Raw genomic sequence first — 72,089 nt, forward strand, 5'->3', positions numbered from 1 at the left:
TAAAAATTCAATTCCCTTTTCTTTAAATTCTAAATAATTGGTCTCAAAATGATGCCACATCTAAACTGGCCTCATGATACTATACAAAATGTTTTGTAGCATAAGACATAGTAAGGTACATTATTAATATCTATGAAGCTGAGTGGAAACTAACTTCATCATATTTTAATTTCTTATTTACAGCTGCCCAGCTTTCTTTGGAGTAGATACCTCCCCTTCCACACTCCCACCCCAGGGCTCTGCACTAGCTCCTAATTCTGGTTTACCTCTTTCCCCAGAGATCCACATAACTCCCTCTCCCAGCTCCTTCAGATCTTTGCTCCAATGCCACTGTCTTAGTGATTTCTTTATTTGGTCTTGCAAGACCCCTTGTACAACCTATCCACTACCCCCATCCCTTGCTTTCCTTTAAAAAAAAACAACAAACTTTGTATTATGGGAATTTTCAAACATACACAAATTTAGAAAAAATAGTATAAAGACCCTTCCTTACATATTTTTCATCCAACAACAAGGATTATCAATATTTTTGCAATCTTATTTTATCTTATCCATAAATACTTCAGTCTGCATCTTAAAATGATAAGCACTTTAAGTTTTTTGGAAACACAACCATGATACCATCATCAAATCTAACAAAATTAACAGTATAATATATTATACTGATAATATATTATCAGTCCCTATTCTAATTTCCCACTTGTCTCAGAAATGTCTTGGTATGGTTGATATTTTTTAACAAAGGCCCCCAAAAAATATACACATAGCTTTATTTTTTCCATAGTAATATCACCATTCAAAATACTTCATATTTTACTTACGTGTTATTGTCTTTCTGTTTCTTCTATTAGAATATCAACTCCACAATATCAATTATCAATATGAATTATACTTCCCTTTTTGCCTTTTTTAGTGGTTGCCCTTGAATTTGCTGTATGTATTTACAACTAATCCAAATCCTCTTTAAAATAAAACTACTTCATGTGTAGTACAATTACCTTATAACAGAGTATATCCAATTCCTCCCTCCTCCCCTTCATAACATTGCTGTCATTTATTTCACTATTCTGTAGGCAATAATCATTGAATATATTATTGCTATTATTATTTTGAACAAACTGTTATCTGTTAGGTCAATTTAGAATAAGAAAAATAGAAGATTTTATTTTACTTTCATTTTCTCCTTCTCTAACACTCTTCCTTTCTTTACATAGATCCAAATTTCTGACCTACACCATTTTCCCTTCTTTCCAAAGAATTTCTTTCAACATTTCTAACAAGGCAGGACTGCTGGCAATAAATTCCCCCAATTTTTGATTGTCTGAGAAAGTCTTTATTTCTCCTTCACTTTTGAAGAACAATTTTGCTGGATGCAAAATTCTTATATCATTTGGTCATTTTTTCTTTCAACACTTTATTTCCCTCCACTCTCTTCTTACTTGCATGGCTTCTGAAGAGAAGTCTGATGTAATTCTTATCTTTGCTCCTCTACGGGTAAGGTGTTTTTTCCTCTGGCTTCTTTCAAGATTTTTTTCTTTGTCTTTGATTTTCTGTAGTTTGAATATGATATGCCTAGGTTGATTTTTTTTCTAATATTTATCCTGATTGGTGTTCTCTGAGCTTCCTGGATCTAAGTTTGTTATGTATCATTAATTTTGGAAAATTCTCAATGATTTTTACTTCAAACATTTCTTCTCTTAATTTTTCTCTTTTCGTTCTGGTATTCTCATTACACATATATTACACTTTTTAAAATAGTTCCACAGTTCTTGGATGTTGGGTTCTATCTTTTACATTCCTTTTTCCTCTTTGCATTTCAATTTTGTAAGTTCCTGTTGTCATTTCTTCAAGTTCACAATTTTTTTCCCTTGGCCATGTCTAGTCTATTGATGATCTCATCAAAGGCATTCTTCACTTCCATCACAGTGTTTTTGATTTCTAGTATTTCCTTTTGATTTTTTCTGATATCTTAATAATATTGGCTTTCCATCTCTATGCTTACATTACCCATATAGTCTTGCATATTGTCTACTTTTTCCAATAGAACCCCTAGCAAATTAATCGTAGATTTTTAAAATTCCTGGTCTATTAATTCTAACACCACTGCCATATCTGAATATGATTCTGATGCTTACTCTGTCTTTTCAAACTATGTTTTTTGTCTTTTAGTATGCCTTGTAATTTTTTGCTGAAAATCAGACATGATGTACTGGGTAAAATGAACTGAGGTTAATAGTCCCTACTGATGTGATGGTAACATGTAAGGAGAAAGGAAGCATTCTATACTCCTATGATTATGTCTCAGTCCTTTAGCGAACCTGTGCTTCTGGGCTGTGACCTTCATAAATGCTTTTCAGTTTTGTTTTGTTTTCACCCTTAGGTGAGATTGGGAGGCTAGTGAGGGCTGGAGTTGGATATTTGTCTTCCCCCACAGACCATGGAAGGCTAGAATAGACTAGAGTTGGGTATTTTCTTTACCCCAGGTCAGTTAGGCTCTGATAAAACCCTAGTTGGCTAGGCTCTGCTAAAGTAATTTCTCTTGAAGGCAGACATTCTTAAGAAAAGAATGTTCTGGGAGTATTTCAAAATTGCTATATTTTCCCTCTTTCTGTTGGAAGCACAGGAGATTTTTCTCCAATCTTCACTGGACAACGTATAGGGGTCCTAGAGATAAAACTCATGAAGGTATGGGGACCTCCTTAAGACTGGGTCCCCTGAAGTTTTTAACTCTCAAACTTATCTGCAATGAGACTCCAGCAATTCATCAATTACAGTTTAAGTTTTCCTATCCCAACACTGGTTCCCACGGAGGTCTCTGTTCCTGGGCTTCTGCTCTGGTAAGTTTTGATTCTCCCTATCCTCCAGTTTGGGGGTCAGCGGTTTGTCCTATGACCTCAATCCCCTGAAGGATTTTAAAAGAGTTATTGATTTTCAGTTTGTTTAGCTTTTTTCTTGTTGTGAGGATGAGAGTGATGACTTCCAAGCTCTTTACTTGCCAGACCAGAAATTGGATGTCTCCTGACTGATTTTATCCTAGGTATGCATTACACTTTTCTGCTTCTTGGTACACTTAGTAATTTTTTACTGGATCCTAGATACTGTGATTTTATTTTTTAGGATGCTGGATTTTGTTATATTTCTTTAACGAATGTTGGACTCTGTTCCTGCAAGTAGTTAAATAATTTGCATATCAGTTTGATCCTTTTGAGTTTTACTTTCAAGCTTTTTGATTATGAGTCTAGACTAATTTTCTCTTTAGAATTCATTAATGAATGTTCTGTGTATTCATTCAGGGCTCTCCATCAGGCTTTGGGATTTAAATGATTCCAAGTCCTGCATAAATTCTAGGAGTTGTCGGGGCCGTCCCAGTAGCATAGCAGTTAAGGGCGCATGCTCCACCATGGCGGCCCAGGGTTCAGATAACAGGCACGCACCAATGCACCACTTGTCAAGCCATGCTGTGGCAGCGTCCATATAAAGTGGAGGAAGATGGGCATGGATGTTAGCCCAGGGCCAGTCTTCCTCAGCAAACAGAGGAGGATAGGTGACAGATGTTAGATCAGGGCTGATCTTCCTCACAAAAAAATTCTGGGAGTTGTGTGGCTTTCAGTATCTACCCTCATCCTAGGAATTGTTCTTTCCTCAGAAGTTGTTCTTTGTCTAGCTTTGTGAACGTCACTCTTACATATGCAGATTGGTATTCAGTCAAAGACTCAAGGACAGATATAAGCATATTTCTGGAGCTATTTCTCTACGTTTGTCCCTTCTCTTGGTCATCTGCCTTGCAAATTCCAGCCACTCCAGCCTTTCTGAACTCCAGTGTCTGTGACTCCAACTCAACAAGACCTCTGGCCTATGTTTGGATGCCCACTCCCTATCCCATGGTTTGAAAATGCCTCCAGGCATAAAGCCAGGGCAATTGTAGAGCTCACTACATTTGTTTATCTTCTTTCAGAAATGACAGTCCTGCACTATCATACAATGTATGAAAACAATTGTTTCCTATATTTTATCCAATTTTCTAATTGTTAACAATGAGAGGGTATATCTGGACCCTTTTACTCCCTCGTAGGAAAGTAGACTTTCTTCCAGGATTCATTGACACCAGAGAAGTCCATTCATTCAGGCCAAATCCCACTACTTCCCGCAGAAATTAAGCCTTAATATCTGCATCTACTCACCCCTTAACATTAGAACAGTGGACAACATGAATATATTTTCCAAAGTCTGGCTTATTCTTTCCGGAAAATACTGCATGTAGTACTTCTATAACACAGTCAATCCAATTCCTTTCAGGATCCCTCCAATAGCATCAAATTAAAATAATGCCACCATACCTTCAACCTTCTGGGTCATTCTTCTTGACCTGTGCCCCAATTATGAGACAAGAACTCACACCGATCTTACAAGTATGGTCAATATTTTTCATAGATGAATCAATCTAAATCTTAACATGGAAAATATATTTTTCCTAAGGGAAACATAATATGATAAGATGAAATGCTAGCTAAAATGGAAACAGCTTTTTTTATATTATTATAGAGAACTATTCAGCTTTTGGGTCCACATTGTTTTGAATCTCTCTATTTACAAATTTGCTTTATCTTTGAAAAACTTTAACGTTTATCAAAGTGATCTTTTAGGAAAAGAGAATCTGCATAATGACCTTATGTCCACAAATTATATAAAAGAAGAATCAGAGAAAAGGCTGAAGCTTTTAAGTTCTAGGTCGTCCCAGAGTCAAATATCTCCACCAAAGTTTTAGAGGTTCACAGGACTTACTCTAAGCCCTGGGTTAAATTAAACTTTTTTCCTCTCCCTCCAGCAGTCTCTATGAAACGGAATTTTTTCAAAGTTAGTGGCCTAAGAAGGGATGCCCAATTATTAAATGAAGTCACATGAATGTTTCTCCCCATCCTTCAGGCTTTCTCTTGTTTTTGTTATTTGGTTCAGAGGCATACATATTATCTGGATCTAGTTATGCTGCTATATAATCAAGGTTTGGAGTCAACTGTAGATGCCTGATATTGAGCAAATTCTCAGATGTCCCTTTCTTGTGTACAGAATAATGGTATTACATAGCTCAAGAGGCTGTTTTGAAATAACATCAGATTATTTTTTAAAGAGACAAAAAAGATAAACAAACATCTCTTTGCTTTTTATGGTATCCTAATTTAGTTTTATTCAGTTTGATATTCATATATTCTCTGCATATATTTATTCTAAGAACCATGTCAAAAAGTGTATCAGAAAACCACCTCAGATGAAAGGTCTTTAAAATTTGAAAGTCACCTCTCATCTGGGACAGGTTCTTTTTCCCTTAAAAAAATCATCAAGTGAGAGAGCTAGATATGGCCAGGCCTAAAAGTCGAGAGAAGACTAGACTTAATTGTGTTGCTGTATCCTAATTAGAGCTGAGCTTGGTCGTGACTTCATGGATGATCAAAGTGTGCTGTTATGCAAAAGAATGAGTCTCCACCTCTTCTATGAGCAATAGCCTCTCTCCTCTTGAGAAAAAAAAGGATGCTAGCATGGAGTAATTCCACCATCAATTCCTCCTATTTCTTGATTACTTTTCCCCCAAAATGACTGAAGCCAGAATCTAGGGTTGTGGTAGAAGCCTTTAAGATGGACTTTGGTTTTATACCATATAGTTTTATATTTCTTTCAGGATCTATATAGTGTGAGTAGTGTGTGTGTGAGAGAGAGTGTAATAATATAAAAGTCACAAATTCTGATGAAGAAAGCAAAGATATATATATATATCTTTCTACATAGAGAGAAATTGAAGATATCTATATCTATATGTAGATATAGACAGAGAGAGAGAATTTTCATATAAATGGAGACATACACCATGTTTATAGGTAGGAAGACTCAATATTGTTAAGATATCAGCCTTCCCAACTTGACCTAGAGATTCAACACAATCCCAATCAAAATTCTATCAAGTTATTTTGTGACTATCAACAAACTGATTAAAAAGTTTACATGGAAAGGCAAAAGACCCAGTACAGCCAACAAAACATTGAAGAAGAAGAAAAAAGTCAGAAGACTGACATTACCTGACTTCAAGATTTACTATAAGGCTAAAGTAATCAGCATGGTGTGATAGTGGTGAACACAGAGACAAATAGATCAAGGAAACAGAACAGAGAGCCCAGAAATAGACCCATACAAATACAGTCAACCAATCTTTGGCAAAGGAGCAAAGGCAATACAATGGAGAAAAGTATTTTCTTTTCTCCATTGTATTGTTGAAAAGATTCACACCATCTTTTCAACAAATGGTGTGAAATGACTGGACATCCACATGCAAAAAATAATAATTTAGACTTTACACCTCTCACAAAAATGAATTCAAAAAAGATAATAGATCTAAATGTAAAATGCAATACCATAAAACTCCTAGAAGATAACATAGGAGAAAACCTAATTGACCTTGGATATGGTGATGACTTTTTAAATACAACACCAAGGGCATGATCCATGAAAGAAATCATTAGTAAGTTGAACTTTATTAAAATTAAAAAATTCTGCTTTTTGAAAGACACCGTTAAGAGTATGAACACACAAGCTACGGACTGGAAGAAAATCTTTGCAAAACGCATATCTGATAAAAGACTATTCTCCAAAATATACAAAGAACTCTTAAAACTCAACAGTAAGAAAACAAACAATACAATTAAAAAATGGGCAAAATTTCTGAACAGATACTTCACCAAAGAAGATATACAGATGGCAAATAAGCATATGAAAAGATGCTCAATGCCATATGTCTTTAGGCAATTGCAAATTAAAACAACAATGAGACACTACTAGACATCTATTCGAATGACCAAAACCCAAAATACTGACAATACCAAATGCTGGTGAGGATGTGGAATAATAGGAACTCTCATTCATTACTGATGGGAATGAAAAATGGTACAGCCACCTTAGAAGACACTTTGGCAGTTTCTTACAAAGCTAAACATAGTCTTACCACACAATTCAGCAATCATGCTCCTTGATATTTACCCAAAAGATGTGAAAACTTATGTCCACCGAAACCTGCACACAAATGTTTATAGCAGCTTTATTCATAACTGCCAAAATGTGAAAGCGCCAAAGATGTCCTTTGATGGGTGAACGGGTGAACAAATTTTAGTACATCTATGCAATGGAATATTATTCAGTGATAAAAACAAATAAGTTATCAAGCCACAAAAATACATAGAGGAATCTTAAATGCATATTACTAAGTGAAAGAAACCAGTCTGAAAAGGCTACATAATATGATCCCAACTATACGACATTCTGGAAAAGATAAAACAATAAAAAGATCAGGGTTTGGGGAGAGGAAGGGAGGGATGAATCTGTGGAGCACAGGGGATTTTTAGGGTAGTGAAACTATTCTGTATGATACTCTAACAGTGGATACACGACATGACACATTTGTCAAAACCCACAGAACATACAACATAAGTGAGCCCTAATGTAAAACATGGGCTTTAGTTAATAATATTGCATTTTTTGTTCATCAGTTGTAATAAATGTACCACACTAATGTGAGATGTTAATAATAGGGAGCAGTGTGGAGAAGAGGAGATACATGGGAGCTCTCTGTACTTTCTGGTCAATTTTTTTTGTAAAGCTAAAACTGCTCTAAAAAATATTTTAAAAATAAAGTCAATTAGGGGCCGGCCCTGTGGTTTAGCGGTTAAGTGCGCGAGCTCCACTACTGGCGGCCCGGGGTTCGGAACCAGGGTTGCACTGATGCACCACTTGTCCGGCCATGCTGAGGCAGCGTCCCACATACAGCAACTAGAAAGATGTACAACTATGACATACAACTATCTACTGGGGCTTTGGGGAGTAAAAGGGGAAAAAAGGAGGAGGATTGGCAATAGATGTTACTCAGGGCCGGTCTTCCTCAGCAAAAAGAGGAGGATTGGCATGGATGTTAGCGCAGGGCTGATCTTCCTCACAAAAATAAATTAATTAATTAAATTAAATAAATAAATAAAGTCAATTATATATAAACATAAAGTCAATTCAGAATTCCCATACTGAATTGGATTTGTTTTCATTCAGGCTTATGTCAGACTCATCATCCAACAGTGTCAAAACTCTGTTGACAACAGTGCCTCCATGGTTACCTTCTGGAAATCAGTAACAGTCTTTAAGGTTTGATATCTTCTAAATATCTAATCATTAATTATTAAGATATTTATTATACGTGTGGTATGGTGATTAAGAAGACTCAGAGGAGAGACTGGTTCAAATCTTGTTTCCAGTATTACTAGCAGTAAATTACTAGTGAGTTACTAAACCCATATACCTTGATTCCCTCATCTACACCATAGGTATAATAAATGTGAGGTTTAAATGAGCTAATAATTGTAACTCACAGAAAAATGCTTGGAACATAGTAGGCCCTCAATAAATGTTAGCTATTATTTTGGTTATGTATTACTCCTTTGGTGCTTAAACATTGCCTATATGTGTGTCTCTCTGTTTTAAGTCCCCAACTAGATAGTTGGTCTATATTTATATATCGTAAAAAACTTAAACAGTGGAGCTTGCATGTGCTAGGCGCTTAGTAAGTTTTTGTTGATGGATGTTTAAATGAATACAAAACAGAGGAATGGTTGGAGGGAAATAAAGAAGGGAATATTTTCAAAATGGCCTTCTATTTTGGACACATCAATAAAAAATAATCCTATTTTTCACCGAACTGTCTTGAGAGACACTTTAATCCATACCTTTGTCCCAAGAGGACTTTTTTTTTATCTCTCAGTGTATTTATATATCAACATTGAATGTCAGCTAGATTCTTCTCTTAATAACTTTAAAGTAGAGCTAAAAAGAAGATGAATCAGCCTCACAGAGAAAATGTACTCACCAGGAATCCTTTATAGAACACAACAACTGTGCTAACAACAAGTGAAGGGATGAATTTTTAAAGAACAATTCTGAATTCCAATTTGGGGGTGCCTTGTTTCAAAGATCATTAATGGGGTAACATTTCATTGAGTTAATTAATGACTAATAACAAAACCTAGGAAGCACAACACAAGTACTGCTTACCTTTCCTAAACTCCAAATAGAGATGATCAAAATTGAATTGCTCCAAATTGAAGAGGTTACACAAGTGTATCAATCACGAGATCTATCAATTTTCTAGGCAATAGAAAGAATCCCACTCTTCCTTTTGAATGATGTGGTACCTATAAACGGAGATGTTTAGACCACAATTTTCAAGTGGCATGAAAGATCGAATGTCAATAGCAAATAATTCACTTTCTTCTCCCAAAAATGTCACCTTGAGTCTCCTTTGTTCAAAAAAGCACATGATTCATTGGTAAATAACTGCCTTATTTTCGGTGTACCACCCAAAAGACTGGATTAATAATAATAACAATAAAAATAATAGCTGATATTAATTATGTACTTTCTCATTTAATCCTCAAAACCCTGTGGGGTAAAGTATTTTTATTATCTTCCTTTTGCAGTTAGAAAACCAAAGCTTAAGGAAATAAAATAATTTATTCAAGGCCTAAGTCCTAAGTGATGAAACAGCTTGACTACGTCTAGATTTATAGCCTCCCTTTCTCCTGGCTGCCTGGACCTCACACCAATCTAACAGTAGACTTAACTCTCCATTCCCTGCTTTCTCCTACCTGTAATCAAAACTTCTCTATGCTGTGTCCTCTTACCCAAAATCTTGCTTGGTGGTGTGGCAGTGAATTAGTTACAACAACTTATCCCAACTAAAATTTAGCCAGTTAACTATCACCTCTCCACAAAAACATACTGCCTTATATTCAGGTTAGATACATGGGAGCCTGTAAATAGTACCAAGGGAATTTCAGAAACAAGGACTAATCAGAGGGAGAAATATTTTAGCTTTGGGGTTAGCTTTGGGGGACAGAGAAGCCTCCTTTCATCATCTTATCAACACACGTGGGAGGTACTTTTTCTACCTAATCACCTTGATTTTTAGAAACGTTGCTATGTAATCTGGGTACCAACTGTCTATATGTGCCTCTTCTCATATGGCAAACAATGTGAATGCTACCACACTGAGATAGAAGGGAATAACGCAGAGGCAGGAAAACTCACGTGGAAAGACCTATGATATGAATGTAATTATCTAGACTAATGTTTCTTAAAGTATACCCCATAAGATGTTAATAAAAAGGAGATAGAAGGTGATGTAATTCCAAAATATGCCTGAAAATACTGCTTATTGTAGTCTCTTTTAAAGACTCAAAAATATAAAGGCTCTGAGAGGTCCCACAGTAAATGAACACGCTAAGCTTTGTTTGAGCCAGTGTTACCAAATGTAGTACATATTAACATTCTTAGATATTAGGGTTCCATGGAACACACTATGGGAAACATGAATGCAATCACTGAAGAGAGAGAGGAGAATAAAAGGGAACAGTGATGGTTGGATTCAGATCATAAAGCGCAAGTGGTTTCCATTCAGAATCTGGATTGAGTAGAGTGAAGCAACTATACATTTGGATGGTGTTTTAGTCATCGTAGACTGACTCCTGGAACATACCCCAAATCTTAATGGATTTACACAAGAGATGTTGACTTATGGCTAATGTGTCAATTCAATGTGATAATTTAAGGACCCAGAATTCTTCAATTTTGTGCCTCTAACATCCCCTATGGGCCTCAAAGTCATCTTTGGATTCTCAGCATCAGATGAGGGAAGAGAAAGAACAGAGGCTATCACAGGAGTTTTTTTGGTCCAAATTTGGAAGTGGTGTGCATAACTTCTTCTCACATTCTATTACCTAGAACTCAGTCACATGGCCATACTCTACTACAAAGGAGTCTGAGTAATGTAGTCTACCTGTGTGCCTTACGAGAATAGAACACTGTATAGGCGACTATTTTCTGCTACAGATAGAATTGGAATCTGAATTGAAGTCATAGAAAAATTTGAAGAAAACCTTGGTCCCAGAACCCAGACTGGGTCTGTCCTTCAAACTGTCAAAAAAAATTTCCCATGGAGATGAGAGTTTATATTTTTACCTTAGAACTGAGAATTTTGGGTTTATGATCATCGATCTCTTTCTCTGCCTACTTCAAAAAGAAACTGATTGTGCTTCCTAAATTACAGAATGAGAGAGTAAGGTCTCCTGGAGAAGAATAAACAATGAAGTTACACCAGCATTTAAGGCTTCTTATCTCTGTAAAACAATGCTTTTTGGTCAATTAAAGAAGGAGCTTTTCTTAAAAGCCTAAGACCATGAAATAAAGGAAAGAATATGAGTTCATCATATTCAGCGTACAGAGCTCTTTTTTCCTCCTTGACAAGGGTCTTACTAAATATGCCAAGAACATTTATCTGCACAAGAGGTTAGAAGAGATGTTATATAAATGGACTTCCAAATGACTGATGACTCACAATAATGCCTTACGTTAATTTGAGCATATGTCATACGTCCAAATCACAGCCTTCATATAGGTGGGTATGTGTACATGGTTATTATAAGACTGACTGTTACAGGATGAGGTGCTTATGAAAGAATTATCCATTAATATAAATAGACACTGGCTCACTACACAAGGAAGAAATATTGTCAAAGCTCTACCAATAGCCTGACATATCAAGGGACTAAGTACTGAGACAGTCTTATTCTTTAAATATAAAATTCACATATATAATAAGGGCAACTCATTTGCTGGAAGTTCCGGTAACAAAGTCGTTAGTAAGTAAATGACTGTTGACTTGGCAGGGAGGAAAAAAGTAGAATTTGGAAGGAAGACTTCCCTCAGATGTTGCCATTGGGAAGAAAACCCTACCGGAGCCTCCAAGGCCATGCTTCAGCCACTGCTCCAGAGGCCTGGGATGGAGATAGTACCACTCGCATTTTACAGATAGGAAAATTGAGAAGCTAAGAGGCTTATCTAGGGGCACAGCAGAAAATGATAGATACAGAGTTAGAACTTGGTCTTTCTCATTCCAACACCTGCCTTTTGCCTACTGCATCATTCTGTCTACCTCCTCTAAATTGACTAAAAACAATTCACGGTGACATGTCCTAATTTCTGAACCATTTCCAACCAAAGATATCATTTCCTGAAATACGTCCATGAAAAGTTATTACATTTTGCTATCTCAAAGAGTAATTTTCTTTCAAGATATTGAGTTTCTTTTTGCTAAATGTCAGAGTAAGCCCAGACCTTGCCATTTTACTTTATTTAAAGAAACTGCTATAAATATGCATTTTCTAAAGATGTATAAAAAATTCTCCCTGTTTGCTAAGCTAGTGTGACTATGTCCTGAATAATCAGAGTGAGAGAATCATATCAAACATCTAAACAGCTGGTTGAAAATGAATCTGTCCTATGCCACACATGCCTTATGTATAGGAAATATAAGAACTTGATAAATATTTATTGAATGAAGGAATGACTGGGAACTTCATATGGCATTTGGGAAGTACTTGGAAAAACAGCAAGAATCTTGCCATTGTTTAGATCTCTCCATTTTTATGGTTGAGTGGTATCAAATAAAAGTCAGTAGGAAATTCATTGGTCTTAATAACAGACAATAATTTGGCTTAATAATAGCTAATAGTTTTCTCTTGGGGTACAAAAAGTGTGACCACAAAATAATGAGACATCTTTTGAATAAACATTCCAAATCAACTTATCAGAATGAATATTATCATTAAATTAGTATATTAAAAGGCTATAATATCAATGATACTATATTTCAACAATGATACCATATTTTCAACATTGTGGGATTACCTCAAGTGAAACTACTTTCATAGAGGCAGTGATTGAAGGATACTGTGGCAGGAGGGAATCCAACAAATCAAATCCTACCTGAACCTCTGGGGAAGTGGCCAGGGCTCCCCACTGCAGACAGCTCACATAAGGGAACTTTAGCAGTTGGAGAATGGAAGCAGCTGGCTCCAACTAACTTGGCCACAAGGACAAACATGCAAAAGAAACACTTAGGCACATAACAGAGACTTTCTGCCAAACAGCTGTTCTGACTGTTGTTTCCTCCTCACTCTCTATAGGGGTAAAATGGACCCATGATCTGCCAAAATAAAACCACAGCAGATACAAGCTGTTCCTTCGCCCATCAGCTGGGCCTGAAATATTTAAGCACTTATCCACATAACTTTTCACAAAACTACCTCAATTCCTAATACTTGAAAAATGTAGAAATCTTTTTCCCATAAGAATGAATAAATGGATAAAAATCTCCAGGCATATTAAAAAATACACAGTAGTTAAAAAGAAGGAGGACAGATAGAGATACAGATATAGACATACACACACATATGTATGTATATATATACATAAATATTGTTATATATATACAGATATTATATATACCTATATATATGTATTTGTATATATAAATAATGTCAAATTTCTCTAAAGAAACACATTTACTTCAGGAAATAGAAAAAAAATTTATATAGCTCTTTCAATTATGTCAAAGAAATTCAGAAAAATATTCAACCTAAGAAATAAAAACAGCATGAGATCAGCAAATTTTACTTCAGACTTAAAAATTACATGACTGTAGTCATTAAAATTACAGTAATGAAAGACAACAGAGAATTGCAAGTTTCAGAAGACAGAATTAGAAGATGAACATTTTTCCCATTAATTCAGAAGAGCTGCAGATAATGAGAAAATGAGCAAAAGGAAAAAAGGAATAAATGACACGTCAGGAGTGATAATATTCATACAACATGTAAGAATAGACTAAGTGGATGAAAGCAACAAAGAAGTAACAGAAGAAAAGGTCCTTGAGCTGAAGGAAGGACTCATTCTTTACATCAAAGTGCTTGTTTCAAGTATGAGGGAAAATTAATAAAATACACATTCATCAGGACTCTAAATGTTTCCTATATACATTTCTTGTAAAAGGAGAATTATGAGGAGCTAGGGAGAAGAAATCATATCCTACGTGATGGGGGAAAAACCCTTATTGACACCAAAATCTCCTCCTCAACATAAAATGACAGAAGATGAAATCTATAAAATTTTGAGAATAAAGATTATGACCCAAGATTCTATACTCAGGAAAGCCACTTATATATGAGGACAGCAGAAAGACTTCCTCAGACATACAAGCATTTTCTTAGTATTTCATAAACACACATTTGCTTAAAAAGGAAGGAAGAAGTCTCAAAAGCTTTAGTTAATAATTTTTTTTTTAAAAAATGACCTTAAATGAGGAGAAGAAATTGGAAAAAATATAGTAAAAGTAAAAAAGAAAGAAAAAGAGGAATTTAACTAGTTAATATTTACATACATGTAAATTTAATGCTTTCTTGATTTTACCAAAATATCATGAAGGTTCTCACATGGGTATATCATGACTATCACATGAATTTCAAGAGTTATTGACTCCAAGTTGTGTCATGATTTCAAAGATGTTATAATGTAAAGAAAATGCATCTTCAAATGATTAAATAGGGTCATTAATTTCTAAATAATTGAGATAATATATAAAGTAAAAAATTAATTTACAAAGAGAAGAAACAATATTTTTTAAATGGAGTATAGAATTTCCTAATATTACCAAAAAAAAGCTGAAAAGATTGGATAGAAACTTAACAAAGATGTAAAATTATTTTATATTTCTTATCTTGAAAAAGAGAAATCAACATGGTAGAAAACCTAGATGATCTTGGGTATGGTGATGACTTTTTAGACACAACACCAAGGGCACGATCCATGAAAAAATAATTGATAAGCTGTACTTCATTGAAATTAAAAACTTTTGCTCTGTGAAAGACACTGTTAAGAGAATGAATAGGAAAGCCATAGACTGGCAGAAAATATTCGCAAAAGACACATCTGATAAAGGATTGCTATCCAAAATATATAAGAACTCTTAAAAATCAACAATAAGAAAACAAACAGCCAAATTAAAAAATGGGACAAAGACCTTAACAGACACCTCACTGAAAAAGATATATAGATAGCAAATAAGCACAGGAAAAGATGTGTCTTTTCCCCACATTATCTGTCATCAAGGAAATGCAAATTAAAACAACAATGAGCTATCGCTACACACCTATTAGTATGACCAAAATCCAAAATATAGACAACACCAAACACAGGAGGTGAATGGTACATTCAGACAATGAAATGATATTCAGTACTAAAAAGAAATGAACTACCAAGCCATGAGAAGATATGGAGGGACTTTAAACACATCTTGCTAAATGAAAGAAGCCAATTTGAAAAGGCTACATACTGTATGATTCCAACTATATGACATTCTGGAAGAGGCAAAACTATAGAGACAGTAAAAAGATCAGTGGTTGCCAGGGATTATGGGAGTGGGGGTAGGGATGAATAGGTGGAGCACAGAGGACTTTTAGGGCACTGAAAACATTTTGTATGATAGACTAAATGGTGGATACATGTCATGATAAATTTGTCCAAACCCAAAGAATGTACAACACCAAGCGGTTGGGGTTGGGGTTGGGGTTACAAGATCTCTAACGTAAACTATGGACTTTGGGTGATTACGATGTATCAGTGTAGGTTCATCAATTGTAACAAATGTACCACCCTGGTGAAGGATGTTGATATCATGCTTTTTTTGTAGAAAAAAGGGACGAATCAAAAATATAGTCTCATTATTTATATTATCTCTAGAGATAACAAAATAACACAACATGATTAATAGAAAAAACATGGGAAAGGAAAAAAAACCCAAGGAATTATTTTTTAAGTAATACATAAAATTAAATAAAAGAGAGAGAAAATGTCAGATTTCACAACAAACGTAAATGAGATAAATTATTCCATTAACTGACAAAAGTTTCCATATGTATTTAAAAATAAAATTCAGCTTTGTAATTTACAATAGACACACTTCAAATAAGTTATTAGAAAACAGTTTAAAGAAAAGGACAGACATTCATAAGAGCATTAAAAATCAGGAAAATGCAACCAGACCACACAATTTTTTATTTATTTATTTATTTTTTGCTGAGGAAGATTCACCCTGAGCTAGTATCTATCCCCAATCTTCCTCTATTTTGTATGTGGGCTGCCACCACAGGACAGCCACTGATGAGTGATAGAGGTCTGTGCCGAGAAGACCTGGGCTGCCAAGGCAGAGAGCAACTAACTTAATCACTAGGCCACCAGGGCTGGCCCACACATTTTTTTAAATTAGGGATGATTAAAATATATATATATTTATTATATATTCCTAATAATATATTTATATATTTATTATATATATGATTATATTATATTTATTATACTATATAAAATATATATATATATATATATAAAAAACACTGATAGAGAAAACAGAAAACTATGCATTCCAATACGCATGCAGAAGAGGTGAGCCTCACAAGAAAGAAGCAATTTTCCCTATGAAGCTTTTAAGAACCCACAGGCAAAATGTCAACAAGTAAAAGAGGAAAAAATCAGATAGGTTTTAGAACTATAAAGGATCATTTACAAAGCGGCTAAGCTGGTCAAGTTCCTCTCAGTATACAGAACAGCATGCTCAGGCATTCACTGCATGGTAAAGCCATGAGAACTAAGCTCTAGAAATAATGGGAATCTGCTTGCAAAGCAATAAGAGTTCAATTAGGGAAACAGGGTGACAATTATGAGAATTTCTAGGTAAGGGGAGATTCAGAAGGGGGAGTTAGAAGTTCAGAGAATAATCACTTACTAGTCCTAAATCAGGTGAACAAGTTGGAATTTACAGGGAAATCTGAAAAGCCAAGTAAATGAGCCACAAATGAGACTGCAAAGGGGAGCTCATTGAGAGAGCTATGGGAAGATGTTGCCATAGATAATGCCTCTGTGGGTCTACAGCCAAGCATCTGTTGTCAGGCCTGCAGCTGCTATTACAAGTCAGCAAGGCCAGCAGTTTGAAAGAAGAGCTGGATACCAAGCAGAAAAGAATAAGGACAATCTGGAACCTTCTGGGCACTTCTGCATCTATATTTCATTATATCTGCCTGCAAAAACCTTAAGGGAGTAATGGCCACTATTTTGCTTTCACCTTCCCAAATTTCATGCAAGTTCCTCTTCTGACCAAATCTAACTCAGAATTTCTAGAATCTCCATTTGATCTTAAGTTACCACTTCTCTGATGAAACTATCTTTTTATATATATTCTCCATCGTTCTGTTTTCTTGAATGTATTAATCATGGTAATTTTAAAGTCCTTTTCAGTTAACTCCAATATCTAGATTATCTATGAATCTGTTTCTATTGTCCATATTTTTTTCTTGGTTTTGGTCATGTGTTCCTGTATTTTGGCATGTCTAGTAATTTTTTTGAATACTGTATATTGTGTATTTGAAATTAGATAGGCTTCAGATGATATTATCTTCCTCCAGAGAATGTTCACTCTCCCTCTGCCGGACCAGTGTAGTGGCAGCTGATCACCTTAACCCAGTCAGAGACTGTGCTGCGTTGAGGTTGAGATGGAGCCATGGAAATGCTCTTTCTACTTTTGTTAGACTCAGCCTCAACATTTAGAAAGTGTCTTAAGAGAAAAATTACCCCTGTACTTGAAAATCCTCCCCAACCACAAGTCTACACCCCTCAACTCATAATACGCTTGAGACCCTCCCGCAAGTCTACGCAAAAAGCTCTGCTCCCCAGAAGCGTCCCTTTGCAGGTGAGAAGTCCACATTCCCAGCTTCCTATTTATTCTCAGAATTAGCAAATGCCCAAGAGTAAAAGCTACAGAGGTTGGCTCACCTCCTAGAGGATTCCCCCTCTCTGAAGACTTAGGTCCTCCAGTTCAAATTGTCTAAATTGCTCTCCTCTGTCTTCTAAGAGATAATTTCTATATTTTCTGTAGCTGTCAGAGTCGTTTTTGGTGGGCCAGAGTTATTCTTCCCCGGTCTGACTCTAGCTCTTTCATACTACATGGAAGTGGGAGCCGTATGACTAAATGTATGTAAAAGCTCATATTTGTGTTTATTATTTATAATATAAACTTGTAAATTTATATTTTATATACAATATTTTTATTAATTTTATTTTTATTTTATAACTGTCTAGATAAAATGGTAAATAAATATATAGTGGTAAATAAATAGAAGATTATCTGAAAAGATACCCATCGAATTGTTAATATTAGTTATTTTGAGGGAGATTATTAGCATTCAATGGAGGATGCAGTGAATGGACGATGAATTGGGAATTTTCAGATTTTTCTCTACATACTCCCATATTGTTTGAGTTTTAAAGACAATATAAAATGGAAGAAACCTATATAAAAGAATGGACAAAGGTAAACAAATGTTAACAAAAAAGAAGGACACTGACGATACTAGTAGAAAACAAAGTATAATTCAAGCCAAGGAGTCTTTAATCAAGCAAAGATAAATATCTTCTAGAGGGATAAAAAAGTACAATCCAAAACGAATGCCATAAATATTATTCACTAAATGACATAATATCTAAATACATAAACCAAAATATAAGACTATTTAGCAAAATCACAGTCATATTGGGAGATATTTACCCACCTCACTGTTTTTGATAGATTAGGGGAATAAGAAATAAGGTTACAAAATAGGGTTTGAATAAATCATATGCTTATCAGTAATGAGTCTAGTTTGTGTCCTTCAGGAGAAGATACACTTTCTTTTCAAATATCCAAAAGACGTATGCCAACATTGTCAAATACCAGGCCATAAAGAAACCTTAATAACTTTCCCAAAGTAGGAACTGTAGGTGTCATTCTCTCTGATCACAATGAAATAATCTTATAAATTAAGAGTAAAAAAACTAAACAAAAAGCGATCAAATCAATCACAGTTTTTTAAAAGCCCCTGGGTGTTGTCAAAGTGAGTCTAATGTTGTACAATAATAAGCTAATGATAATAGTCAAGAAAATAATGAAGAATACTGAAAGAGAATTGTCCAGCCACACAGCAAAATACTAAAAAGCAAAAACAAATGCGATATTCTCATAGGAATAAGCAGATGTACCAATTAAACAGAACTAAAAACTAGAATTTAGCATGCCCTAAAGGTACTTCATTAGTTTATTAGTTTCCTAAGGCTTCTGTAACAAATTGCCATGAACTGGGTGGCTAAAACAATAGAAATTTATTCTCTCGCTGTTCTGGAAAGCAGAAATCCGAAATCAAGGTGTCAGCAGGGCCATTTTCTCTCTAAGGGCTGTAGGGAAGGATACTTCCTTGTCTCTTCCCAGCTTCTGCTGGTTTTGGAAATCCTTGGTATTCATTGGCTTGTAAACATATCACTCCAATCTCTGCTTCCATAGTCACATGGCATTCTCCCTGTGTGTCTGTGTCCAAATTTCCCTCTTCTTATAAGGACACTAGTCCTTGGATTAGGGTCTACCCTACTCTGATATGATCTCTTCCTAATTCGATTACATCTACCCAGGACCCTATTTCCAAAAACAATCACATTCACAGGTTCCAGATGGACAGGAATTTTGGGAGAACACAAATCAACCAGTACACTTAGTCAATATACTTCTTGAATGCAGATGAAGAAAACTTAATTCTAGTTAACTTGAGTAAGAAAGTGAAATTTCACGATAAAGCTACTCTTCTGACACTCAAAAGCAGAGACTTCACAGTGACTGAGTGACTCTTACTTTATCTCCGTCTTCTAACTCTCACAACATGGCCTCCCACCACTGTCTTTCTGTGCACATTTATTTTCTTCTTTTCTGTCTGTAGACCTCCTTCTCCACGTACATGGGCATCCTCAGTTCCCATTTAGATGTTCTCAGTTCCAGGCACACACAGGGACCACCTAACTCTCAGTCCCAGTCCCAAATTCCCAAAAGAAATGTGATTGGCCCAGACCATCAAGACACAGTGGTTCACCTTTATGGCTTGGGGAGCAGTTTTCAGAGAAACGTGATCATATTGAGCTAAGCAGATTCTTCTCAAAGTGTTTACTATAGATAACATTTTAAACCAATAAGGAAAGAATAACTAATTCAATAAACTCTTTGGGGGGAGAAAATAATTTAGGAAGAACATGGTATAGCTTTGCCAGGCATCATAAATCACAGGGAAATTAGAGATTAAATGTAAAAATATTTTTAAATACTGGAAAAAAAGAGGTGAGTATTTATAATATTATTCTTGCAAAGTATTTTGAATCACTCCTCAAGTATAACAACATATATATTAGTTATATATTATTTTTAAATGTTAGATGCAGATTTATGGTATTATTCTATGATTCTTCATAAAATGTTTCCAGTAATTCTTCAAGTATGACAGTATATATATTAGTTATATATTATTTTTAAATGTTAGTTTCATGTTACTTCGGGTTCAGAGAGTGAAAATTTGCCACCAATGAGAATATTTTTTAATGTGCAGATCCTTAATTCTTTGAAAGATTTTCAAGTACTATTTGCAATAATATCTGTATAATTGAAATTTAGTGTTTTCCAAGATGATTACTTTGAAAGTGAAGGCAATTATTCAAATGTATAAAATAGTTTGCACAAACCTCACTGTTTCATATTTAAGGAAAGTACTGTTTCTCTATCTCAGTGTTTGTTTTTTGAGTGTTCTGTTATTCTAGGGAACTATGGCCTCGTCAAATGACTCTATATTTGATGAATTTAAAAAATTGCTTCTTCATTTAAATGAGATTTTCTAGAAAAATCTCGACTACAGTCACTTAATGAAAAAGCTATTCCATGCCCTAATTATAATAAAACCTAATTTAGAATTTTCAAGGTAGAGGAGAATTCTTATTAATTTCATTTCTCATTAAACAAGCGTTTCTTTCTTTTTTTTTTTTGTGAGGAAGGTCAGCCCTGAGCTAACATCCATGCCCATCTTCCTCCACTTCATGTGGGAAGCTACCACAGCATGGCCTGACAAGCGGTGTGTGGTGCGCACTCAGGATCCAAACTCGGGCCACCAGCAGCAGACCGTGCGCATTTAACTGTTATGCCACAGGGCTGGGCCCAAACAAGGATTTCTTGAAAATACTTTTGGATTAGCTTTTATTGTTGCAACATTTTAAGAAATACATTACTCCAACTTCCTAACTTAATAGTCGAGTAAAAATGGACATAATTATATGTATTTTTGATTATTTAGCACCCTCCAACATAGGGCACACAGTAAACATTCAAGAGTGATGGTTGAATGAATAAGTGAATGGGTTAATTTTCTGACATTTATTGTAAACAATGATTTGCATTGACCAGTGTTCTGAATAAAGATGTGAAATAGAGCAGTATTGAATGACTTTTATCTTGGCCTTAGTACATTTCTCTAAAACTTATGTTTTTTAAACTAAGTACTTTATCTGAGCATATTTCCTCATTTTTTTCTCTCTTTCTCCTACAAGTTGAGAGCAGAGAACTCCAGTTAAATTGAAATGCTATTTTTTTATTTCCATTAATTATGCTTTATAGTATTTAACTCATTTTTCTACATTTGAGTCTGAACCAATTAAATAATCCCAGAAGAGAATAATGTTTTTCTTCAACTTAAAGTGTCTGAAATAATAGTTGTGAACGTATGCAGTAAATTGTAATAATGGTATAACACAAAAAGGCATGATTCAAAATATTATTAATAATAATACTTAACCTTTACTGGGAATTTAATAAGTCCCAGGTATTGAGCTCACTGCTTTATATACATTATCTTATTTAATCCTCAAAACCACCCTCTGAGGTAAATACTACCATAAGGAACATGGGGATTAAGTCTAAAGGCCTGAGAGGCTCTGAATCATGGAGGCAAGGCTGTAGGAAACGAATGGTCAGTTTTTTGTGGATGCCTATTGCTTTACATCCTCAGTGCTCCAAGATCAACCCAATGGGAGAAGTACTAAGAGCCAGTCATTGCCTGATTTAGATAAATCTCTATAGATGTCATAACACAACCATCAGCCCATCAAACCACAAGACTGAGTTCATCAAAAACCCATTTTTAAGACATTAGTCCAAACTTTCCTAGAAAGTTTCTGGTGAAGAAAAATGGAAATACACTTGGGATTTAGTACACTGTGGTGAGTGTGGTTTCAGTTACATAGTTTCAAATATCAAAACTGAAAATACAAGAAAGCAGAGGACGTGTAAAACATTCCCAGCCAACTGTTTCCTGACTGCTGACAGTAGGAGGGAAAGAACTCCTAGTGAAACAACTACTTATTGTTCAACAAAATAGCTCCTGATTCTGTGAAGAGCAAAATAACATCCTCTTCCTATTATGATGTAATTGATCCAACAAAGAGGTATGTATTTGCACAAGTTTTCTTCTCAGGGTCAGCTGAAAAACTGTCACAATCTCAAAAGAGAAAAAGAAGTAAGCTACTGAGTTTAACAAACTCCTCCACAATCTATGTTGATATAACATTTGGAAATCTTATTATATTTTGCTATTTCATCCACTTATTACCACTATATTAATTTTGGAGAAGGCTGTCATATTCTATTTTCACCCAATAAATCACAATGAAATGATTAAATATCTTATACTTAGCAATTAACAAAGGACTTTGATCTTTTCCAAAATCATTCAGAAACTGCCAGTATAATGATAACACACACTTGACTGCTTTCAAATAGTAAAGGTCCCTGAAAGAAAAAGAGAGAGAGAGAGGCAGAAAAGGACTTCTGTTTTAAATTAAAATAAGAACTGGGTTTCTGAGGGCATGTGAACATTAATTTTAAAAGGCCTTGACTTCTTTATCGGGTGGCATTATTGGAGCCACTGACCTGTATTAAAAAGGAGAGAGAGAAAAATAACACACTTTGGGTGCTTTGGAATTAAAAGATTGGTTTGATAGCCTATGCATGCAGCATTCATTTACTTTTGTCTGCTCAATAGCTAGATAAAACTAAATAGAGTGAGCCATTTGGTAATCTCAACTCCTTAGACTACCATATATATGTAAAAGCATTATCACGTTAGACGAATACTTCTAATCACACCTATATGCCTGGCATAGTACAGGCAATGAGAACGGTTGTGCTCATTTTCCAGAGAAAGTTGAATCTTGCAAACCAAGTGGTTGCATTGGAGTGTTTTTCTCTAAAATTCAGGAAATTGTGCCTTGATCTGGTTTTCCTCAGTTGTTCAAGTTCCATCAAGTACTATGTTCAGTGCCATCAGAGCTGATAGATTCAAATAGTGGGAAGTCATTGTCATTGCAATGGCATTGAATTTGGTTCTAAACATATCTAGTTTCAAATCCTAGGTATGTAATCTACTAGCCATTTAACTATGGGAAAATTTCTTAACCTCTTTGAACCTCAGTTTCATCTTTGTTTTAGGAATAGTAGACCTATTCTACAGGGAACAGAGATGTTGGGCAACTAAAATATATGTATGATATATATATATGATAGATAAATGATTATAGATGTATATGTGTGTGTGTGTGTGTGTATTGAGGCATAGTGTAATGTGCCTGGCATAAGTGGAATTCAATAACTAGTAGCCGTTAGTAGTAGTAGTATGAGGTAATATTGCAGAAAGGTTAACAGTTTGAGTTCTCAAATCAAGCAAACTTGACTTTGAATCCTGATCCCACTACCTAATAATCTTGTAACCATGGACAAAGTAATTTAACCATTCTGTGTATCAGTTTTGTCTCCTGTAAAATGGAGGAAACAATCCCTACCAACCAAAATTTTGTCGAGATGAAATTAAATTAAATTATCTACATAAAGTGTTTTGCATAAAGTCATCACCTAATACTAACTTAAAAAAAAAAAAACCTACAGATTCTGGATTAGAATAATGTTTTACCACTTGTTGTCTCTCTGTGACTCCCTGATATGAAGACGATGTTCAGTATACACTTGCTGAATGGTCCTTTAATTGACAGATCGTGTCTCATGCATCAGATATGAGGCACCATCACTCCTACTCTCAACTACATTTTTTTCCTATATATATCAGCAGTTTTAATTTACAGCCTGAAACTACATTTTGATTGATGTGTGGTAGCCTTGGATTTGAATGCAGACAATAAACTGTCACAATTGGACTTGGGATACTGTCAGGCTACCCTGACACTGTTAACATTAGCTATCTAGAAAAATCCTAAAATGTAGGAAAAATTGAAATGAGAGTACTGATGTTGGACTAAGATACACTATCAATGAGATGTTGGGCAAGTTGTTTACCTCTCTGAGCCAGTTTTCTCATCAATAATGTGGGGAGAATTGCTTCTAGGGTCCTGTCTGCATCTAAAATCCTCATGCCCTTGTCATGGGTCCCGATTATCACTCAGCTCTCCTTTACTTCAGAATTATAGCTTTCTCAACTAGGTCTATAATCCATCTCAAATTAACTTTTTAGTATGGTGTGAGGTAGGAATTGAGGTTAATTTTTGTTCCACAGGTTTATCCAATTATTCCAGCACCATTTGTTAAAAGGGTCTTCCTTTCTTCATAGAATTGTCTTGGTACCTTTGTTGAAAATCAATGACCATTGTGTGTGTATCTATTTCTGGAGTCTCTGTTGTGTTCCTTTGATGTATTTGTCTCTTCTTATGTCAATTTCATGCCATCTTGATGACAGTAGCCTTTATAGTAAGTCTTGAAATCAGGTCCTATGAGTTTTCCAAAGTGTTCTTCTATTTAAAGATTGCTCTGGCTATTCTATGTCCTGTGAATTTCTATATACATTTTAGAATCAACTTGTCAATTTCTAACAAAAAGTCTGTTGAGATTTTGGTTTAGATTTTACCAAATCTAGAGATCATCTTAGAGAAAATAGACATCTTAAAAATGTGTAGTCTTCTGATTCAAAACATTCACTTATTTAGGTCTTTTATTTCTCTCAGAAATGTTTCATAGTTATCAGTAGAGAGATTTTACATATGTTTTGTTGTAATTATTACTAAATGTTTTATGTCTTAATGCTATTATAAATGGATATATTCTTAATTTTATTTTCCAATTTTGCTGCTAATACATAGAAATTCATTTGACTTTTGTATATTTTTCTTGAATCCTACAAACTTACTACATTATCTTAGTAGTTCTCTAGGTTTTTTTTTAGATTGCTTAGTATTTTCCACATAATCAATCATGTAACCTACAAGGAAAGGTAATTTTACTTCTTCCTTTCCAATCTTTATGACTTTACTTTTTTTACTTACTTTATTGCACTGCCTAGGACCTCCAGTACCAAATTGAATAGAAATGGTGAGAACAGATATCCTTGTCTAGTTCCTGATCTTAGGAAGAAGAATTCAATTTTTCACCACTAAGTATGACGTTAGCTCTTTTGTTTTGTTTTGTTGTAGATACCTTTATTAGATTGAAGAAGTTCCTTTATATTCTTATATTGAGAGTTTTTTTCATAAATTGAGGTTGAATTTTGAGAAATTATTTTCCTGCATCTATCAATATCATCATATGGCTTTGCTCTATTGTTCTGTTAATGTTGTGAACTACACTGATTGATTTTTGAGTGGTAGCTCAGTCTTGCATTCTTGGGATAAAGCTCACTTAGTCATGCTATATTCTTTTTCATATATTTTTGTATTTGATTTGCCAATATTTTGTCAAGAATTTTCACATCTATGTTTATAAGGCTTATTATTCTATTATGTTCATTTCTTGTAGTATCTTTGTCAGGTTTTTTTATTGGGGTTATTCTGCTTAAAATATAAATAAGGAAGTGTTCTTTATTCCTCCTTTATAAAAAGTTTGTATAAGAATAATATTATTACTACCTTAAATATTTGATAGACTTTAACACTGAAACCATATGGGCCTCGGGCATTCTTTTGAGAAATTTTTGAAATGAATTCAATTTTTTAATAGATATAGAAATACACATATTTTCTATATCTTCCTGTGTGAGTGTTGGTAATTTTTGTGTTTTAAGATATTTGTAGATTTCGTCTAAACTTGTTGATACAAAATTTCTTGTTGATTTTTTCTCATTATATTACTGAGTGAGAGATTTAAATTCTCCATCTATAATTCATATTTGTCTTTCTCCCTTTAGGTGTGGTTGCTTTTGCTTTAAATCTCTATGATTAGGTGCATGCACATTTAGGATTATTGAGTCTTCCTAATAAATTGACCAGTTTATTAATTGTAAAATGTCCTTCTTTACCTCTGCTAAGATTCCTTATCTTCAAGACTACTTTGTCTGATATTAATCTAGTCACACTAGCTTTCTTATGCTTACTGTTGCATGGTATATCTTATTTCATCCTTTTATGTTCAAGCTGTCTGAATTTTTCTATTTAATATGCATCTCTTGTCAACAGCACAGTGTTCGGTCTTGCATTTTTTACCCAGTTTGATGATCTGTCTCTCTCTCTTTTTTTTTTTTGGTGAGGAAGATCAGCCCTGAGCTAACATCCATGCCAATCGTCCTTTTTTTTTTTTTTTGCTGAGGAAGACTGGCCCTGAGCTAACATCTGTTGCCAATCCTCCTCCTTTTCTTTTCCCCTTTTTCTCCCCAAAGCCCCAGTAGATAGTTGTATGTCATAGTTGCACATCCTTCTAGTTGTTGTATGTGGGACATGGCCTCAGCATGGCCAGAGAAGCGGTGCGTCGGTGTGCTCCCGGGATCTGAACCCGGGCCGCCAGTAGCAGAGCATGCGCACTTAACCACTAAGCCACGGGGCTGGCCCATGATCATCTTTCTTTTATTTGGCACTTATATTTAATATAACCATTGATATGGTTGGATTTAAGTCTACCATTTGCTATTTGTTTTCTATTTCTCACATCTTTGTTGTGGCTCTTCCTCTGTTGCTAATTTTATGCCTTCTTATTGGTTAATTCAATTGTCTTTAGTATTCCTTTTTAAATTTCTCTACTGTGTTTTAGCTATACCTCTTTTTTTGTGGTTACTCTGGGATTATAAAATGATCCCTTAATTTATCATAGTCTACTTATAGTTAAAAGGGTATTATTTCACATAAAACATAATCACCTTGCAACAGTATAATTCCTTTCAATCCCCTTCCCTTGCCTATTATTGTCATATATTTTACATTTACATGTATTATAAAATCCACAATGCAATGTTAACATTTTTAAACCATTGGTTGTCTTTCAAAGAAATTAAGAGAAAAAAATGTATTTTTACCCATATATTTACCATTTTTTATGTTCTTTATTTCTTCCTGCAGATCTATGTTTCATCTGCTGTCATGTCCTTTCAGCTTGAAAAACTTACTTTAGCATTTCTTATAATGTATTTCTGCTGGCAACAGATTGTCTTCACTCTAGTATATCTGAAAATGTTGCTCAGTTAATCAAAATACTGAATCAGTTTGCCCATATATTATTTTTTTTAAAATAACCCATATATTGTCCTTTGTGGCAGAGACATTTATTTCTCACAAAATGTCTATAATCTCCTCACATTTCTCAGCCCTTTGCAATTAAGCAGGTTGTAAGCACTGTAAGCTTATTTTTTTTTAAGTATTTTATTAATTATTAATGATTTTAAGTATAAATGATTTTATTAAGTATTAAGTATTTATTAAGCATTTATAAGTATTAAGTAGTGTCAAGTATTAAGTATTCAACATTCAAAATATCTTTTTTTTTTTTTTTAATAACAACAATAAACAAACACATAGGGACAGAGATTGGATTGGTGGTTACCAGAGGGGAAGGGGGGAGGGAGGAGGGTGAAAGGGATAACTGGGTACACGTGTGTGGTGATGGGTTGTAATTAGTATTTTGGTGGTGAACATGATGTAATCTATGCAGAAATAGAAGTACAATGATGTACACCTGAAATTTTTACAATGTCATAAACCAATGTTACTGCAATAAACACTGTAAGCTTATTAATTCTAGGCAAAGCATTTAAGATCAGGTATGAGGTCTGCATTAGCTCTCTTTCCCTGTAATCATGGAGGCCATATGTTTTAAATATCTCACCTACAAGATAGCAGAGACTCTGTCAGCCTAGATCCATGAATGACTGTGTGGAGCAAAGTCCTTTCCTCTCACCATCCTGTGATCTGCAATGGACTACAGAGTGGGCATTATATAAACTTTTGTTGTATTAATCTATTGAGATTCAAGGATCTTGTTACCTGGCCTAGCCTAGCCTGACTAATACACTTGCTGATTTGAAATTTTGTACTAAATTATTATAAGAATATATGGTTTTTAGGATTTCCTTTCTATTTTATTGATCTATCTGTCCTTTCTGTTCCCAATACCAAACTCTTTTGATTTTTGTAGCTTTATAAAACAATATGATGTTCGTTGGGGGAAAATAATATTGTCATTATTCTTTTTTTCAAAAATACCTGAGTATTCTCAAACATATATCTGTACAAGTCACTTTTAATTTAACTTTAATCATATTCCCAAATGAGTCCAAATGGGGTTCAACTTATAGATTTCTTTAACTAAAATGAGACTTCTTATCCAAGGATACATTAGATCTTTCCATTTGTTTGCCTTATTTATATCCCACAGTAAAGCTCAATATAGATTCTGCACACTTCTTTTAAGTTTATTCCTGAGTTTTTATACTTTTTAGCATTGCATACTCTCACTGGTTATTTAACATATGTATTGTTGACTGGAACCTGTATATGGCCCTATTTACTACATTGGAATCATCTTCATGGCTAATTCATCATCCTGCATAGTAAATATACAATTCATAGAATTATGAATTCTATATGGCCCACTTAATTAGGCCACTAGAGTATAGAATAAATTTTGAAACACTTTTCTGTTGTGTTGTTTAAAAATTGAAAGAGACCTTGGGATCAGCTAGTCTATTTCTCTCATTTTTTTAATGTGAAAAAATAAAGTCTGTTTTAAAGAAAACACTTCAATTTCAAGGCTATACTGATTTCCATTTAACACATATTTATTGAGAACTTGCCTTGCACTTGATATCCTGATTCTAGGGAGCCCAGAGTATGCCCAAGCATAATCGGAAATAGCCATATAGTAGCAGCTCAATAAATGTTTGATGAATTTAATTGCTTTATTTTGAAATAACATGTCATTGCTAAGGGTCGTTGCTCATCAGATTTATGAAAAGCAAACACTACAATCATGAAAGTTATTTCAGTGTGATTTTGCATCAGTTAATGGTTACCACAAAGTCCTTCATGAATTTCAGAGGGAAAACTCTGCCTTTATAACTAGAAAAATATACGGCTGGCCACTTGGAGCTCCTGCAGGAAGTTGGTGAAAGGATTTCTTTTTCCTCTTGGGCTTCCTGAAGTATTTTTCATCTTACAATAAATTATACATGGTTCTCTGGCCCCAGGAGCCTAGTTTTCTAAGTTTGTTTTTAAACACGGCAGGGGTTTGCAGACAGCTGCCACTAGAAACATCTATGGCTTTATCCCCTTCAGTGAACAGCTGAGTACATCGAGACAGAGCAGCACTTTCCCTAAGGGTTGCATCCAAGCCAAAGGAGATTAGGATAAGACTCAACTCATGCACACAAGAGGTAGCACAAGTTAAAAATAGAAATTAATTTTCAAGAGGCTAAATTAAGAACCATGGATAATCAAGTCAATGTGAGTTAGGGAGAAAAACTAGGATGTACTAGGCAAAATCTCTGGCCTTAAGATTTATTATATAATCAAGGCTAAGACCATATCCCTTGTAGCTCAAGTCTCAACTCTGCCATTTGCTAGCTGTATAATCTTTGCATTTTACTTAGCCTCTCTGAGCTTCAGTTTCCACATCTGTAAAATAAGAATAGCACCATACCTACTTTAAAAGTTCTCTGGGAGGGTTATATATGATCCTCGGCAAACACTTGTCATGGTGCCTTGGTGCACAGTAAGCCTCAATTAAGTAATATAGACCCAAGGAAGGTAGTTGAATATTGACAGATAACAGTCTGACCCAGGAGAGCAGTAATTATGCTCATATGTTTTTAAGCCAATGGTTTAAGAGCTAGTTTTACATCAATCAAAATTGAGAGCTTCCTCAAGCAATACTATTCCTTTTAATTCAACTACACATAAGCCATTATGCTAGGCATTGTGGGTTACAACGATGAAAAAGGTATGGTTTCACCTTTCAATGAGCCCTAAATCTAAGAGGGGGGAAAGGAACATCACTTAAGAATACAAGGGACTGTAATAAGTACAATATGACCATCTAGGAACTCTCTACTCTCAGAGGGAAAGTGATCACGGTTGATGTGATCAGGGAAAGCTTCAAGAAGGAGGGGATATTTATATAAGTCTCGAAGAATCAGTAGGGTTTTGAGAGATGGAAGTGACTGCAGATAGTTGACTGAAGGAATGAATAGAAAGAAATAGAACCAGAAACAAGAAATGAAGGGGACTGATTATACATTCATTCATTCATTACTTCATTCATGTGATAAATATTGGATATTTGGGGATCAGAGATTGCTGACTTTGACTGGAATATGGAACATGTACAGGGAAGTAAGGAATATATCCCTGAGGATATCCCAACAGGTAGGTTGGGGCCTGGGCATGGAGGGCATATGGTTACTATGCTATGACCTCACGTATGGTAGAGTCAGAGGATCTCTGTGAATAAGAAAGTCATCAGAAATGATTGGAGCTCTGCTTTTAAGATTATTACTGTGTAACCTGGAGGTTCTTAAGAATCCTGGTAAGAGGTGATAAGAGCTTAGATTTGAGGGTAGCAGTGAGGACATTTTGGAGGAAGGTTGGTGGGATTGATCACTGGTTGGTTAAGGGCATAGCCTAAAATAAATTAGGTTCCTCACCTCTGTGACTAAGAAAATAATGAGTCATTATTGAGTTTGCAGGTCAGGAAGAAGCTGATATGGGGAAAGAGATGGAAAGAATGATGATAATAGGCTCAAATGTACATAATGGTTGGGAGGTTTTCATGGGAAAACCTGAAGAAGACGTGGGATGAATGAAATCACCAACGAAGTAGAGAAGGGGAGCAAAGACAGAACCTCTGAGAGCGCCTATATTTAAGGAGTGGAAAAAAGAAGAAATATCAGTAGAGAAGCAGTTAGATACATCAGAGGGAAAACTGAGGTACACAAGGTCACTCAAGTAGAAGGAAATTTCATGGAGTAGATGATAAGTGGCATCATAGATTCAGAGAGGTTCAGGATGAAAACTGATGAAAAATAAACATGAAATTGAGTGATTAGGAAGTCACTAGTGACCTTCAAGAAAACAACTTTAGAAAAGAGGAGAGGTCAAAAGACAGATTGTAAAGAGTCAATAGGTGAATGTGAGATTAAAAAAATGGTGCTTGAGAATAGACTGGTTTTGTGAAATTTGGCAGTGTGCCCCAAATGGAGTTACAAGAAAAGCCCATGGCCAATTTTATCTACAGTAATGAGTCCTTTAATGTGTTAACTACTTGCATCCTTTTTGTTCAAAGTGCTCTAATTCACATTACCTAATTTCACTCTCACAACCACCTTGTAAGGCCAGGAGGTCAAGTACTAGTTTCCCCATTTATAAAATGAAATAAAGAGAGCCAAGATATTAAGCAACTTATGCCAAGTCACGCAGCTAATAAACAAGAGTGTCAGGACAAGGACCCAGGTCTTCCGTCTCTAGTCTGACATTTCATTGCTCCAAACCAAATGTCAAGGACCTCTTGCCAATGTGTTTCATGTTACCTGACAATGAAGGTTTATGAACTACATAGAAAGCCTACATGAAATGAAAAGCACATGGTATATCAGAGACAAGGTATGTTGCTCTTTTTCCAGCACACCGGAGATGTGAGGGTTAACTTGAATTTGAATTCCTCAGCCAAAATCCTCTGTGCAATGAGATTGGGATTTGAGATTATCTTTCTCTCATCTTTTCCTCTTGAGTAGCCAGTCAAGGATTGCCATCACTTCTCGGTGTCTTGATTTGCCTGCTGACTTTTCTATCATTGCACCTCTAAGAAGCTGGTAATAAGCCCAACTTCCTGATTCCATCAAAACCCATTTATTTTGGAATAATCTATATTGGAATCCTCACTCTTTTCTTTGAGATCTACCAGATCCTAAAGTCATACATTATTGGTGGTGACAACAAAAGTTGCTGGATATTCAGAGTTAGGAGGAGTAAGATGGCAGTGGAAATAAGGACACTTTCCTTAAGAAAAGAGACCATTTGACTTTTCCCCATTAAAGCATGATTTCTCAGTTCCTACTACTGGCTTCTCCTCTCCTCTGTTCTCTAATCCTCAGCCCTGATTACTAGTCAATGCACAATTTAAAAAACAGTCAAATGAGCCAAGATGTTCCATGGATGTCGTAGCCCTCTCCTTGATAGATCATCTCAGAGAACAAGTACCTTTGGCTGAAACAAGAACATTATACACTAGAGTCTTCTGCTAATTCTTGAGTCATAGGAATGAGATGGGATTACAGCATCTATATATTCTTGAAGTTGGTCCCTCGTGTTTTATAAGGTCATCGGTTCATAACTGATTGTGAGTTGTGTTTTCATTATGGATCTTGGTACTATTCAAATATTTGTGTGCTCCCATTGAACAGTCCAAGTTTGAAGATTTTTAGTAGGAGTAGTGACTTGCTGGCCCAGGAGAGCACTTAGTTCAGCAATGGGAGAAGGTGCTATTGGGTGAGACTAATAGACAATGGAATTCCTTTGCTTCTCTGCTTATCACCTGCCATCATGCTTCAGGTTTCCAAAAGACATGGACCCTGGAGAAACATGGTACCTTGGATAAACACATATATATTATTACTGAACATCAATTCTGCCCTGAATGCTTACCAGTTCACCTCCTCCGCGAACCATTTGTGAACCTCATGGATCCTCCATTCCTTTATCCTTCTCTTCTCAGGCCTTCAACAAACCCAGCCCTAAAAGGCCTGTTCCCTGAAGTTTGTCCTCTGTATCATATCTCTTTCCTGCTAGTCCTTCACTGATAGTTTAGGGGTTAAAATACTAATTTTGCAGAAACTAATATTTATTAAGTATTTACTGTGTGCTAGGTCTGAGCACTCTAAATGAATAAAAATCATTTAGCCTCACAATAACTCCATGAGGCAGGTATTATTCCCGTTTAACTGATGGAGAAACCAAGATCAAATGAATAAAGTAACTTGCCAAAGGTCACAGAATTTGTAGTGGAGCAGCCAGGATTCACACCCAAGTAGTGTAGTCCCTGAGGTCTTGCACTTAAACACCATGCTCTTTGTCAGGTGAAAGCATGCGCTTGGGCAGGAATGCTGTGGTTGTGCAGTCTGGACACAACTCAAAGGCATTCACAGAGGGACTTCAGGGGGCTGACATCCAGCCTGCCCTCTGCTCACCAAGCTGCAAGCAACAGGATTGCATCTACCCAGAGAGGGCAGCAGCCACTGAATCAAGGGATCAATCAGATCTGAGGTTGGACTCTGACTCTGTCCTTATTAGCTTAACAAAGAGAATACCTATAAAGTGCTTAGCACAGTGCCTGGCAAAGAATAAGTGCTCAATAAATCTAAGTTGTTTTTATTGTTATGTTATGCCCAATGATATTACATTTCTGCTTTTTCCTTTCTTTGCTCCAGCAAAAGCAGTACCATAAAGCAACTATGTTGTCCTCAGAAGGGCACGTTATTTTGAGGCATTAGTGGTAGTCTCCTCTCCCAAATGTAGAGGGGCATAGCATTCCCCTGGAGACCCTCAGGATTGATGCTATTAGAAGAGTGAGAAACTAGTGATATTGTTAGGGAAAGGAGGCAACTTCAGGCTATTAGTTTTCATGGAGGTTGAGACATTTGGGGGCATTTAGCATATCCACCTTTTTCATGTTGTAAAAAAGACAATGTAATGAAATCTTTTTGTGTTAGGACTGTTGAAAACAAAAGTCTGTCTGACTCCTAGGAGGGAAAGGAAACTGAGATCCAAATGGGCACAAGAGCCCAGCTACCTGGAGGCTTGGAAAATGCCTTTGGACAGAATAAAATTGTTAAGAACCAAGAACTGTGTCGGTGGGATCCTAAGTGAAGCAAGAGGCATCTTGATTAGGCACGGAGGAATAGGTTCAACTCTCTCAAAGGAGCCAACCCCTGGTTCATCAGCTTCCAGCATCATCTGCCAGACTGCTCAGGACCAGTTGTCAACAGCAACCCCATGTGGCTGTGGCAGTGATAAGTAATGATAAGAGTGTCCCCTCCTGCGTCTGGAAGTCTGAATGACCTTCACATTCTTTTGTGCTCCTAGAATCTAATTTGTGGTTCTTGGAAACTTCAAGAGCTGGAGACCTCAAAGAAAGAGATGCAAAACTTGATGCCATTCTGACATACAGAACTCAAACAGGATTTAGTTGAAAAATGAAAAAAATGTAACTATATTTCACCTCATGTTTGGGGAGTAGTTATTACTGTTATTATTTATAAGGATGATGATGGTGACAACAATAATGAGTGTCTCATGAAGAGAAAGCAACCCAGCCCAACTTCCTGTTTTCTGTTTTTTTGTGTGAGGAAGATCGGCCCTGAGCTAACACCTGCCAATCCTCCTCTTTTTGCTGAGGAAGACTGGCCCTGGGCTAACATCCATGCCCATCTTCCTCCACTTTATATGGGACGCCGCCACAGCATGGCTTGCCAAGCAGTGAGTCGGTGCGTGCCTGAGATCCGAACCGGCGAACCCCGGGCTCCCGCAGCTGAGCGCGCTCACATAACCACTTGCGCTGCCGGGCTGGCCCCCCAACTTCCCATTTTCTAACAGGAATGAGAAAAAAGAGCCACAAACAGGATGAGGACTGTGATCCCCTCCTTGCCTTCTGTTGGGAGTTCCACCAATGTGGTAGCCTTGCGTGTCTGTGAGGAAATGCTCCCCATTGAGGAGTGATGAAGGGAGAATGGGTGGTTAATGCACAGGAGTGGAAATTGAGATCTAGGAGCACTTGCTTCTGCAAAAGTGCAAATCTAAGCAACTAAGCAATGACTAGTTGGCAAGCTCTACACGTTTGTAGAATTACACTCAGGCCTAGTGAAATTGTTTCCGCTCTCATCACTAGGAGAATTGAGTTGATTCCAATAAGGGTAAATGTATAGATTTATCCCATAGAAGACAGCTAGATTTCTAGCAGAAATCAGTGCTTTTCCTTGGGAACTTCTCCCAGAGTGGCCTCTATTTACAGAGAGTCAGTCTGAGTGACTATCTCAGCAACATGGTTTCTGCTGTAGATCTTGTAGGCACAAACTGAGTTTATAAGATTTAAACTTTTTTCTCACAGTAATTCCCCGGCTATGATTTCTATTTGTTATAACAACGCTGTATCTGATATAGGCCAGATGTTTGATGAGGAAGCTCAGGCATAGAGAAGTTACATTATTTTTCAGAGCTTGCACAGCTTCTGGGTTTAATGATAGACCTGAAATTGGAACCCAGTCCCTCTTTCGCCAGCCCAGCCTCCTGATAGCAGCATGCCATGAGTGTTCACAAACAAGAAAAAGTAATTGAAGAATGACTGCTTTGTTACTGAGGTAGACTATTTTTCCTAATGAACACAGAGCTAAGGTATCAACCACACAAGTATTGCTAAGGATATTCTTCTGAGGCTTTAGAAATCATTATTTTATTTATGAAACAAGGTGGAACAAAAACAAATAGCTGCACTTCTACTATTTATTAAATGCTTGCTGTATGTATTGCAATGCGATATACACTATATATTTTTTTTTCTCATTTAATACTTAAAGCAACCCTGTGAGGAAGGTATTATACTCACTATATTACAAATGAAAAAACTGAGACTCAGAAAATGAAATAATTTTCTTTGATGTTGATGTAACCGTTGTGTATTTGTATCATATATGATTCTGCGTTCGCGCTGGACTGTATTCCCTCACACTTATCTCAGGAGTGGAGTCATTAAGAACTTCACTCTGCCCAGAAGGGGCCAGAGCTGCTGTCAGGCAGGTGTGGCTATAGCCTCCGTTGTCACTGAGCTGTTGCAAGAAGACCAGGAGGAGACAACGTTCACAGTGTCTGGCCTAAAAACTACTCTACTTTGGCATGATCAGAGCATGTGTCTGCAGTGTGCTTCCACATCTGCACACAGCTGTGAAGGGTCAAGTCCGCCACTGGGGCCCTCAGCCTCTAAGTGTCCCTCTCACTCCTTTCAGGTACCAGTGACTTCATACAAGATTTGGTCTGCTTTAAACTTGTTTTTAAGAAAGGCTCTACTCTCATCTCATCAAAGTGTAAAATATCTGCAAAGAGTTAGAAAAGTTATTCTTTTCAGGAGAATGTTTAGGGAAAGGACTGAAGCTCCAACATATAAATTCTCAGAGGTCCCAGTGGCCATCCTGGACTCCCTGAAATTCCACCCTGGATGTGAGGGGCAGACAACCACACTGCTCCTTTCAAAGGGGAGGGCAGTTCTAGGTATAGGGAGGAAAAGCTGTTTTCTATATTTATCATTAATAACATTGCCTTGAATGGATATCTGCACGTAAGTAACTTTAAATAATCATACCCCACCCCCCAAAAAGAATCTGGAATGAACTGCTCTAAAAACTTGAACTCTAAACTGAACCAAATTCAATGATTATATTTTATTGACTAATAGAGAAAATTTGAAATGCTTAATTTTGAGGGGGTAGTTTTTTTAGGTCACTCATAAAGATGGCCCCTAGGCAGCCATGTTTATGGCTCACACTTGATTAAAATTGTGGCCACCCGATCCAAGCTGAGCCAATCAGATTCTACCTCCTGGCAAATTGGAATCACAATTAAAATTCTATTCAATTATAGGCTTCTGTCTTGAACTCAGGGGCTGTGACTAGGACATATTCTGACACATGAGAAATTCACTCTGTAGGGAGAGAGGAATAGAGTAGAAAGCAGGAGCGAGTCACTGAGAATGAGCCCTCCCCAAGTTCTGGTGCATCTCCTTTCCCTGGTTCCAGACCCTTCCTGAGACCAAGTTCCAGGGCTCCATGAGACGCTCCTATTTTTTCATAAGAACCAACCAAAATATGGTAGAAGTGCAGAGGAAGGGGTAGTTTTCTTACATTGAGTTCGTTAGTCAAGTTATATGGTTTCAAAGAATAGAACTATTAGGCAGTGTAAGAAAGTGGTTAAAAAATGTTAGTGCCATAGCCAAGAAGTGGAAGCAACCCAAGTGTCCATTGACTGATGATTGGATAAAGAAGATGTGGTATATATATACAATGGAATACTACTTAGCCATAAAAAAGACAAAATTGTTCCATTCGCAACATGGATGGACCTTGAGGGTATTATGTTAAGTGAAATAAGCCAGACAGAGAAAGACAAACACCATATGATTTCATGCATATGTGGAAGATAAACTAACACACAGACAAAGAGAACAGTTTGCTGGTTACCAGAGGGGAAGGCGGTTGGGGAGTGGGCACAAGGGATGAAGGGGCACGTTTATATGGTGACCAACAAATAATAATGTGCAACCGAAATTTCACAATGTTATAAACTATGATGACCTCAATAAAATAAATAAATAAATAAATAAATAAATAGTTTTTAAGCCTGAAAAATAAAACGTTAGTGCCATTAAGTGTTGAATCCCAGTGCCATCATTAGAACAATTGAATCCCTCTGAAGTCCAGTACCCCCATTTATAAAATGGGAATTATGATCCTAACCTCACAGGACTGCTGCAAAAATTAACTTACATATATACAGTGAGTGGGTTTAGCTGTAATAATTAGACCAAGGACCACTGGAGAAAAGTTATAGAAAGTGCAAAGGCCACATCATGGAAGGTCTTATGTGCTATGCTAAGAAGGCAAGACTTTATATTTCAGGGAACCAAGTAATTAAAGGGATTTGTGGAGGGGAAAGACAAGTTCAAATTTGCATTTTAAAGAGATCGCAGAGTACTGTGCAGGGAGATTTGGAGAGGAGGTGGGAAATAGATAAAAACGGCCTAGAGTAGTGAGAAGTTTGTGATCAAAGTCCAAGAGATTAATGATGGAGGTCTAGGTGAAGCAGTTGACATTGGGTTTAGAAAGTGGGAGACAGCATTCTCCTAGCTCTCTTAGTGCAGACATTTAGATTTACGAATGGAGTGAACTGAGTTCCTCTATTGCACAATACCTGTGGAGAGGATTTGTTTTTATTTTAAGTCACCTGTCCACGAAGTATACCACAATGGAGAAAGTATTCTAAATTTTAGGACCTTAGCAATAGACATCACAAGAATAGAGAAGCTTGAGTTTCTAACAATATAACTATTGCATTTAATCCCCAGTTATACCCCAGGATAGCAAATCTCTTTATTTAAAATAAACCCCAAATAAAACCCTGCATTATCCTTCATAGTACAGAACCAAAGTGTCACTGTTCTTTATCTAAGAAGATAGGATATATCAAAAGCATTGTGCCAACAAGGAGAATAACTGTGTAAAGGGTCATTGCTCAGGAAAAATCAGAGGAATCAGTGGCTTTATCTTGGGGGCCACACAGAAGCAGGCTCAGAGCCCCTGCTTTTCCAGATACCAGCTCCGAGCTCATTGCTTGAATGTGGACAGCATCAAGAGGACAGACGAAATGTTTCAGTTGCCCACAATTAGTTTAGAAACTCAATAAATATATATGTCAAGCATGTGACCACCCATATCTTTTTTTGTCTGTGCTTGTTCTAATTATAGTTGGGAGTGGGGAGCACATAAAGAAATTAAGTTTTATAGAAATGCCTGATTTACAAGATGCAAGCGAAACTCTTCACAACAATTTTGGAATTAAGACAAAAGACCAAATCAGTTCCATGGGTCCTGTATTGCAAACTGAATGCATCAGTCTAATTTGGGCCCCTATCATCTTTAACCTTCTCTCCCCGTCTATAGCCCACTTCCCATCCCTGCTTCTTGCCTACACACACACATACAGATCATTTATGACACTGTATTTAACATTTCAGTTCTTCCTTAGGGGCGGGGTGAGAGGGGGCACCAGCGTCTTTCTGAAATCCAACAATTCTAATACCTGGAATTATTTTCTCAAGAATAGTGAGATTGAATGCTGTAACTTCTATGTAAATGCTCTGTAGATGGCAGATGTTATGTATATATAGAATATTCCTCAGAATACAATCATGAGGAAGAACACATTTTACTTTCTGTGGCTTTTAAATCTGTAGGTCATCGCAATGCCCTGACACATAACAGATTTTGCAAGACAGCTCCGGGAATTTGGTATCTCCTGTCTTCAGCACTTATAAACTGTGCAACCTCATAAAAGTTCCTTAACTTGCTCTCTGAGTGTCAATTTCTTCAACCATAAAATGCAGATAATAATAGTACCTACGTCACAGTCATAGAGTTGGGGTGAGGGTTAGTTAACAATTCCAGTAAAGCCCTTAGCACAGTGCCAGGCATATACTAAACATTCAATAAATGTTAGCTGTTATCATTATCTTGTTAACATAATTATTTTTGTTGGTCAGAAACAAAATGGTAACAAAGATAGAGGAAAAGTTATTGAGATTTCTCCAAGACACAATTCAGTATGATGGGTTCTTTTACCCAAGATCGATTGGTGTCTCACATGTATTGCTTTGAAATGTCCAGCCCTTTTAGCTTCACAGATAATCACGGCTCTCTCCCTCCCTCCTTCCCCTTCTGAGTGGGTCAGAGCTGATCCTGAACTCTGTGCAGAGGATTGACTGAGGAAAGGAACAAAGCTGGGCTGGAAGCAGGTGGTATGAACCCAAATCCTGTCTCTGCCACTTGGACAAGTTAAGTGCTCCAAATCCTTCCTTCGTCCTCTTAAAGCAGGGACAAAAATATCCACCTAGAGGGTGGTTGTGATTATCATATTGAATGAAAGAGTAAATGTAAAGCACATGTAAAATATTATCATGGAAAAAAACAGAGCAATGTGTTTCTTTCCCAGGGTGACCCCTAAGGACACGTGTTGTAAACTCAAAGAATCCCTCCTTCACGAAACTCTGATGGTTGATAGATTCCTATCAGGACACAATGATATTTATAGATGAGCTGGGTGTATCTACTGCACATCCTGTCCCAGGATGGAGTGAGCATCCACAAGGCTTGACCCAGGTCAGGTCAATGTCCTAAACACCATCCCATATATTTGGATCCCACCAGCTCACTCTTCCTTCAAGACACTTCTGTGTGGTTCACTTTTTCAATGAAGCTCTTTCAGATTTAATGGAAAGGGTAAGTATCCTGCCTTTTCCCTTATTATATGAAGAAATCTCAAGCCTAAGCTAAAACCAGTGAAAGAAAATCATTCAATAACAACAAAAAGTTGTGGGTACTTGATGTTTTCTGTAAATGTGAGCTTTGAGGACATAGGCTCCTTCTTAAATCATTATCTATTTAATTATTGGCTGTTTTGTGTTAGAATACAGAAAATACCACTGGAAAAATTTTTAAATGAGAACATTGTATCAAAAAGAAAAATAAGGGTGGGAAAATAAAAGCAAGTTGGTGTGTTAAAAAAAAACAAATAACAGGCCCAAATTGGAGTCATTTGCCCCCACAGCAGCAAATCGAGACTTAATTACAGTTTCAACCTATCCCAGGAATCTGACCAGTTTGAACAGACAATTTGAAATTTTCTGATGATCACTAATGAGGCAATCTACATGATAAAAACCTTGCCTTTCTGTTCCCCGCAAAAGAAGCTATCTTCGGGGGCGAGCCTGGTGATGTACCGGTTGGGTTGCTCACACTCCGCTTCTTGGGTTCGGATACCAGGTGTGGACCTACGTACTGCTCATTCAGCCATGCTGTGGCAGCATCTCACATACAAAATAGAGGAAGATTGGCACAGATTTTAGCTCAGCAACAATATTCCTCAAGCAAAAAGAGGAAGATTGGCAACAGATGTTATCTCAAGGCCAATCTTCCTCACCAAAAAAAAAAGAGATATCCTGGCCAGAAAAAATCCTTCCTTTGCTTTTGCTAATAACTTCCTTACCCCCCGCCCCCCACTTCCTATAAAAACCTTCCATTTTGTATAATTCCTCAGATCACCCTTCTGTTTGCTAGATGGGATTCTGCCTAATTTCATGAATCGTTAACAAAGCCAATTAGATCTTCAGATTTACTCAGTTGAATTTTGTTTTTTTAACAGAGGTAAGAGCATAAAAACAGCTTAGCAAAAATTATTAGAAGTGGACTGTGAATTTGGTTTCATACTTTCAAGTGGGAAGGAAAAATGATCAACTGTGAGATTTATAGTGTGCATAAGATGAAACGTCAAATATTCTGGTGAGGAATAGTTGTCCTTGGTATTGGAACCAGAGACAGATTTTGCCCATTAGTCTTTATGAAGAAGGACAGTGTCACATCTTCCAACTAGTCTCTTTGCATCCATTCTTGTCCAGGAAATCCGTCCTCCACTCAAAAACCAAAATGATTTTCCCAATGAACAAAGTTTATTATTTTACTTCCCAGCTTAACATCTTTCAATGTCCTTTTGTCCTCAGGGAAATATTGTTCTGAGAAGTGTTATACTGGTAAATGTTTAACAATCAGCTCTTGGAAGGAGGCAAAAGCCCTGACTTGTAGCACTTGCCAGTTACTGCAGGGTAAAAACCCCTATCATGGCCGATTTCAAGCTGAAATCAGATGTCACTGAAAGCAGCTTGGGAAGAGATGTACAGTAGTACACTGTTGTATAGAATTTCCACCATACAGGTAGAATAGACAAAACCTCAAGAACACAGATAATAATAAAATGTAGCAAAGTAATTAGCAAGTGATGAGTCTTCAGTGTTATCTTTTTAAAATGTAATTTATTTAGTCATAAGTTCATATAACTGAACTTTTAATGATAACTGTGTTGAACAATAGCTTGCAAAATTCCAGAATATTTAGCAATTGACTCTCTCAAACCCGTAACAAGCTGGCTCCAACATACCACTCCTTCTGAGGTATCATAAGACCTGTCCCCAGCTGTCTTCTTCAGGCTCATGTCTGGCCAATTGCTCTCCCTCACCTTCTGCTCCAGGCATCCTAAAGCACTGAAAATAATTACAGCTTTCTTCTGTTTCAGAGCCCTTGTTTATGCTGCTCTCTTTGACTGGGAGACCCTAGCTAACTCTTACTTGTCCTGTAGGTCTCCATTTACACATTTCTCTCCAGGAAGTCTTCTCTAGAACCATAAACTGGTATAGGAGTTGTCTAGTACAGACTACACCTTGCCCAAAGCAGGCCTTTGTCCTTGGCTCCCTGGAGGTAATCTCCACACCCTTGGAATGTCCTGTCTGATAAGTGTCTTTGTTTTTCTGGAAGACTTGGGCCACACCCGATAGTGTATGCTAACGATGTGATTATGGTGGAGGCTTTGGGCCATGGGGTATCACCTTGACTTCTAGAGGGGCTGGAAACTAAGATGAACCACACGAGTGGTCAATCATATCTATGTAACTGAGCTCCAATAAAAACATTGGACACCAATGCTCAGGTGAGCTTCTCTCAGAACAGCAATACTCTAGATGATTGTTACACATCGCTGCTGGGAGAAGTCCACACTGTCCACAGCTCCACTGGGAGAAGATACCTGGCAGCTTCACATTTGGAACTCCCTGGGCTCTGCCCATGTACTACCTCCCTTGGCTGATTTTAATCTGTATCCTCTGCTGTAATAAGCCATAATTATGAGTATAACCACTTTCAGTGAGTTCCGTGACTCCTTCTAGTGAATTATTGAGCCTGAGGTGGTCTTGGGACCCCAAACTTGCAACTGGTATCAGAAGCAAAGGTCGTTTTGAAGATTCCCAAACTTTAAAGTGGCCCTTTTAGGTGCTTTCATTTGCTATGGCACATGTATCACCCTATGTAGCTGTGCCTATTTATCTATCTGAGAATAGGGACTGTGCCTTGTTCACTATTGCATCCCTAGAACCTAACCCCTGGCAAAATCTAGCCACGCATACATAGTGGAATGAATTCAATGGGCAATATTCTCATATCAATATAATAACCACTCCCTTGTTCCCTCGAACTATTTTTTTATAACGTAAATCAATTAAACTGAGGACAATAATGCCTGATGGACATTCAATAAAACCAATTTCATGGGCAGCCAAGAAGCATGTCTTTATGAATCTCTCCATTTGATGATTTCACTTGATCTAATAATAATATTTAAACCATAGAGGAAGGAAAGATTATTCTTCAGATAAGCTTCTATCAGTACTATTTCTCTCAACTGACCTTCTAATGAAAATTACACTGAAAAATATGAGGGCTTATTTTCTGGGACATATCTGGATAGTAGATAAAAGGGTTAGTCCAGAAGCTTCTTAAGCCAGCTGAGCTCAGGGTAGGATTGACACAGACCTGGGTAAAATATAGGCATCTGACTAGGACACCTGGTTGAGCAGAAAGCTACCACAAGATTGGAGAGAGATGACCAAATTTCTGTTGTTTGTTTTACATGAGAGTAAAAATACCTGAGAACTTAACCTGGGTCTTCCACAGACAACATGACAGGTCAAGTTCCTTAGCCCCTCTGAACCACAGTCTACTCATCTGCAGAATGAGGATAAGAACAACCATTTTGTTTCACAAAGATGTTGTAGGGATCAAAGGAGGTAATAAGTGTAAGAGTTTTGGAAATACCAAAGCACATGTATGATATTGCTCTGCTACTACTATTAGTATACTAGAGACATGTCCTACCCAGACACTTACTTAATGGTATTTGAGACTGTTAATTAGTCAAAATGAAAATGAAATAAATCACCAAGGTAGCAGGTCAAAACTGTGGCGTAATGACAGCAGCTAATTTTCATTGAGTAATTAACACGTGCTAGACACCAGGAAAATCCCTTTATATTATATCATTTCATCTTCACAACTCTGCAAGGTACATATATTATTATCCCCATTTTACAGATGAGGAAACTGAGGCTCAGGAGTATGAGATAATTTGCCCAAGGTCACATAGTCAATAAGTAGAAGAGCTGAGATTTGAGTCCAGATTCATCTCTGTGTAAAACCCAAGTTCTTACAACTGTGCAGACCTGTCCCTCTGTGAAAGGAGGGGGAGAGGGAATATGAGGTATGTTTTTGGCCATTGTGCAGCTATGATTAGGGATTTAGTCACAGCTCTCTCCAATATTCACACAAGAAGCTAGGTGGGCTGAGGAGGGAGGGTATATGGATATTTTAATGTGGAATGTATCGCCTGACACTAAGCATAGTAAATATTGCAACCCATATTTCAGACTGGACCTCAAAGACCAGATAAAATTGCCCATGGGAAACTTGAAATTTAAGTCTACTTTATAATCCATTTGAACAGGGTGCTGAGACAAAATTAATTCATGACAACTTGTTCTCAAACTGTGAATTTTGGGAACATTTCCAGTATTCATTAGCTCTCAGATTCACACTTCCACCTGTGTGTTGAAGAGCTGTTTTATCAGTTTCTAGAGCAAGAGGCTAAAATATATACACTGGAACTGACTTTGTCTCATTTTCTCTTTAATTTGCGATTTTTAAATATCAGTGGATTAAGTTATGAATGGTGGTCAGGTGTCCTCTAACTCCCAAATCCTCTCCCCTTAAATCTCCGGTCTCTTTGCGTCCATTGTTCTTCAAGCTTCTCTCAAATGGGAATCTTGTTTTAACTGAATTATGTATAAAGTAGGCTTTGTTAGAAAGAGTCTCCTCCTTGTATTCTATAATAACTTTCTTTGCCAATAAATACTAAAACTCACCTTATTTTAAGGCTACTATAACCTGAACGCCCCTGAGCCGAATGCTGCACCTCAGTGACTTCTGATGTTCAGCACAAAAACTTCACTAGAGAGAAAACAGCTATCACCTGGACGGTAAATTCACAGATCTTGTCTCAGATAGCAGAGTTTAGCAGTACCTGATGCAACTGGGAGGTTATGCTCAAGTTAAAATTGATCTTCTAATTCTTCCCTCTACCGTGATTACCTCATCACACACTAGGACTACTTCTTACTTAGGACTTACGACAACCCAGCCCAGCTTGATTAGCATCTCAATCAGGCTAGGAATATAATTATTAGATTTTTCTTACACAAAAGCTATAACATCTCTCCCCCACTCCTCACCCCCACCTTAACCTCCCAACCATAGACCATACTTATGTGTTTGAAATTTCACAACCTTGGTAATTTAAAAGTATCCTATCATTCCCTTCTGCTACTTCACATTCAGGGAGAAACAAATCAAAGCAGATGTTCTCCACTGCGTTTTCTGGCCTTTCTGACAGAAAGAGCTTTTGGCAACAGTGACATCAGAAAGGAATAATGAAAAAAATTCTTGAGACGAGAAGGATCTGAAGAGATATTGTGGTCAAAGGAGAGGATGATGCCACTGACTCTCTACTTCTCAGTTGCCCTCAAGTCCTACCATTTGCCTCCACTTCCTAGCTCCTTTCTTTCCCTTTCAACTATCTCATACTATCATTTGAGGTTCCACATACTTCCCACCAAAATTTCACCACCCTTTGCTAAAATATTTTTGATAAAAGAAAGAGAGTCAAGGGTGTGAATCATCCATATGATTTTTCTCGATTATCTGTTTTGCATGCTCAGTAGATACCAATTAATGTATAGCTGTGTTGGTAAAAATGAAACATATCAACTACTAAAGACATTTCTAAGGCACGAGTTAGCTGGCTAGATCAAGAAGCAGTTGTATTCTTTAAATTTAAAAAGAAGACTTGTCAACTAGGGATTTTTTTTTTTTAACACTCTCATTTGATGAGCAAGGGAATAGCTTCAGAGAAATGTATGAGCAAGTCGTATTTATATGATTGTAAATTTTCTAAGCCTCAAGGATCTGAAACATGCTTTCTAAAATAGCCAGATAGAGAAATCTTGGTGTGAGCAATTTACACTTGAAGTGACTGTTCTGTCTTTAGAACACTGGGAAAAGTGAGGTATTTAATGTATCTTCCAGACAATTACAAAGCAGTCCTTGATCAAAACCCTCTGCAAGGGATATTGACAAACCTGTCCAACTGCAAGAATCTCCTGTAGAGAAAATGATCTATGAGGTTACCTGCTGGTAGGTTCATGGGTCAGATTGTCAATATCTAGAGAAGGATCACAGAAATAAACACTTAGTGTTTGTCGTCCTGACATCTATATTTATGGTCCTGTTAAAGCAGTTGGTCAATCAAAACCAGTTAAAGCAATTACAATTTTCCCCAGCTACATGCAAGAGAAAGAAACTGAACTCTTTGTGATAAGAAGTCAATATAGCAAGATAATGCAAAATTGCTTTTTATTCATGTGGAGGGAATTTGGTACTATTATATCTTGTCACTTGTAATTGTCTGATTAGATGAATACAGTGAAGATGTATTAATGTAATGAAGTCAAATACTCAATTAGATTATATTTTTTCTTCCCTTCCTACATTGTTTGAGGTCCCCAGAGAATTTGGAACAGAATGTTTCTGTCCCTATTGAGTTTGGCTTCTTTATATTTGGCAAATATTTATTCTTTTATCTATGTTTCAATTGGAGCTGCAATGAATGGGTCCATTTTTCTCATGGCTTGACTCCTGCTGTCAAACAATGTAGGTGATGTTGTTAGGCGTAAAATTATTTTGAAGACGACATAAATCACTAACGCAAGGCAGGTTGCACGCTGGATTCTAATAGCAAACTCCTTTGAAAGGATAAGAGAGAGTATAAATGTCAATGTTTGAAGGAGGCTGTGATTTCCAAAACGTTAACTGAGAGCTTGAAAACAACCTGGAAAAAGATGCGTCAAATTGTAAATCTTCTGAAGGGTTAAAAAGAAAGAAAGGTATAACGAACCAGCATCTGTTATGGTAAACTTGCCATTCAAATACTTGAATGGGGAGAAATATAGTTTCTGACTAAGAGCTCAGGTTCTAGAGTTAGGCAAAACTGGCTTTGTCCCAGTTACTGACTGCATTACTTTATTTTATCTCTCTAAGCCTCGGTTGTCTTCTCTATTAAATGAAAATAATCATCAAACCTGCTGATACAATTGTTAGGAGTTTTAAATTATATAATCCATGCAAAGCTCTTGTACATTCTGCATCATAATAAAACACTCAATAAATGTTAGCGATTGTTAGCTGATGTATAGTCTATGGTTATATTAGCAAGCTGATTGTTATTCAGCTTAACAAGCATTTATTTAGGGCCTTCTATGTATACAAAAGCTAGATGGATTCACAGATAAATGACACACCGTCTCTGTCTTCAGTTTAGGGGGTGAACCATTGGTACTCACTATTATCTTAGAAGGTAGACTGAAAAGATACTAAGACTATAGCATCTTCTCAAAGATTCCTACTTCCATTCTGACCCTTATTCGGATCTGTTCTCTATCTAGGAGTAGAAGGATCTTTGTAAAACCTCAATGTCCTCCTGTTGAACTTAAAATGAAATCCAGGGGCCGGGTGGCGCAGGCGGTTAAGTGCGAACGTTCCGCTGCGGCGGCCCGGGGTTCGCCGGTTCGGATCCCAGGTGCGCACCGACGCACCGCTTGTTAGGCCATGATGTGGCGGCGTCCCATATAAAGTAAAGGAAGATGGGCATGGATGTTAGCCCAGGGCCAGTCTTCCTCAGCAAAAAAGAGGAGGATTGGCATTGGATGTTAGCTCAGGGCTGGTCCTCCTCACACACACACACAAAAAAAATGAAATCCAAACTACTTACTATGGGCTACTGTGCCCTGCCTAATCTGGGATCTAGAGTCCCCATTTGCCATTACTTGTCCCTCTCACTGCAATCCCTACTTTCCCCTTCCCCACGGGGCCTTTGCCTCTGTTTCTTCCCTCTGTGTGAACTGTTCCCGCTCCATTTCTTTGTCTAGTTAATTCTCACCAATTCTTCTTCAAGGCTCAGCTGTGATGTCCCTTTCTGAGGGGAACTTCCTTAACTTCCTTGCTGCCCACTGTCACTCTAAACCAATTTCTCTGTGATTTTTCTCTTAGAACAATTCATAATTTTCCTTTATGACCCTTAAATATTTATTTCTGTGATTTAAAACAAAAATCTATCTCCCCCACTAGACATACACTTCTTGAAGTCAAAGATCATGACTATTTTGATCATCGTTAAATGTCCACTTCCTAGCACAAAGCTTAGCATATGGTAATTGTACAATAAACATTGAAGAAATGTGCTAAAGGGTAATTTTTTTTAAAAAGGTCAATCATGACTTCCATACAGATATAAAATTAAAACATGTTAAAGATTTTGTTTATGTCATTATTAATGAGGGAACCAGGCAGGTGTTAAACCAATTCAAAGAAGTAAAAGAATAGCTATATAGAACCCATTTATAAACCAGGAGTACAGTAATGAATGTGCAAATTGAGACAAAACTGGCTTCTTCCATAATGGGGAGGAAATTTAACTAAACCTTCACCTGACAAATTTTTTGCATATTTATAGACAAGAATTATTTTTCATTACTCTAGTTATCTATAACTTACAGAGTTCTAAATTAGCTCAAAGGCAATGGAAGGCTAAAATCAGAGAACTCAGAAGAATGTGCTCTAAAGAGTACATAGTTTTCTACTATCACACATTTTTCTCTACAACTAATAGTTAGAAATTCTGAGGACATATAAGAGGATACATCTCATTCTTGGGGTGTGAGAGATTTCAGAAGTCTTCCTAGAGGAAGAACAGTTGAGCTAAGTATTGAAATGTACTTAGGATTTCAGTAGTGGTAAACTACTTGAGATTTTTGAGCAGATCTCTAGAAAGAAATTTTATGGCAAAGAATTCTTGCAGGCAAGAATATAGTCTGAGGGACAAGACAAGAGGCTATTGAAATAGCCCAGGGGAGAAATTGCTAGAAAAGATGAAGGAACACCCAATGAGGAAGGAGGGACCCTGAGTTCTGGTTCTTGCACCAGCATTTCTTCTGGACTAGTTTACATATCTCTCTGGGCTTAATCCCAGAAATATTTATTTAACATTTGGCACCAAGAATACAATGGTGAAGACAAAACAGGCATGGAATTTAGATTCGAGGGTATTGATTATCTGGATAATAAGGAAATGTTGACATGCTAAAGGAGCTTCTAACCTCTAAGAGTCTGTAGGTATAGGTGTAGTTCTTAAGGTCATATTGAAATGAGGACAATGACCCCATATCTATGACAGGATTATTTACTACATGAATAGTATAGGGAAGAGATTCCTATCACATGACTAATATTATTGATTGTCTGCTAGTCCAGGAGTCGGTAAACTTTGTCTGTAAAGGGCTAGATGGTAAATATTGTAGGGTTCTCATGCTATACTGTCTCCACTGCAACTACTTAACCCTGCTGTTGTAGCTTGAAAGCAGCCACAGACAATATATAAACAAAGTGCCTGTGTTCCAATAAAACTTTATTTTCAAAAACAAGCAATGGGCCAAATATGCTCCATAGGCCATGGTTTGTGAACCCCTGTTTTTAAAGGTGAATGGGTGAGTACCAGTGGGATCAATAGAGCTATGAGGAGCCAGTGGAGGGCAGTGATCATTTTATTTACCTCCATCTCAAACAGTCCCTTGCGCATAAATTCTAGAAAATATATTGTAAAAGTAAGAATTTAAAAAAAGGATCCTCTGAACTTTCAGAGCAATTTGTAACTCTCTTACTGCATTCATCACATCCACCTGGTGTTAGAGCTATCCATGCACGTGTCTTTACTACCTCCTAGGATTTAAACTCCTAGAGGGTAGAGACCATGCCACTTTCAATCTTTCTATTTGTTCCTTAATGTATAATGAGTGCTAAAAAATATTTCCTGGATGAGTGAATGATATCACGTTGTTTTGCTTGGTTTGGTTTGGTTTTAACTTTGAATCTCACTTTCATGGCCTCGTGAAATGCAAGGCCTTCCCTTCAATGCTCAGCAGTGTCTCAGCAGCTCTCTCCAGGAATGAAGCATCTCTGGGAGCAGAACACTGGCCTACGATCATCGTTGTGTGTCTGTTCCTCACCATGCTTCCTCCTTGGTGAGACTACTCTTGAATGAGTGATTATTTGCCTTCTTAGGAAACGTCCTTTTAGTGGCTGGCCATGACCCATTTACCATAATTCAATGCAGCGTTCATATATTTTCCCCAGGGCTGTCTTTTTCGCGTGCGTGTCTGAGAGCTTTTGAGGAAGGCACAGTGTTTTGTTGTGGGTCATTTTATATACACCACAGATAATAAACTGTTAATGGAAGGAAATATCAGCTGCATTCAAATTTCCAGTTTGTTTGTTTTTTTTCAATTTTCCTTAAGTGTCCCTTCCTTTGTGAGAACACCAAGCCCTCATTTCCCTGCCTACTAATAGCTTTTTCATGAAGTGCTTTTTATCTTTTTTTTTTTTTTAGCTTTTAAGCAGTCCCAGATGTTGAAAGGAACTTTCTCTGATTGGTGTCCAGAGAAAACAAAAAGCATGTATCACTTCAAGCCTGACCTGGACAAGGGGAAAATGGACCAAACAAAGTCTGCCAGGATTAAACGCACTGCAGATGGTATAAAAGGAAAATTCTAAAGTCCTGTTTGTTTACCCCTCATGCTTCCATTGTTCCTTCATACCTGACTAAAGAGTTAATTTTAAGAAGAAAAGAGTTAATTTTAAGAACTAAAGAAGAAAATATGGAGTAGGAAACAGAAAAGCCACAAGAAAAGGATTTTACTTGAGACTCATCTCCTGGCTTATTATGTGATCCTAGGCCAGAGTTGGCCAAAGGGAGATCCATGTTCATACCGTGGCATGTTGAATGATGTTTTGAGAGGGGAAGGGGGGTTTTGTGGCCAAGTAAGTCTGAGATATGTTAGGTTAAACAAGTTAAACGGTAGGCTAACAAGTATCATGAATCTCCAAAGGGGTATAGATAGTTTTAGCCTTTCTCAATAATCAGCACAGAATATTTTTATTGCAGAATATTTTATAGAATGATTGCCCCTTTGGCATACACTTCAGGAAATGCCCTCCTGCTAGGAAAAATAGATTTGCAGGAAAAATTAGGTGCCGTGATCTTTAGTATCATTAACTCTACGGTATTTATAAAATGCCAGCTGACTGCCTAGCTTCGCGTAATGTGGTATGGAAGACTCTTGAGTACTTGTCTCCTGTCTCAAAAGAGTATGTAGCCTGGTTGGAAAAATACAGCACACGCACCTGAAAAGTTACTCAGTAGGATGGTGCCAAACCAGTGGCCAGGAAACCAATAGCTACAAAATGTTTTGTGGTGGAGCCATAGAGATTCCTGAAGGTCCCACAGAGCCACTGCTAAGGGAGGAATGGTTAAGGAGAAAGTCAACCAGGAAGGGCTAATTTCCCCAGCTCTGAGGTAACAAATAAGATCCACTTGATGATAAGATCCTGCTCTTGTAAAATGCCCAAGTTATTGATGTGCACACTTCCATTCAATAAATGAAAGGATGTCATGGCCATCCTCATTTACATGTGTTTCCACCACTGAGCACAGCGCTCCTTCCTACACTTCTATGAGGCAGAAACGAGAACATGGATGGACAGCTAGACAAAGGAAGAATTGAGAAGCAGAAAAAGAAGGAAAAAGAGTTATGAGAGAAGTTAGAGAAAGCTCTATAATAAACAGATGGGGGGATTCAAGAGGGAGAATAGACTGAGAGTGAAAGAGAAAAAATCCCTAGGACAGCCAGTGGGGGAGAATTTTAGGGGTTTTCATGAGTGAAATGTTCTAGGGTGGTGAAGGGCAGGAAAAAACTGGAGATGAGAAAAAGAGGGATACAAGATTGATGGGATTATGAAGTAATATTGTTCAAGTGTCTTGGATAAAGAATGAAAACTCCTTTATTTAAAATTACTTTTTAGTACTATGCTTTTTTTGAATGTGGTTCCATGCAGATATTGGATTACATGAGTTCAGAACTCAAGGGTTACGCAGATAAATGTACCATTTGCATTAGGCTTTTTGAAATACTGCAAATAGCTTGAGGGCCCCATCATTACCTCTGAGCATTCTGAGATGTTCAAGGGTGTCAGGTTGGGGACTCATTGCTTAGATAATATTGATAAAAACTGTGAAGGACTTTAAAAAGTCTCATTTAGGAAATCCAATGAGATTAACAGCCTTTATTATTTTACTGAACTTGATAAACAACCTGAAGTGGTTTGCTTTTTCCTACTTAAAATCTCCTGTCACCAAGCCTTATAACTCTTTTGCTTCTAGTTGCCATAGAAATAGTACAAGGAATCTTGACTGATTTGTGCAGAATTCATTTCTTTCTGACACCATTGCCTTTAAAAGCAACATTCAGATTGTTTGTGAAAACTGGGTCACTGTACTGTACGGTAACTATAAATACTGCTATTTTAATTGAAGGCTATGAATAAGACTTCTGATTTTATCTCGGTTATGTTTGATGGGTCCTTTGAGGTTATTTTTTAATCTGAGTGTCTAATATAATTTTCAAGTTTCTTTCTTCCTTCATCTTATTTCCTTTCCTTTTATTTATTTTGTGTGTGTGTGTGTGTGTGTGATGTTCCTATTTGTACGTTTTTCTGACAATTCCTTCCTCAGCTGCTTATAGTTGACTTAAACCAAAGAGGGAACCCTTTATTTCCGTCCATGCTACTTTCTGGAACCACTCATATTGCTGCTAACAACCATTTCATTGTGGGCTGTCTTACGGGATACGAATTAATGGAGAAAGAATTCATTGCCTTCCGGAATCATCTCCTATCCTGAATTTATGGCCCTTAGGAGGCCCAGGGCATGATCCTGAGATAATTTTCTCTACATTCTGTGACAAGAATGAACTTATGTGAACCAATAGTGCTCTTTTCTTGCCATAGTCAGGGAGGGGGTCAGAAAGCCCTCATCTCTCTTCTGACCTCAAACAGAATTTTGGCTATCCCCGGTAATTAGAAGCATTCAAGAGGAGTCTTAGGTAACTCAGGTGCGGATGGCCCAGGTCTCATGAGCACAGACGAAATGATGATGCCTTCTTAAGAGACTGCTCAGACATCCTGCTTCTAATTTCCTTTTTGCTCCTTCTAGACTTGATTGTGTTCCTCTGTTTAAGCCACTTTATCATCTTAATATGTGAAACTATGAGGCCAACTCTGCTGAAAGTATTGTTTTCCAGAAAAGAGTATGTCTTAGTTTTGGCTGCACATTTTTTTTACTGCATTTTTGCATATGACAGTCTCTGTAGACACGTATTTGACTGCCTAGCATAATGAACCATTGATTTGAGGAGAATTTATTTTGAACAAATCCTACAACCCTTGTTTTTTCCCAAAGCTGATAAACCTGAGATTACAGGAATTATGGGGCAAGGGGAACAAGAGAGAATCCAACAATCTATTTGGGGGGAGAGCAGATTAGTCTGAGGAGCACTCAGCATCTTTCCCCGGCTCCTCCTCTTGCTCTCTCCAACCAGAAGGTTTAGAAATAGCAATGAAGTGTCTTACTATTTACTCACTGCTGCTACTGACAAACTTAGCACTACCCGTATTACTTGGCCTGAACAAAAAAACAGTCCCCTCCTCTTTTTCCTTCAGTTCTCCTGTTATTTGCTTACAAATGGCTCATTTAGCTGTTCTTCATTTGCAGGAAAGCTTTCTGGGGCCTCATCAAAGCCCTCTTCTCTCACTTTTAAGCCTCCCTGCAGGTTCCTTTCTTGATTGCTTTTAAAAATCCTTTTCTTTCAGAGAGGCTCTGAACGCGCCACTTTTCTTTTCTAAAACAATCTCAAACCCATTTCCATATCCAAATTGTTGTGATTTCAAGAAATTGTATTTAGAAGCCTGAACAAGATGGGGGGACTTTTGAAAAATAACTCTCTGTTGTATTTATGTATTTGCTTAAAATGTAACCACACAAAATGGAAAGAAGTTCAGAAAACTTGCTGAGAACTTTCCTAACTCCTCATCCAAAGCACTGGACTGGAAAACAAAGGTTGAAGTGTTTATAAACACACACGTATATACACAACTATACTAAAATACACACATACACACATATACACCCACACGCACACATACACACATAAACACACAGGTCTGAATATCTAATCATAATCCTTGGAAACACTCATCAGCAAGCCAATGCTTATGTTCAAATTAACTTTTCAATTCATCCACTAAAGAAAATATACACAAATATTAGAAATAGCCAACCAATTTACATTTCCTCATTTTTAAGAAATTTCAATAAAACAAAACAGGAAAAAAAGTTGGCTTTTCTTCCTTATTCATATGCCCTTATTCATGAAACCTAGACAACATAAATCAGTGAAATATGGCTTCTAAAATAGCCTTTACCAAAACAACCAGGTCAGTCGAAATAATCCATACACATGCTAGTCAAACCAGTTTTGCAAAAGAAACCAACAGTGTCTGTGAGGTGGATTACTGCGGTATTTGCCCCATAGCCAAGTTCAGGTTAAATGCCACAGAGAGATATGAGCAGAGGGGAGAGAGGACAGAATCAAGAATCAATTATTTCATGATCTTACTCCTCTGTCTTCAAGACCTCCTCCCACAAAAAAGATTTTTCTTCACTTATATTTTATTCACTGTATTTGTTAGAGCTGACAGATGTCGTATGTTTACCAATTTCACAACATTTTTGGCTAAATAGCATGCATTGTATTAGCAAACTTGCAATTGGCTGAGAGCGGGGAAAGAGGTGTTCTTTCAGATAGTGGGCAAATCAAGGGCTTCCTTTTTTTTACTCATTTGAATCACAGTCCTCAAATTAGAATGTTTAAGAAATATTGCTTTATAAATTATCTTTAAATCGAATAAATATTGACTTCAATATTCCATCCCCTGGACTGGCAAGAAATTCAAGCCCAAAAGTTAGAATCCTCTCCTCTTCCCTTTTCCTTCTGGCTCTCCTTCCAAAAGTTGCCCCAGAATTGTGTAGTGCTCGGAAAATGGGACCACTAGTTTCTGTCCCCACCTCCACTAGGCACCATCTGTGACCCCTAGCCAAGCCCACAGTAGTCTCTTGAAGGCCAGCTGCTTTCTGTTTACAGGATTCTCTGCCAAGGCAAGGAAGCCACCTTGTACCATGCAACCGTTCCTTTTGGGTTTTTCCATTCCTTTCCAGCATTTCCGCTGTTCAGGTTACCTGTTATTGAATAAAAAAACTGCCCCAGTACAGTGGCTTAAAGCAGTAACAATCATTTATCTTGCTCTGGGGGGTGACCGGGTTCAGCGAAGTCGTTCTCTTTCAGAGTCTTTCACAAAGCAGTCAGATGGCGACTGGGGCTGGCGTCATCCTGAAGGCTTCTTACTTACATATCTGGGATCTGGATTGGGAATGTTCAACAAGCTGGAAGCCAGAACAGTTGGCTCAAGCATCTCTCCTTCTCACCGTGGTCTCTCCAAGTGATCTTTCCACATGGTCACCTCACAGTAGCCAGGCTTCTTGTATGGTTGGTGAAGGCTCCCAAAGGGGGTATCCCCAGAGGAGCCAGCAGAAGTGCCATGGTTTCTTGCCTCAGAAGTCACCAATATCACCTCCATCACATTCTGCTCCTTGAGGCAGTCACAAAGGCCAGTCCTGTCATGAGTGAAGAGTGTCAAAGGATTTGCAACATGTTTTAAAACCACTAGACACACAGAGTACAATGCTATAACACTATTTCTCTGAGGTCCCGTTCTTGACATAACACTTGCCCGTTTAGAGAAATCTCATCTTTCTCCTTTCCTTCTTAAGTGTTTTTCTTCTTCCATCCTCATCTAGGACACCTACCACTGTTTCTACAATGGCCTCAGGCCAAGGACGGCAGATAAGAAAAAGAGCCCAAAGATTTATACCTATGTCACTGGTACAGACACTTGAATAAAGAAATAATCTTTTACCCTAAAAAAGTCAAAGAAAAATGATAAATGGCACCTAACACTGAAATTCATTTCAAAAGATAACAGGGAGTGGTGGAGACTGGGGCAACCTGTCCAAAAGAGGCAGCTGCTATTCTGCTTTAGCCAGTGGCCATGGCTAAAATGCTATCATGAGGGATACAGGCCCTATTTTGCCAGCCATGCCAGTTATTCTAGAACAGTCAGAAATCTCAAATTTTATGTGAAACATCCTGATGGTTACATGCTAGTTACTAATTTGAATGCCTTCAAAACATCATTTGGACCAAGCAAAATATGTCATTGGCCATATTCAGGCTTCCAGAGGCCAGTTTGTAACCTCTGTCTTGAATTTCAGAATAGGTAGAAAGAAAAGTTGATTTCAGGCTACTTCTGATTTCTGCTGTTTCAAAATCCCCAAGTCAAGAAAGCATGAAGGAACCTGTCTCCCTGGGAGGAATGAAGAAATGAGACTCTATAGGGAGAAAAATATAAGTTAATATTTCAATAAAGTATCCTGTCACATGGGTGTATACCAAGGGCCAGCAAACCATGGTCCACTGGCCAAATCTGGTATGCTGCCTGGTTTTGTAAATAAAGTTTTACTGGAATACAGCCACACTCATTTGTTTATGCATTGTCTGTGGCTTCTCTCATGTTATAACGTAGAAGTAGTTGCAACAGATTGTGCGGCACGCAAAGACTAAAATATTTATTATCTGGCCCTTTAAAGAAAAACTTTCCTGACCCGTGCACAGTATCACTGAGGCTGGGAATCACAGCAGTTTAAAACTAAAGGCTCTTAAATCTTTTTGCTAACTTTGGGGCTACAGTGTGGATATTTCCATTTTAAGGAAATGCGGTTTCTCTGGATTGCTGGCAGCAATAGTGATTTCCTGTTGAGCTTGGTCTGTAATTAGCAGGTGTAGTCAACCTTGACTGCTTTCCCTGTGACATGATAGTTAAAGCCTATAACCCAGCAACTTTATTCTAGTCAAGAGAAAGAATAAAACACACTGCAGGCTATGCTTTCCATCCTCTTCCATGGCAGCTTTATTTAAAATTCAATGACGTTGTGTCACTTAGAACACGACTCTTCCTTGTCAAGAACAGAAAGCATAATTTCCAAGTCTTCAGGTATGTTTAAACAGACTCTTTAAATATTTTCTAAGAAAAAATCAGTTGATATTTTTAAGAAAAAATATTAACTTCCTTTCTTCTACTTTTTTACAAAAAGCCTGCCATTACTTTATATGGTAGAAACAATTATTGACCAATGGGTGCTGGTTTTCTCCCAAAGGATACAATTCAGAAAGAAGTTAATAAACTGATGAGGTCTACAAACACTCTAAATTCTCAGCTGAAAACATCATCATTGCTGTAGTTTTACATGGAGCCTGTGCTTCACCAACTATACAACAAAATGAAATAAAATGACTAGGACTTCCAGTTTAGGACCAAGATAGTGTAGTGCACTTCTCCTTATTCCTCCTGCTGTGTACAGCTAAGATTCCTGCACATTATATAGAAAGCAAACATAACTAGATGTTGAAAGATTGAGAGATGAAGGTGGACTAGCTAGGAACTTTGGGACCCAAGGAATGATATGGTGGTGTCAATGGAGGCCAAGTGGGGAACCTAGACATCCACCTCCATCTGGTGGTAACAGGCAAGACCTCCCTTTCCCTGCCAGTGTGGTGTCAAAGGAGGCCTGCTAAAACAGAAAATTGAAATCACATCCAGATTTCATGTCATAACACTTAAGATGTCCAGGATACAAGTGAAAATCAGTCCTCATACCAAGAACCAGGAAAATCTAAACTTGAACAAGAAAAGACAATTGACAGATGCCAATACCAACATGACACAGACGTAAAAATTATCCAACAAGAATTTTAAAGAAAACATCACAAAAATGTTTCTATAAGCAATTACAATCACGCTTAAAACAAATAAAAAAATAGAAAATCTCAAAAAAGAAATATAAAAAATAAAGAAGAATCAAATGAACACTTTAGAACTATACAATAGCCAAAATAGAAAACTTAAAGGATGGGTTCAAAGGCAGAATGAAGAAGGCAGAAGAAAAAAATCAGTGACCTTGAAGACAGGACAACAGAAATGACCCAATCTGAATAGTAGAGAAAACATAGACTGAAGAACAATGAACCGATCCTGAAGGACCTGTGGAACTATAACAAAAGATCTAACATTTGTGTCATTGGAATCCCAGGATAGGAGAAAGAGGATGCAGCTAAAAAAGTATTCCCAAATTTGGCAAAAGACATAAATCTACAGATTCAAAAAGCTGAGTGAATCCCAAAAAGGATAAACCCAAAGAAATCCATGCCTAGATGCATTATAATAAACCTCAGAAAAACAGGAAAAAAAATCTTGAAATCAGCAAGAAGAAAAAGATAATTCACCTATAGGGTTAAAATAATTCAAATACTGTGGATTTCTCATCAGAAATCATGGAGGTCAGAAGAAAACAACACATTTTTCACGTGCTAAAAGAAGTGTCAACCCTAAATTCTATATTCAGCATAATTATCTTTCAGGAATGAAGAGGAAATAAAGACATTCTCAGATGAAGGAAATTAAGAGAATTTGTCACCCATAGACCTCCCATATAGGAAGTTCTTGAAACAGAAAGGAAATGATTAAAGAAGGAATCTTGGAACATCAGGAAGGAAGAAATAACAACAGAAAGAACAAAAATGTGGGTAAATACAATACATTGTGCTCTTCTTGGGTTTTCTAAATTACATTTGACAGTTGAAGCCAAAAGTTTAACATATGTGATGTGATTTTCAATATATGTAGAATAAACATGTAGGGAAATTATATTCTGAACAGAGGAGAGTAAAGGACTTTAAAGGAGATGAGGTTTGTACACTTCACTCAAACTGGTGGTTACACACCTTTACACATATAATAAAATGTCATAGAACTATCTATACACATCAAAAAGACAAGAAATAACAAGTGCTGGAAAGGATGTGGAGAAAAGAAAACACTTGTACACTGTTGGTGGGAATTTAAATTGATACAGCCACTATGGAAAACAGTATTCCTCAAAAAATTAAAAATATAACTACCATAAGATCTAGCAATCCCACTTCTGAGTATATATCTGAAGGAAATAAAATCATTATCTCGAAGAGATATCTGCACCCCCATGTTCATTGCAGCATTATTCACAATAGCCATGATAAGTAAACAACCTAAGTGTCTGTCAATAAACGAACAAAAAAAATGTGATGTATATATACAATGGAATATTATTCAGCCGTAATAAAAGAGGAAATCCTACCATTTGCAACAACATAGATGAAACTTGAGGACATTATATTAAATGAAATGTCAGACAAAGACAAATACCATATCACTTACATGTGGAATCTAGAAGAACCGAACTCATGGAAACAGAGTAGATTTGTGGTTGCCAGGGCTAAAAGGTGGAGGAAATGGGAAGATGTTGGTCAAAGCGTACAAACTTTCAGTTATAAAATGGATAAGTTCTGGGGATCTAATGCATGGTGGTTATGGTTAACAATACTCCATAATTGAAAGTTGCTAAGAGAGTAGATCTTAAATGTTTTCACCACACACACACACACACACACACGCACAAACAAAAGGTAACTATGTGAGATGATGGTTGTGTTAACTAACCTTCTTGTGGTAATCATTTCACAATATATACATATATTAAATCATCACCTTGTACACCTTAAACTTACACAGTGTTACCTGCCAATTATATCTCAATAAAGTTGGGGGGAGAAGACCATATACACACATTGTAGCAATGTCAATGTCAATTTCCTGCTTTTGATATTGTACTATATAGTTACATAAGTTGTAACCATTGAAAGAAACTGGGTGAGGTGTACATGGGACCTCTCTATTATGTTTGCAAGTTTCTGTAAATTTATAATTATTTCAAAATAAAAGGTTTCTAAAAAATGACTTTATAGGGTACAACATTCCTGTTTGGGACGATGAAAATGTCCTGGAAATAGATAGTGATAATGGTCATACAATATTGTAGATGTACTTAATGCCACTGAATTGTACACTTAAAATGGTAAGATTTATCTATATTTTACCACAATAAAAAAAATGACTCTAGAAAGACTCTCTTTACCTAGGAGTATCAGATTCAATCTTTCAGAAAATACTAAATTGATCCAGGGCAGGGACAAAGGATTGCTGTGGGATTGCTTAACATGGAAATTGGCTCAATTTCTCTGTACATTGCAACCACTCAGCATTTAGGAATGGACTTATTTTTTAGATAAAATACCAGAAAGTAAACATTCTCATTCAAGTTTCTTCTCTCCTCTAAAGATGTTTGGTGCCATCTGGCAATAAGGTAAAAAGATCGGATTTCCAAAGGGATTAGTCTAGGCTGTTTAAAGTAGGAAGTTAACACAGAGGTTTTTAACCTACAGTGACCAATGGCTCCGGGCTATGATCAAGTTCTATAAATAGATTAAGCCCTTTTTCTTACTAGGAATAAAACTGACCTGTCAAGTCCTAAAAATAGATTACTAATCACCTGGCCTATTTTCCTGCCATTATTTGATAAGAGAAAAAGAAAAACGTCTTTTGGCCAGACCTCAGTCATTCTTATTCACCTAATCAAGAAATTAAGTATACAATTTTTTAATAGAAACTTTTTCTGATAGATTGTCTCCTTTAAACATGTTTATGATTTCTTATACCAAAAAGTACAATTGCAGAAGGAAATAAAACATCTAAGCAAATCGGGTCCCAAGAAAATTTGGACTGCAGCAGCAACTCAAAGTTCTTCCTTAAATCTTGTGCATTTCAATTTTTCCAATAAATAGAAGCTTTTAATTTGGGATTAAATTTGATATTATTTGAACTTTCATAATGAGTATTGTTGAGTTTGTTAGAGTCCTTAGGAAATCTAACCAAACCCCCTCTGTTTTCCAATAGAGCCTATACTTACAGATGTTCCAAAATCATGGCAGAAACATCAGCCTCCTCAAGGAACCTCGTGTTTTAGTGACAGCCAAATCAACAGATTTCTCTAAGCCTTTTGAGATAAGAGACGTTTTTCTACCATTTGATTTTGTTCACTTGATTCATTGCCCTGTAAAGTGAAAGTCATCAAAATTCTCTGGGCAAAATGTCTGAGAGCTGGTGGAGCATTTTATATTTCCTATGATTAAAAAGACACCAGCAACAATAATAGTTCTTTTATTTTGTTTACATCCCTTCTTGTTCCAGAATGGTTTTAAGGTAGTTAATAACAATAGGAGCCGCCATTTATTAAGTGCTCACTGTGTCAGGGGCCAAGCTGGGCATTTTTACGTGGAGGTTGAGAGCACAGACTCTGGAGCCACACAGACCTAGTTCAAATCTCAGCTCCCTCACTTACTGTCTCTATGATCTCACACAGGGTACTTCTCCTCTCTTAGCCTCTCCCTTTGTAAAATGTGGAGAATTATGGTTCCCATCTCCTAGGGGTATGGGGAGGTTTAATTGAGATACTGTAGATACTTTAACAGAAGCCCTAACCTGTAGAAAGTACTCAGTAAAGGAAAGTCTCAGTAATTTAATCTTCGTAACTTTTCAAAATATACAGTGTACTTCAATAGGACATAGACTTAGAGAGATTAAGCAATTTGCCCTAAATAGGAAGGGTTGGAATCCATGGTTGTCTGCCCCCAAAGCCCATGATTCGTTCCTCACTCCTAGGATTCTATTTATTCACTCATTTTATTGTAACAGCAGTGCTCATAAAAGCCACATTATTGGAGCAAAAAAACAAACCCTAACCTGGGCTCTTTAGCTCTCACTCCAGCTTTCTCTTCCAGGAATTCTCTTTCTCTACTCATTCTCTTCCTCTTCCTCTGTCTTTGGCAAAGTGAAGATTCTGACAGCTGAATCACAAAATTGCCTAAACTGGGACCGATTTTGCCAAGAGAAAGAAAAGCTGCAGGATTCGGGGTGGGGGAGTCCCAGGGTTCTCAAATGCCTGCATCAAATGCCCATGCTCAGTGAATTCTCAGACCCTGTCAGCCCAAAGACAGAACTGGGCACTCCAAGTGGCCATTGGCTTCACTGATGCGCCATCAAATAGGAGCTCTTGAGGTACACACCGGTGACAGCTGCAAACTGCTAGTGCCACTTAGGGTGTGTTATTACATGGTATCATCCAACAACGACGACATATGAGAGAGTTGACTTCTGCCACTGAAAGAACATTGCCAAGCCTGGAATATCTACTCATGTTCATCTTCTCCATCCTTATCATCTCCTCTAATTGAGCTTACTTGTTTGTATATACTTCATATATATCATGTTTTGCTTTTTCTTTATTTAGCTGGCCTGGGCAAGATTCATTTTCCCTCCTCCTCTTTTTCCTTCTCTCTTCTTCTTCACCATGATGATGACGATGTTTTCCCATGCCTCCCTAAGCTCATCACTTCCACTTGGAAGCTACTCTGAATATTTCCTAAAACTTCCTTAAAAATAATTTTCCATTCAACAAGTAAGGTTGCAAATCCATGCCTGCCACTCTTCCTGTTTGGAGCAGGCTATCTAATCTTTTTTTTTTTTTTTTTTTATGACACCTGTTGCCTGATAAAAATGTATTTTCCCAACTAGTACATGATTTCCCCCACTTGTCTCATGCTACCTGATTGAAAACCCACATTTTAGTTTTATGGCTTTGGCTGTCACCTTTGTAAATTACAGAGCCAGCTTCATGAGACACCACTGCAGTTGGGAATTCATTTCAAAATGATATTTTTGGTGTGACTACATGTGGCCCTATTTGTTCACTGAAACCTGCAGGAATGGGAACGTGGCATTTTAAAATCTCACCAGGCTTTCATCTCTCGTGCTGGGCTGTCCCTTTGCTGACACGGACCATTATTTTCCCCTCACTCACTCAGCCTCTCTGATTTGCTTTCTACAACCCTACACATTTCTCATCAGCTTGTTGTGAGCTCTGACACATCCCAAGTAAGTTATTTATTTTGACAGTTGTGTGTGTAATACATCTAATGTGGGATGAACCTAAGAGTCAGATAACTGGTTATTTTAGTCCTGGGAAACAACTTCATTATCTTGTGAAATGTACTTTCAACACTATATCCTAGCAAGTAATGAATGATATTGTGTAACATGTTGGCGGCAATTACCTTTGGAAATAAAGACTCCCTCTGGTGCGATTGATAGAATACAAGGTGAGACCCTTTTTCTTGTAGAAGTCCAGGGTTTCTGTGCAAGACCAGCAAGCACGCAATGCGTACATAGAACATCTGTGCAACTGGATTGGGGGTAATAACCTGTCCACCCCTCTGCCTGGCAGCCCTGCAGTCCCCACGCTCTTTTGGCTCAGCCTTGCCCTAGGCTTGAAGACCAATCCTGATCCTAGCTGGGGGAATTTAAGGAATCCTTAGACCAGGAGCCCCAGTACTTTTCATTGGGTCAGCCTTTGTTTAGTTCTGTTGTGGGCATAATCCTTTATTCACATAACTGGACCTTCGATATGTCCATGGTAATGGACGCTGTCTCCTTCTGTTGCTTGTGTCGAGCAGCATTTAGGTGTTTTGGTGCACCCAGTTCCAAACGCTGGCTCTTTCTCGTTGGTACATTTGTTATTTCTTCAGAGGACCCTTGAAGGTCCCTCCCTGGGGGAGATGCTGGCATAACCTGGCTTCCTCCTCTACCCCACGGCCCCTAAATATGTTTTAGCCCTCAGCCCCTGTGCAAGCCCACTCCTCAGCCACCTACTCCTCTGTACAGCTCTCTAGGGGTTCCCAGCAAGCTGATGTAAACCCTAGCTACTCTTACCAGCATCCAGGTCTTCTTGCTATACCAAATGTTGCAGATGCACCCCCCTCTCTTGGGCTGTCCATCTCTCAGGTCCACTCTCTCTCTGTTGCACCTTTCTCTGTACACCTGCAATGTCATACACAGAAACCTTCAAATGGGGTAGTATCATGCATCTCTTACTTAATGGGGTGAATTTCTTAGACACTCCTAACTGCAGAAGGGTTAGCACCTGGTAAATTCCACACAAGGTTGGAGAGAATTCAGCTTTCTCCAAAGGACAATATCCTCTCCCCATCTCCAGCTTTCTTTACGTAATTGAGGGGTGAGGAGTTGCTAGAATGGCCTCTCTGAGTAAGATCTGTGATGAGGTGCTGTCAAGCCTTCCCTAAATTTAGAATGTGTGGCACTTTGTGCCTTACTGTTCATCTGTGGATGATTGTCAGCAATTCCAGGGAAAAAGGGAAAGATCCCAATTAGCACTTTACACTTTCGTTTTATAATAATTCCTTATTGAATGTCTATCATGTTCTAAGCATGTGTTATTTTATTTAAATCTCACTGCAGTCCTCTGAGTATCATTTCATCTATTCTATAAATGAAGACACTGAGATTCTTTGAGGTTATCGAACTTATCCTAGGTCCAACAGCTAATAAAAGATATCTTTTCATTAATTCTTTCAATATATATTTGAGCAGGCAATATGTTCTAGGGAATACTCTGAGTGCTGGTGATACAACAGAGACACAATGTCATTTGTGTCTTTTTAAGCCCATTATTGTATGAACTGTTTGAAGGGAGACGGTGTGTCTCAATCATCTCTATAACCCCAGTGACTACCACAAGGCATACAGTATGAGCTCAATAATCACTTGTAAATTGAACCAGCCATTCATCAATCATCCTCCAGGTCAGGGATTCTCAACCAGGGGCAATTTTGCTCTGCAGGGTACATTTGGATATGTCTGAAGACATTTTTGTTGTCATGACTGGCATCTATTGGGCAGAAGCCAGGAATGCTACAAAACATCATAAAATGCACAGGACACCCCTGAAATACACATACTCACACTCACAGCAAAGAATTATCCAGACCCAAATGTCAATAGTGCCGAAATTGAGAAATCCTGCTCCAGGTTCTGGCCCTCTCCATTCTATGGCCTGCTAGCCACCAGCTAAGCCCTGCTGTAGCTGGTTAGTTCTTACAAGGGCTCCTTTACCAGTTGTGTGAGGGCAAATACCATAAAACCACAATCCCTTGATAATTATGTTCTCATTTAAGCCACAACTAAACCAACCCATAAATGTAATCCTCTAGTGGACTTGCTCTTCTGAAGCTGTGACTTTTCTATTTCTCCTGCACTTTTATTTCTTGAAACTTGGTCTTGGACTTGACTAAACCAGAATTTTTTGATGAATAGAGTGGATATCAATTGATATGACTGCTAAGCTTCTGAAACTCTTCCTTTTTTGGAATTATTCCCAATACACAGAAGTGGGCTCCCAGTGGCTGTACCCACCTCTTGGCCATAGCTGGCAGACACTAGAGCCAAGCTGAGCCTTTCCTGGCATCGTGAACCTTGGTTAGAGGTCTTGAGAACTGAGCTGAGAGGCTCCAGGAAATGTCCATACACTGGTGTTCCAAGAAGCTGGATTTTCAGCTTTTTCTTCAGTTTTGTAAGCATTCCTATTCATTCCAATCCCCAATCTTTTAGCTTAACTAGTCAAAATTTATCCCTCTTGCTTGCCACCAAAACAACAGTAAACAATATAACATACAAAACTATACTACCACCTACTTTTAGAAAAGATTTGAGGCAACTTATAAGAAAAGCATCGGCATAATTAGACCAAAAGCTATTAACAGAAATCAAAAGACAAAAAAACAATAAATTTGAGAGTAAGCAAATAATTTCTTTAGTTTGTTTCCTCCTCCTCCACGTACACCACCCCCAAGAAACATACGCATGATTTCCCATCTTCTCGCTTCCCTCCTTAATCAAATAATATGACAATACTATGTTCTAGATCAGTGGTGTTCAACATTGTTAGTGCACTATAACAAACTTGATTTTGTTAATATCTGTCCCTCATATCCCCGTCTCAGGATATTCTGATTCAATAGTCTTGGTGAGGGGCCATCTATTATTTTCAAGAGCAGCACAAATAATTTTAATATGTAGCCAGGATGGAGAGTCACTTTAGGCTAGTGGTTTTGCAGAGTCATGCATTCCAAGGACCCAAGAAAATCCATGAACTCTCCAGAAAAATCCATATACCTTTTGTTCTATTTTTAATATCAGGAGGTACACAGATGTCACCAGGCCCTCTATGAATGCTTGGTTAAGACCCCTGTTTCTAGACACTGTTGGTCAATGGAGGTGGAAGGGTAAGATGACATTAAAAATAAAACATGACTCTTGCTCTAGAATAGCTCACTTTAGCAAAAAGTCATAGACATATGAACCAGTAATTTTTCTCAGGCCTACTCAATATCTTCCAGCTTTCTTCTAACCATACTAACTTTCAGCTTTCATCTAACTATATAATAGTCTTGCAGATCATTCTCTCATGCTAAGTATAAATAAGAGTTTAGCTTTCTCAGAACTGACTATAGTTGAAATGGGATCCAACTTTTCAGCTAAGGCATGGGGCATGAGTTATAGTTTGAGTCCTTTTTTGTGCTTCATAAATTTTTTGTAATTATGCATATTTTAACTCATTTATTTGTCATGGGGTTAACATATATCTATTGCCCACTAATTTCCAAGAGCTTGCTTTGTGAGTATGCTTAGGCATTGCATTTGTGTAAATTCCTGGAAGGTAGGGATTGTAGAGGAAAGTCCTCATGTGGTGTATCTGATAAACTCTTGCTAAGCTTGGGTAAGTCTTCTGATTCTCAATGCGAGTTGCACCTCCAAGGAAAAGGACAATGGTGGCAAGCTATGGACACTCACTGTCCCTGAAACCTCAGGCGTCTTTGATGTAATGGAAATAGCACAGGACGAAGAGTACCTGGATTCCAGGTCCAGCTCAGTCTTTTCCCAGCTGCATGAATCCAAATGAGCTTCAAAACTGTTTTCACCATGAGGCAATGACAAAGATCACATCCCTAATGAGGGATTGACAAAGATTACATCCCTAATGAGTAATCCTCAGCACTTAATGAGACTGAAAATAAATGAAAAAGTCTTTTATTAATTATAAATTTCTACACAAATGGTATTATTGGAGGCTGCCTGGCATAAAGGAGTGAGGGAGGGCTTGGAGTGAGACAAATCTGGTTTCAAACCCTAAGTCTGTCATTCTAATGGCAATGTGACCCTGGGGAAGTCACCTAACCTCTATGAGCCTTATTTTTCTCTTCTATAAAATGGGATTGCTTATGTTATCTTATAAGATTGTTGTGAGGATTATATATGAAATGCTTAGCACAGTGTTTGCTTCATAGTAGGCACTCAAAATATATTATTTCTTATTATAAATATTAATATTAATAACTAATATTACTAATATTAGTTCTTTAGTAGTAGAGATGAGTTTACAGTAATCGAGTTATATTCTCTTATCCCACATCTCAGGGGACACAGGTTGCATGGCACACCTTTGCAAAAAATGATCAGAGTTAGGTGAGCCCTTGGTCACCCTGAAATCAGCCGTAGGAAATTTAACACCCTCCCTGGCCTCATTAATGCAGGAATTAAATGTTGTACTTGACTTAGGAGTGACTTCTGCTAAGCCTAACATAGTCAAAACAAAAGATAAAGAAGAGGGAAAAGGTTATTGGCCTAATAAAGATTGTTTCCTTACAAAGAGGCCCACTTGAAGACTAATTTAAAGTAGTGATATTATGGTGTTTTTTTAATATCACTTTAAGCAATTCTTAGAGCTTAAGTGATCATAAAAACTCCATTTCAAAAAATAATTGTATTTTTTTAACAGCTGCTTGTGGTTTTAGAGAGCTGCTTATCTTCTCCTCCAAAAGGGCTTACAGCCTAATGTCAAAACATCTGGCAGTTACCTTGGACACTGATGTCAATCCCTCAGGCAATGAAACTTCTAATATTCCATTAGGAAATAAAGATCACTGTGACATCTGACCACTTATATGTTAGGATTGTTCCTGACACTGAATTTCTGTAACAACCGTGAATCCGTGATAGACATGTTGTATGACTGAAGCTGAGCTCTGATGACTCACTTGGGCAATTTCCCTTGGTGCTGCTAACCGTTCCGGACTGCTGAGGCAAAAACATTTATTGATCACTAACTATGTACCCAGCTTGGGGTAAAATAATGACAAAATACACATGAACCATGGCTTCAGGTTTTTAGAGTCTAAATTTTTAATTGAAACAGCTAAATGAACTTCCTGAGACCTGACATTTAAGGTTGGAATCTTGAGGGACCATGTAAGGGGCTGTGAGCCTGAATTTAGTTGAACACATCTAGGTTTATCTGAAAGCTCATTTAGTGTCCCCTTCACTGAAAGTCTTACAACCATTTACCTTCTAAGAAAGGAATGATTTTATCACCAAAACATGGTGCTAAAGTCGACCTTAAGAGCAATGTCAATCTTTCAGAGAGATGGAAGAGAATGATAGCCCACTTTGATGAATACAGAAATACCTACATACATCCAAACATTTTTCTTAGCAAATCCTAGTACCTGGCATTATAACCATTGAGTTACATCCTTGGAGCTCAACTTTTTCTACAGGACCACTGACGAACATAGCAACCCATTTACATTTGTCATCCAACCTGGGAGATTCGTTTGCCTGTAATTCGGCAGAGTGGAATCTCAATGAAATTACCAATGGGAAAAGCTGGAATTTTTAATGCTGGTTGGGAAGGGCAAGTCTGAGTACTCAGTTTCAGAAGACCTTAAGGGCAGAGGACACTTGGGGATAGGTATCAAGAACAAGTTTCATCTTCTTCACAGGTATGCTGGCACTGCTAGAGATATCATCCATCCACAGTAAGCAAACAGAGAGCATCCTCATCCACAATTCTCCAGCAGACCTTGCTACTCAATCAGAGAGCCCTTCTCAGCCGAGTCCAGACGCAGCCTCATCATCTCTCTCCACTCACCTGCCTAAGAGGCCACTGCAATCAGTCTGAACTGGCAAGAGAGGAGAAACCCAGTTGCCTTCCAAGATCCTCTTCTTCTCTTTTTCCTTCAAGCAGAACTTCAGGCTAGCTTTCTCAAAAAAAATAGTATCTTTTCTGTTTGAAAAACATTCTGAGCAGAAAATGAAATAGAAATTGGAGGTTGTTTCCATTTTTAAGGACGTTGGTAAATGATTTGTTTTTAGAAATTTCTTCCTGGGATTTACATCATTTTCCTCCCACCTTACCTCTCCTGTGTCCATTTTGGAGAAAAGCACCTCGTTTATCTTTGGGAGACAGTAATGCAGAAACTGTAACTGAGCAGATTTCCCCTTGAGGATCAAAATATTTGTGTTAAATGAAATGAGAAATCTGCTAAGTGGCAGCATGAATCCCCCAGGGAAGGATATTTTGTAATTTTGAAAAATTCCTACTGAAATTCTTCTCTTGCCAAGAAAAGAGGAATGATTTCTATTAAAATTACTTCATGTCTGAATTACGCTCTGCCCCTCGGGAACATATAACATTACAGCTTTTACACTCAGTAATTTAGAAGGACAGGGGACACCTTATTTGGAAAGCACACAGGCTTACCAAGAAATGTTAAGTATTAAGTATTTTCACCACAAAAGTCTCCTTTTGAAAATTTTTCACTTAAACTGTTGAATTTAAAGCTCATTTTCAGAAATGGTTTCTATGATTGTTTTATAAGTTCTTTGAACTTTCTACCCTTATCCCACCATTCCATGAAACTGCAGAGAAATTCTTTGGTGTGCAAGAGTTGCATCTTCTAGAGAAAATAGGATATATAGTATCACATTAATAAAGTAGTTCAATGCTTTGAAGTCAGTCAAATAAGTAAATTTTATTAAAATATGTGTATATATGAATAGGTGGGCCTGGAGTAAAAGCTTTGGAAAGGCACAAGAGATGGAAAAATAGGTATCAACCCATGGGCCAATTCTGATCAAGTATTATCCCACAGGCACTTGTGTTGAGAAAGCTTCTGAGGCCAAATTCAGATTAAGAAAAAAAAATGCCGTGAAAGATGAATATTCTGCCACGATCCCAGAAGGCCAAACGCAACTGTTGTCCCAGCTATGTGTTAAATATGAATGAAGATGCTCTCAGGTTGGTGGAACTGGAGTTGTTTTCTCTGGTTTCTAATTTTTTACTGTAAATATATTTTGTTTTTGTAATAAGATCAAAACTATTTTTAATTATTTAAGAACTTAAAAAATTGATTTGACCATTTTTCCATAAATTGTCCCAAAGCTTGGGGGAAATAATTAAATTATCTTCTTTGTGCCCTTTCAGAAAAAGTCATCTTAGGGCCCAATGGAAAGCCCATAAAGGTGTAAATTCTGTTTCTATGTGTCAAAAGTCAATAATTCTTTGGATTATTAATTAATTAATAATTATTTGAGCTATCCTGAGGCATATGCATAGACTTTATGCAGGCAGAGTTCCCAATGTTATTGTTGCAGTAATTGGCTTGGGCTAAATAGAAGCAGAAGTAGTGTGGCTGGAGCAGCAGAGCTGCAAAGTATGAACACACTAGAACAAGACTCAGACTGTCACTCATGTCTACAATGGTTGTAGGCGCATGCGCGCGCGCGCTCTCTCTCGCTCTCTCTCTCTCTCTCGCTCTCTCTCTCTCTCTCTCTCTCACACACACACACACACACACACACACACTTCTAGCGCATCAAAGGGAGCGAATAGTAACATCTATCTCACATGTTGCTGCAAGGTCCAAATGAACCAGGGTATTTGAAATACAGAAATGCTAGTGCTGTCACTATTAGTAATAATTGTAAATACCCTTGATTTTCATGAAGGGTAACAGTAGCATCCAAAACACAGCTAATCTGAATTTATTTCCTCTAGTTTAATAACTGATTTCTAACTAGCATAGCCTCATCAGCGTCGCTCTGCAACTATCATCAGAATCTGTGTGGTTCAACAAGTCACAGCACAGACGAAACAGAGCCCCAAAGAAGTTCAGTGAAGATTCTGGGTCACATTTACAATTAGCGTGGAAGGTGACCTGAAATGGGTTTTTTACTCTTTATCTCGTCTTTCTTTCCAGCACACGCTGCTGCTGCTTATTTATCTTTATAATAACATTTCTCTGCACCATTGGATTTGAATGAATGGTCCAGATTTCGCTGAAAATATTAGCAAAATTATTTTGCATTCCCTGAGCAACCGCCACCTCAGAGAGGAGACTTGTCCTAGATCGGTGACATATTATAAAAAACCTTACCCTGAAACAGAATATTTATCATAAATGTAGGGTTATCCAATATGTGGATACATGTCACCCAAATGAATAAATAACCTAGTTTATGTGGTTAAAAAAAATAAAAGCAGCATGCCGTATATGAGCTTTCCTATTCTCCTTCCTCCAATATTTGGATATAAAAGTAGAGAGAAAAATAAGAATACTTAATTTGCAGAGGACTTGGGCCTGAAGTAATATGCAAAAATAATTGCTATCATTTAGCGTACACATATTTTGTTCCAGGTATATTGAGCAGATTACCTTTATAGCAACCCCATGATGCAGTGTCATCGTTTTATGGATATGGAAACTGAGGCTCAAAAATCTTAAGTAACTTTTAAAATTTACTAAATACCAGCTACTTAAGCACAGCATATTAGTATGCTTATAGAGAGTCCATTATAATCATTTTCCTCCTACTAAATTGGTTCACATGGTGGTAAAAGTGCTCAGGACAAAAATTTTTATTAGCCCAAGGTTGTGTCATTTGATAGTGGCAAAATCAGACCAGGATCCAGTATCCTGACTTCTTCCACTTCTTTGGCCAGCTTTCAGCATGAGCCCACAACTAATCAGGCCCACCAGCCTCTGGGCTTCTAGACTAATCTTTCTCTTCCGAAATGTTTCTTAGATGTGGTAAAGTAGCAATCACTAAATAAATTCACAAGTTGAGCCCATATGGGTGCGTGGCATTGGTGCTGACTGGTGGAGAACAGGGTATGAGACTCAGTGGTTTCTGAGAAGGATAAGAGACTGTAGGAGAGGGGTACTTCAAGGTGACATGGCTCTCCTCCTGAAATGATCTGTTTCTAAGCAGAGAAAATCTCAGCTTTCATAGAAAAGAGATAAAAATTAGCTGGAATAAAACAGTGTGTCCGTGGCCTTGCCTATGCCCTTGTGCAAGTCAGTGGTCCCTTTGTGCATCTTTCAAATGGAGATCCTAATATCAACCTGACTATATCACAGAATAAGAGTACATAACAACCAACATAATGACTGTAAAGCAGTCTATCCAAGAAGTGTGCAACAGAAATTATTAAAATTAATGATCTGGGCAGCTTGCAGGTGAGGTGCCTGCTCCAATTTGAGCCAAGTTCTTTCAAGTTGCACTTTTTTTAAAGAGTTCTGCCTCAATTCCTTGAATTGGATTATT

The sequence above is a fragment of the Ceratotherium simum genome, chromosome 6 (genome assembly GCF_057802395.1).
Source record: "Ceratotherium simum simum isolate JZ-2026a chromosome 6, ASM5780239v1, whole genome shotgun sequence".
Lineage (NCBI taxonomy): Eukaryota > Metazoa > Chordata > Mammalia > Perissodactyla > Rhinocerotidae > Ceratotherium > Ceratotherium simum.